This window comes from Somniosus microcephalus, chromosome 18 (assembly GCF_052327205.1).
Source record: "Somniosus microcephalus isolate GS21.2 chromosome 18, FLI_Smic_1.0, whole genome shotgun sequence".
NCBI classification, from domain to species: domain Eukaryota; kingdom Metazoa; phylum Chordata; class Chondrichthyes; order Squaliformes; family Somniosidae; genus Somniosus; species Somniosus microcephalus.
In genome coordinates, this window is record NC_141004.1 from 47,666,066 (window position 1) to 47,738,154 (window position 72,089).

At 45.3% G+C, this 72,089-nt stretch overlaps 1 protein-coding gene across 2 annotated transcripts; it reads right to left on the reverse strand.

Moving 5' to 3' along the window:
* Positions 1-342: 342 nt before the first annotated feature.
* Positions 343-55,127, reverse strand: LOC147105259 (troponin I, slow skeletal muscle-like). 2 transcript variants are annotated; one of them, XM_086011436.1, is made up of 9 exons: positions 55,028-55,127; positions 45,301-45,369; positions 30,791-30,824; positions 27,766-27,807; positions 23,802-23,933; positions 17,950-18,039; positions 3,280-3,456; positions 1,832-1,935; positions 343-589 (listed from the first exon to the last, which is right to left on the reverse strand). In XM_086011436.1, exons 5-9 carry the CDS (start codon positions 23,886-23,888, stop codon positions 586-588), a joined length of 462 nt encoding a protein of 153 aa, XP_085867562.1. In that variant the 5' UTR covers positions 23,889-23,933; positions 27,766-27,807; positions 30,791-30,824; positions 45,301-45,369; positions 55,028-55,127; the 3' UTR covers positions 343-585. The 2 variants fall into 2 exon arrangements, with proteins under 2 accessions (XP_085867562.1, XP_085867561.1); XM_086011435.1 differs by lacking the exons at positions 343-589; positions 30,791-30,824; positions 45,301-45,369; positions 55,028-55,127 and having other exon boundaries at positions 1,828-1,935.
* Between the last annotated feature and the right edge of the window lie 16,962 nt (positions 55,128-72,089).

The following is a 72,089-nucleotide window of genomic DNA, read 5'->3' on the forward strand; positions in this document are numbered from 1 at the left end:
CTATTGCCATCTATTTCCTTACTTGTAGCAGTTACTAAACAGATTACTATAATGATGTCAGCTCATATTAATATTTTGACCTTCTTCTCCATCGTACATGAATGCTTACCCTGGCATTTTACAGGTAACGTCAAAAGGTGCCCTTGCTTTTGAAGGGAGCCAGGGCTGATGAAATAACAGCATAGGCCCTCTTATTTCAACATTTTTACTGTTTTGCATAAAATGTTGCTACAAACACCTCTAAATATTTTCGAGTTTATTTTCTCTTTCACTAAGCTCCAGCCGGCTAAACAAATTTACTGATTTTAAATGAGATTCTGATATTTACGTCATTACCCAGGGGGTTGTGAATTTAGTTTTATTTGATCTGAATTTACACCAGGTACAGAAAACCACAGTAGTCTATTAGCTAGCTCATTTTACATCAGCTGTCTTAAAATAATGTTCTTCATTATCTGCCCTCCTGTGTGGTTCATGTTTTCTTCAAGCAATTCTGGACATCTTCAAAAGCAGAGAAATGCAAGCATGTAAAGCTGGAGAAGGTGGGAACAGAGGTATCGCTGTCTTGAACCTTTTGAAGCACAATCATCTGAAAAATATATATAATTAAAACGTGTGAGGAAAAAAAGCTTGCTGTGCAATTTCCAGTGATCATTATTGATCACAACATTAAATATATTGGCATAGATTTTGGTCTGGGCTTATTTCGGCTTCAGACTCGGCACTGTTGAGGCAGTGCATGTCCTAACCTAGAGGACTGAGGATCACCAGGAATTGGCCTTTGGGCCTCCACAGTCAGCTCACCCCACCGGAAAAATTAATTTTGGGCCGCCCTCATGTACTGGGGCTGCAACGGGGCGAGGGAGGGGGTGCGATCGTTGGACTGTGGAGTCAGTGGATGGTGGGGTGGGAGGGAGCACCCCTGCTCTTCCTGGCACCATCAAAAGTTTTTTTTTAATTTAAAGCACTTACCTGTGGTATCTTGAATGGGGCAGGTCCAACGCTTGCCCTGCTCATTGGTAACTAATTTTACATAGAAACATACATAGAAACATAGAAGATAGGAGCAGGAGTAGGCCATTTGGCCCCTCGAGCCTGCTCTGCCATTCAATGCGATCATGGCTGATAGGGGTCCGTCAACAGCCATTAGGCCCAATGCCTGTAAAATGGGTCCCTACGAATATAGCAGTAGGACCAACGCCTACGCAGATTGGGTGCAGGGCGTCCCATTGCTAAATTGGTATACTTTCTGCCCTGCTTACACCCGGAAAACGTGTGCAATACATACCAATTTCTATTAGATTAACTAGAAGACGGAAATGTTGCTATACATTAGCTTGTGGTAACTTAGTGTGGCTACTAGTGATAACTTATGTTCTAAATATCAAGCGCATTTCTTAAAGGTAAGTAACTCCCATTTTGGTGGTCAGTAACATACCCCTCATGTCAACAAGTTTTGCAGCTTTACCAACATTTAGTTTTGAAGAGAAAGAGCAATAAAGAGGGGGAAAAAAGCATAAAAGGTAGAAATTCTTGCGATTTTAGCTAAAATGCTGCTCAGCAGGGAATCCTGACCCCTCTCACAGTCAGTTCCTGCAAAAAAAAAATCACTTTTTTTTGGAAAGGTTGCAAACTCCCATTCATAAACTGGGGTATTATTGCACTTCTGCAACTGTTTAAGGGATTTTCTAGGCCTTTAACTCTTATATATTGAGAAAAGCATGATGAAGAATTAGCTTACTGAGAAAATCTCTATTTCTGGTACCCAAGGTACTGGTTAAAAAAGATATGTATTGTAGAAGAATAAAGTGGAGATTTTTTCCATACTTACTGCCCAGAAGCAGTTTTAGCAGCATCAAACATTTTCTTTCTGCCTTCCATCCCAGACATCGCTTCCACATTTTTACGCCAATCACTGACTCCAGCAGGACGTTCCTAAGGGTTGGATACAACACATATCAGCAGCAGTCTTTTGCTTTGTCTATCTGTGTATCCTGAAGACTCGTCATTAATAAAGTAAACCTGCAAAAGAGTTTCCCATTTTACTTATCCTAAATTATCCCGAGTGAGGTACTTCTGTGCTGCTTTTATACAACATCAGGTTTAAAAGCTGATGAAATCTATGGCTATAAAAAATTAATTTCTATAGCGCCTTTCACGACCTCAGGTCGGCCCAATATGCTTTACAGCCAATGGAGTACTTTTGAAGTGTAGTCACTGTTGTAATGTAGGAAATGCGGCAGCCAATTTGCACACAGCAAGATCCCACAACCAGTATATGATAACGACCAGATAATCTGTTTTTTGTAATGATGTTGATTGAGGGATAACTATTAGCTAGGAAACTGAAGATGTTCTGAATCTTCCTTTTTGATTGACTTCAGGTTAGCTCTGAGATCCCTGGATACTCTGCGTTTGGATCTTATAAGCTGGGCTGTACGATGTCCATCAATTTACAGCGGGGCATAAACTGATTCAGACGATAAATATAAATCCCTGCAAGACAACCTGAAATTATAATATGCTAAATTATATCATAAATAATACTAGGGAGCTTTTCACTAAATGTCTCATGTATAATCATTTATTTTTCTAAATATTTAATTTAGATTTCTCAGTGTACTACAAGTGACTTCTCTCCAGTATTAAAACTGGATTTACAACTAGGGGTTTTGGAGTTGAATCCCTAGTACAGGAAACTCTCATTTAAACGGCACCTAAATATCCGGAATTCTCTATTAACCGGCAAAATTCATACTCCGAAAACACCTCAATAACCGGAAATGTTGCCAAGTCAGAGTCCGAGTCTCCCGTGGTGGCCGAGTTAGTCAGTGGGGGTAGTTCTCCAAACTGCCACTACTCGGCTTCTTGGCGCTGCCAGAAGTCCGAACACCTCAATAACAGGAGTCTGACTCTTTGTTTGTTAAAAATAGCCTCGGTAGATAACCCTCTCCGTCATCCGGAATTTTTAATCAACCGGCACCATCCTGGTCCCGTTGGTGCCGGATACCAGAGAGTTTCCTGTACTGACTGACAATCACACTTCAAGCTTCCCTTTGTGGGTGGCTTTGCCAGTTTCGACCAAGGCATTTGGCCAACAGAAGAAGAAAATTGATCAATGAGGTCTCCCATGCACAACATTCAACCATGGGTGGTAATTAAAGGATAAGTATATTGATGTTACCCATAAACAGTTGAGCTATTTTTGAAGCTGGGATCGAATTTACTTTCGCCTAGTGGACAAACAGAATTTTCTATGGTTGGAGTTTGCTCTCGTACCTTTTCTGAATCTTCCTTTTTGACTGACTTCAGGTTAGCTCTGAGATCCATGGATACTTTGTGCTTGGATCCCAGCAAGGCCCGCAACATAGCATCGGCAGAGACACGGACCCGGCGGAGGTTGGGGCGCTTGAACTTCCCTCTGAGATCAAAAACTTTCAGATTCAAGTCCTGAATCTTAAAGGTCAGACATAGAAACAGGTTAGTAAGATCAGCTTAAAATGCAAGTCACATTAGTCAATGCACGAGACAGTAACACAATAATTGCCTTTCTTTGTGACAGGTATGCCTGTCAACCTTGTTAACCATCAGGATTTAACTTTGACAGCAATTGAATTAATGGGTCCAATAATAATGCAGAGGTGGGTTCTGAGTGGAGGGAGGGGGCGATAACGGGTACGAAACCCCGAAGCTGCTTGGGTGCAAGTGAATGTGCGATTTCAACATGGTTGCCTCACTATCAGCAAAGTGATGGAAGGTGTCGTCGACAGTGCTATCAAGCGGCACTTACTCAGCAATAACCTGCTAACTGACACCCAGTTTGGGTTCCGCCAGGGCCACTCAGCTCCTGACCTCATTACAGCCTTGGTCCAAACATGGACAAAAGAGCTGAACTCAAGAGGTGAGGTGAGAGTGAATGCCCTTGACATCAAGGCAGCATTTGATCGAGTGTGGCATCAAGGAGCCCTAGCAAAACTGAAGTCAATGGGAATCAAGGGGTAAACTCTCCATTGGTTGGAATCATACCTAGCACAAAGGAAGTTGGCTGTGGTTGTTGGAGGTCATTCATCTCAATCACATGACATCACTGCAGGAGTTCCTCAGGGCAGTGTCCTAGGCCCAACCATCTTCAGCTGTTTCATCAATGACCTTCCCTCCATCATAAGGTCAGAAGTGGGGATGTTCGCTGATGATTGCACACTGTTCAGCACCATTCGAGACTCGTCAGATACTGACGCAGTCCGTGTCCATATGCAGCAAGACCTGGACAACATTCAGACTTGGGCTGACAAGTAACATTCGCACCACACAAGTGCCAGGCAATGACCATCTCCAACAAGCGAGACTCTAACCATCTCCCCTTGACATTCAATGGCATTACCATCGCTGAATCCCCCACTATCAACATCCTGGGGGTTACCATTGATCAGAAACTGAACTGGACCAGCCATATAAATACTGTGGCTACAAGGGCAGGCCAGAGGCTGGGAATTCTGCGGCGAGTGTCTCACCTCCTGACTCCCCAAAGCCTTTCCACCATCTACAAGGCACAAGTCAGGAGTGTGATGGAATACTCTCCACTTGCCTGGATGAGTGCAGCTCCAACAACACTCAAGAAGCTCGACACCATTCAGGATAAAGCAGCCCGCTTGATTGGCACTCCATCCACCACCTTCAACATTCACTCCCTCCACCACCGGCGCACTGTGGCTGCAGTGTGTACCATCTACAAGATGCACTGCAGCAACTCGCCAAAGCTCCTTCAACAGCACCTTCCAAACCCGCGACCTCTACCACTTAGAAGGACAAGGGCAGCAGACGCATGGGAACATCACCACCTACAAGTTCCCCTCCAAGCCACACACCATCCTGACTTGGACCTGTATCGCCGTTCCTTCACTGTCGCTGGGCCAAAATCCTGGAACTCCCTTCCTAACAGCATTGTGGGTGTACCTACATCATATGGACTGCAGCGGTTCAAGGCGGCGGCTCACCACCATCTTCTCAAGGGCAATTAGGGATGGGCACTAAATGCAGGCCTAGCCAGCCAGCGACGCCCACATCCCATCAATGAATAAAAAAAACCTATCATTTTACTGCTGGGTTTAGCATCTCCAATGCGCGTGAGCAGGCATGAACCTGCATGATGCCATCTCAAGTCGACTATTTAAAGGGCCAATTCAAAGATGGAATTTGGAGGAGTTGGCAGCATTTGGAAAGACACGGAAAAGTTAGAACATGGAGTCAGAACATTCAAAGGCTGTGTCCTGTTTCAACGACACCTCACTTGATGCACTGCTGAGTGCAGTAAGGAGCAGAAGGGAGGTAATCTTTCCCAGGAGCAGGAAGAACAAGCCTGCTTCTGTCACCAAGAAGGTGTGGTTAGAGGTGGTTGAGGAGGTCAGCAGCAGGACTATTGTGCCCCATACCTGGATCCTGTGCAGGAAGCGGTTTAATGACCTAACCAGGTCAGGAAAGGTGAGTACAGTTTCAGATTCACCTACATCATGCAGTGTAGATTCCCCCGTCACTCTGTCTTGTGGCATACACCACCACATCACTACTCACAGCCACTTAAGTTTCAAGAGCACCCATCATTCATTTTCTATGCATTTCCTCACGTCCCTATTTATCTATCCATCATTGCCACTCAGCCCAATCCTTATGCCATGTGATGCCATCTCAGTCAGCTCACCCGACGGTAAACACATGTCCTCAAATGTATGCCAGTGGCAATTGTGATGCATGTGCTTGATAGTCACCCGCACCGAATGCACTGCAGTCATCGGGTGAACACATGCCTTACAGACACTCAGAGGTCTATTGTTCCCCCTTGCAGGAGCAGCAAGCAAAAAATACAGGGGATAGGGAGATGACCAGAGGCTGCCCGCCACAGATCGTGCAGCTGACATCTGCAGGGGAAGAGGCCATGGAGATCAGTGGCATATCTGTGTCCCTGACCATCGGAGATGGAGAGAGTGGGACTTCACAGCTGCATGGTGACAGCATTAAGTATCTCTAACCCACATCTCATACAAGAGTCAGTCAGGTTGACTTGATTTCAGCACCAAGTGAAATCTTAATTATATGAAGTAGCAACATTTTTACATTGCCATTACTAATTCATATCTGTCCTTTTTCTCAAACAGCAGCACGTGGACCTTATGGACGACAATTCCTCGGAGGAACTGATTTGTTCTTAGGGTGCACCATCACAGGACTCATGCTTACCATGCACCAACGCAGATACTCACACTTTGGTGGGTCCTCTTAGACAGATACTGTAGTTGGGTTTTTGCCTGGTGACTCCCCGTTCACAAGTGAGCACGAGCAGAGAGTATTGGCAGGGACAGCTGTGGCGAGTCTGTGTCAGAGGGCACAATCCTCTCCAACCTCTGTTCGGCTGCACTTAGCCCCTGGGATTCAGTATCTATCATTGAAAAGGATAATCATAGAGGGACAGCAGCAAATTTGCGAGGTACTGGCAGTCACTGTCGATAATAGCCGAGAGTATGGAGCAGCCCAGCTCAAGCACTTGTGAAGCCATCTTCCATGGGTAGAGTGGCCTCCTCTGTGGAACTTCAATCGTGGCAACCTAATCAGTCCATGCAGACCTTGACCACGGCCATGCAGACTTTGGATGTGACTTTGGATGTGAACATGTCTGCCACCTTAAACAGGATGACAGATACCTTAGCTGTGGTCATGACAAGTCACTGATCTGCACCAAGCTGCTCCCCACATAGTGGTAGCAGTGATGTGCCGCTGGTCCATGAGAGGGAGGATGGCAAAAGGAGACATGGACTCCACTCAAAGTACTTCCGCATCTCACCCGTTGACCACACCCGCCCCCCAACCAGTACCCGACATGCTGCCTCCTCTCCCGATGGCCGAGTCTGCCCCTGCACAGGTGCAGGTGGAGCTGTCTTTGGCGGGCCCCTCACGGGCTCCAACACCCAGAGGTCATTGGCCACGAGTGTCCTCACCGTTAGAGGAGCGATCTGAGCAGCCTGCCTCTAACTCCCCTGAAGCCACAGGGGTTGCACCACATACGAGTGGTAGGCAAAGGAAAAGAAAAACTTTTAGTTCACCAAGGGCATGCACATGGGCGTTTGTGAAAATGTTATGTTGTTAAGATTCCTTTTTTATCAACTCACATAAAATGTATTAACTTGCACCAGTTTCCCATGTTGCCCATTCTTGTGTGCTGAGTGGCAACTCACCTTTTCAGTTGCTTGTTCAGTTGCTTGGTGATGAATGTGAAGACATGAATTGACAGGGACCAATTGATGGATGTGCAATGGGTGGTTAGTTAAACATAGAAACATAGAAGATAGGAGCAGGAATAGGCCATTCGGCCCCTCGAGCCTGCTCCGCCATTCAATGAGATCATGGCTGATCATCCAAATTCAGTATAATTGCAAAATACTGCGGATGCTGGAAATCTGAAATAACAACAGAAAATGCTGGAAATACTCAGCAGGCCAGGCAGCATCCGTGGAGAGAGAAACAGAGTTAACGTTTCGTTAACTCTGTTTCTCTCTCCACGGATGCTGCCTGGCCTGCTGAGTATTTCCAGCATTTTCTGTTGTTAATCCAAATTCAGTACCCTGTCCCTGCCATCTCTCCATATCCCTTGATCCCTTTAGCCTTAAGAAATATATCTAACTCCTTCTTGAATATATTTAATGAATTGGCCTCTACTGCCTTCTTTGGTAGAGAATTCCACAGGTTCACCACTCTCTGGGTGAAGAAATTCCTCCTCATCTCTGTCCTAAATGGCTTACCCCTTATCCTTAGACTGTGACCCCTGGTTCTGGACTCCCCGGCCATTGGGAACATTCTTCCTGCATCTAGTCTGTCTAGTCCTGTTAGAATTTTATAAGTTTCAGTGAGATCCCCTCTCATTCTTCTAAACTCCAGCGAATATAAGCCTAATCGACCAATCTCTCCTCATACGTCATTCCTGCCATCCCAGGTATCATGCTTACCTTCAGCGACTGGTGCACAAGGACACCCAGGTCTCGTTGCACTTCCCCTTCTCCCAATCTATTGCCATTCAGATAATAATCTGCCTTCCTGTTTTTGACACCAAAGTGGATAACCTCACATTTATCCACGTTATATTGCATCCACAACGGTGCCGCACTACATGAAAAGAATCTCCAGCGTGCCACTGAGGATAAACGCCAGCGCCGTAAGGAGAGACAACAACTTAAGAAGACCCATACTTCAGTCGCTACCAATAGTCTTACATGCCCTCACTGTAGTAGAGTCTGTGGATCTCAGATTGGCCTCCACAGCCACCTGAAGACCCACAAGTAGATGACTGATGAAGGACATACCATACTCGAATTCGAGTGGTCGCCGATGATGATGATTGCATCTGCCATGCTTCTGCCCAATCACCCAACCTGTCCAAATCATACTGGAGTTTCTCGGCATCCTCCTCACAGCACACATGCCCACCCATCTTTGTGTCGTCTGCAAACTTGGAGATATTACATCTAGTTCCCTCGTCTAGATTATTAATATATATTGTGAATAGCTGGGGTCCTAGGTCCGATCCCTGTGGTACCCCAGTTGATTACAGGTGGGGGTGGGGGTGGGGGTGGGGGTCGGGGTGGGGTTGGGGGTGGGGTTGGGGTGGGTGTGGGGGGTGGGGGTGGGGTTGTGGGCGGGGTTGGAGGTGGGGGTGGGTGTGTGGGTGGTGGTGCAGTGGGGAGGGGCCTGGGGGTGTGACTGTTACTTTGGCCCAGTGTGAGTGATTAACTGAACCTTCGAGCTATTAGGCATCCCTGGCAACCCGAGCAACAATGTGAGTTGCTGGTCTGGCATCGGGTGCCACATCTTCCTCTTCCTCTTCTCCATTGGAATTCTCATCAGATGATGAATGATGAGCGGCTTGTTCCTCCTCCACCTCTAGTCCTCGATGCTGCGCTTTGTTGTGCAGAACGCAGCATACGACAATCATCCTAGAGACGCTCGCTGGCGAATACTGAAGAGCACCGCCAGACATGTTCAGGCACCTGAAGCGCACCTTGAACATGCCGATGGCTTGCTCCATGACACATCTGGTTATCATATGGCTGTTGTTGTGGTACTCTTGGGGTTCATTGGTGGGGTTCCTCGGAGGTGTCATCAGCCAGATTTAAAGTGGGTATCCTTTGTTGCCTAGCAGCTACCCCATAAGGCTGGTTCCAGATACGAACAGATTGGGGATGTTGGACTACAGCAGTATGAAAGTATCGTGGCAGCACCTAGAGAATCTGGAGCAGACCTGCACGAACCTTTTCTTATGGTTGCACACCAGCTGAACATGAATGGAATGAAATCCCTTGTGGTTGATGAATACTCCTGGTTGATCTGATGGTGCTCGGATTGTCACGTGTTTGCAGTCGATAGCACTCTGTGCCTGTGGGAAGCCAGCCAAAGACTCAAATCCAAGTGCCCACTCATTCTGGTTGTTGACATCACAGGGTAAGTTTACATAATTCCCAGCCCTGGCAAACAATCCATTCATCACCTGCCTTATGCATTTATGTGCAGCCAGCTGGGAGATCCTGGATATATCTCCAGCGGCACCCTGGAAGGAACCAGAGGTAAAAAAATGAACGGCGATGGTGACTTTCACAGCCACTGGTAATGCGTGGCCACCAGGTCCAGCAGGGAGCAAGTCTTCTTCTTGAAGGCTGCAGATGTCTGCGACCACCTGACGTGACAATCTCAACCTCTGGAAGCACTGCTCTTCAAAGAAGTCAAGGAAGTTGAGCCTCTGTCTGTGCTTCCTGTTAGGTGGGTAGTGCCTCCTGCGAACTCTACCCCTCTGTTGCTCCCCTCTCTATTGCTCCCCTCTCTATAGCTGAAGGTAAGCATGCAGGTGCAGCGGGTGGTTAAGAAGGCAAATGGTATGTTGGCCTTCGTAGCAAGAGGGTTCGAGTACAGGAACAAGGATGTCTTGCTACAGTTGTACAGGGCCTTGGTGAGACCGCACCTTGAGTATTGTGTGCAGTTTTGGTCGCCTTACCTGAGGAAGGACATTCATGCCATGGAAGGAGTGCAGCGAAGATTCACCAGGCTGATACCTGGGATGGCAGGAATGACGTATGAGGAGAGATTGTGTCGATTGGGCTTATACTCACTGGAGTTTAGAAGATTGAGAGGGGCTCTCATCGAAACCTATAAAATTCTGTCAGGCCTGGACAGACTAGATGCAGGAAGGATGTTTCTGATGGCCGGGGAGTCCAGAACCAGGGGTCATAGTCTAAGGATAAGGGGTAAGCCATTTAGGACTGAAATGAGGAGGAATTTCTTCACCCAGAGAGTGGTGAACCTGTGGAATTCTCTGCCACAGAGGGCGGTGGAGGCCAGTTCATTAAATATATTCAAGAAAGAGTTGGATATATTTCTTAAGGCTAAAGGGATCAAGGGATATGGGGAGAAAGCAGGGACAGGGTACTGAATTTGGATGATCAGCCATGATCTCATTGAATGGCGGAGCAGGCTCGAAGGGCCGAATGGCCTACTCCTGCCCCTATCTTCTATGTTTCTACGTTTCTTTATAGCTCCCCTCTCTGCTGCTCCCCTCTCTGTTGTCCACCTCTCTGTTGTCCACCTCTCTGTTGTCCACCTGCAGCTCCCTCCATAGCATGACCTTGCTGTTGGGGATGGTGATTATCTTCCTTGTCTGAAGTCCAATCTAAAGCAGGCATGGCAAAACTGAAGTCAATGGGAATCAAGGGGAAAACTCTCCATTGGTTGGAATCATACCTAGCACAAAGGAAGTTGGCTGTGGTTGTTGGAGGTCATTCATCTCAATCACATGACATCACTGCAGGAGTTCCTCAGGGCAGTGTCCTAGGCCCAACCATCTTCAGCTGTTTCATCAATGACCTTCCCTCCATCATAAGGTCAGAAGTGGGGATGTTCGCTGATGATTGCACACTGTTCAGCACCATTCGAGACTCGTCAGATACTGACGCAGTCCGTGTCCATATGCAGCAAGACCTGGACAACATTCAGACTTGGGCTGACAAGTGGCAAGTAACATTTGCACCACACAAGTGCCAGGCAATGACCATCTCCAACAAGCGAGACTCTAACCATCTCCCCTTGACATTCAATGGCATTACCATCGCTGAATCCTCCACTATCAACATCCTGGGGGTCACCATTGATCAGAAACTGAACTGGACCAGCCATATAAATACTGTGGCTACAAGAGCAGGCCAGAGGCTGGGAATTCTGCGGCGAGTGTCTCACCTCCTGACTCCCCAAAAGCCTTTCCACCATCTACAAGGCACAAGTCAGGAGTGTGATGGAATACTCTCCACTTGCCTGGATGAGTGCAGCTCCAACAACACTCAAGAAACTTGACACCATTCAGGATAAAGCAGCCCACTTGATTGGCACACCATCCACCACCTTGTGCATTGAGTGCTGCTGGAGTTTTGGCTTAGACAGCACTGCGGAGGCGGAGCAGCGAGACGAGTCAACCAAACAGGCCCCACAGACAGTATTCAAGGAGGAGCTTGGTGATCAGCTGGTTGGTTGGTTTTCTTCCTTCTCTTCTCTTTTATACCTTTAAGTTGGTAAGTCCTATTGAATAGTGGTGTGATATTATCATCTATATCCGGGCAGGGTCTTCATAACTAATAATAAGATATTTAATTAATTATATAGAATGGAGCAGGTGATGTGTTACTGTTGCGGGATGTGGGAGCCGGTGGACCCCATTGAGGCTCACGGTGATTACATCTGCGACAAGTGTTTGCTGCTAGAGGAACTCAAGTTCCATGTTATGGAGCTTGAGACCGAGCTTCAGACACTGCGACACATCAGGGAGGGGGAGAAGTTCCTGGACTCTATGGGCTGGATTTTGCTACGGGGGCGGGTTGGAGGTGGGAAACCCACATTCGGGCTTGTTGTCCCGCCTCCATGGAGATGTGGCCAACCCACTGGATTTTCCTCTGATTGACCTTGTTGAGCCCGCCCTGTGGGCTCAGCAGGCCAATTAAGGGCCACCCGGCAACAGGTGACGCCAGAGATTGACATTTCATCTGTCAAAAGCTTTTGGCAGATGAAATATCAGTGTTTAACAGCTGTTTGAAGCTGTCAAGCACTGAAAAACTGCAAATTCAGCCTCAGTCCTTTCTCAGGATAACTTTAAAATCATTTTGCTGCAGAAACCAAGAAGCTGATTTTTTTTTAAAAATCGGAGCTTCTGTGGTTCTTGCAGCCGACTCCCGACACCGGAATGCAGGACTCCTGTAAAGGTAAGTAAAAGTAAGTTAAACTTATTTAAACACTTTAAACACTTGCAAAACACTTACCTTTGCACTCCTGCACCCCTCACTCACCTGAACACTGGGCATCTCGACCCCTCCAAGACCTCAGACCCACGTCCCGCCTCGAAAACTTTTCGTGGTTTGGAGCTGTCGGGAAGCCCACAAACCAGCAATAAAATCGCGGATAGGCAAAAAACTACCTGTTAACAGGCAGTTTAATTGCCTTTAATCCCTTCCCGCCTCTGGGAGTCGGGTTCCAGCACTTGTCGGCAACCCGATTCCTATGAAATTGACATGGAAGCGGGTTGGAGGTGGGATGGGGTCGGGACCCCCAGATCTCCGATTTTTATCGCCCGCACGCTTCCAACCCGACTCCAGGGGCTTAGGAAAATCCAGCCCTATGTTTCAGGAGATGGTCACACCTATGAAGTTAATTACTGCAGATGTAGTCCGTGGTCAGGGACAGGACGGTGTGACTACGAGTGAGGATGGTACAGGGATCCAGGATGTAGTGTTGAAGGAGACGCAGCCCTTGCTCTTGTCCAGCAGGATCGAGGTTCTTACTCCCTGTGAGGGCGGGAGCGGGGACTGCAGGGAGGATGAGCATCCTGGCCACAGCACCGTGGTACAGGGGGCCATTCAAGTGGAGGGAGTAAAAAGAAATGTTGTAGTGGTAGGGGATAGTATCATTAGGGGGATAGATAGGGTTCTCTGCAGTCAAGAGCGGGAGTCGCGAAGGCTGTGTTGCCTGCCCGGTGCCAGGGTTAAGGACATCTCTTCTGGGCTGGAAAGAAACTTGGAGTGGGAGGGGGAGGATCCAGTTGTCGTGGTCCATGTTGGTACAAACGACGTAGATAGGACAAGGAAGACGGTTCTGTTAAAGGAGTATGAGCAGCTAGGGGTCAAATTAAAAAACAGAACCTCAAGGGTAATAATCTCTGGGTTATTACCTGAGCCACGAGCGAATTTGGCTAGGATAAATAAAATTAAAGAGTTAAATGCGTGGCTCAAAGACTAGTGTGGGAGAAATGGGTTTTGCTTCTTGGGACACTGGCACCAGTACTGGGACAGGAGGGAGCTGTTCCGTTGGGACGGACTCCACTTGGCCAGTGCTGGGACTAGAGTCCTGGCGAATCATATAACTAGGGCTGTAGAGAGGGCTTTAAACTAATTAGTGGGGGGGAGGTTTCTAGAGAGCAAATAATAGAAATGACAACAGAGAAGGTCATAGACTTGGTAGCAGTGGGGGAATTAAAAAACAGAATGTGTCAGGAAGGGACAGAAGGTATGGACTAAAAAGGGAAAAAACAGGAACTAAGTGTTACAAAACATATTTGAAAGTTCTTTATCTGAATGCACGTAGCATTCGTAACAAAATGAATGAGTTAACGGCACAAATAACGACATATGGGTATGATCTTGTGGCCATTACAGAAACATGGCTGCAGGGTGACCATGACTGGGAATTAAACATACCAGGTTATTTAACAATCAGGAAGGACAGGCAGGAAGGGAGAGGAGGTGGGGTGGCTATGTTAATAAAGGAAGGAATCACTATAATACAGAGAAATGATATTGGGTCAAAGGAGCAGGATAGTGAAACAGTTTGGGTGGAGATAAGGAATAATAAGGGGAAAAAAACACTAGTGGGTGTAGTCTATAGGCCTCCGAACAGTTGCAACTCTGTTGGACGGAGTATTAATCAGGAAATAGTTGAGGCTTGTAATAAGGGAACAGCTATAATTATGGGGGATTTTAATTATCATATTAACTGGACAAATCAAATTGGGCAGAGCAGCCTTGAGGATGAGTTCATTGAGTGTATTAGGGATGGGTTTCTTGAGCAGTATGTAACTGAACTGACCAGGGGGCAAGCAACCTTAGATTTGGTCCTGTGTAATGAGACAGGATTAATTAAAAATGTCCTAGTAAAGGATCCCCTTGGAATGAGTGACCATAACATGGTTGAGTTCCATATTCAATTAGAGGGTGAGAAGGTTGGATCTCAAACAAGCGTGCTGAGCTTGAATAAAGGAGACTATGAAGGTATGAGAGCGGAATTGATTAGAGTGGACTGGGAAAATAGATTAAAGGGTAAGATGGTACATGATCAGTGGTGTACATTTAAGGAGTTATTTTACAACTTCCAAAAAATATATATTCCACTGAGGAAAAAAGGGTGTAAAAGAAAAGATAGCCATCCGTGGCTAATTAAAGTAATTAAGGATAGTATCCGACTAAAAACAAGGGCATATAAGGTAGCCAAATCTAGTGGGAGGATGGAAGATTGGGAAGTCTTTAAAAGACAGCAAAAAATAACTAAAAGATTGATTAAGAAAGGGAAGATAGATTATGAAAGTAAATTAGCAAAAAATATAAAAACAGACAGCAAAAGTTTCTATATTTATATAAAAAGAAAAAGGGTGGCTAAAGTAAATGTTGGTCCCTTAGAGGATGAGACCGGGAATTTAATGGTGGGAAACATGGAGATGGCAAAAACACTGAACAATTATTTTGTATTAGTCTTTACAATAGAGGACACTAAGAATATCCCAACACTGGACAAACAGGGGGCTCTAGCGGGGGAGGAACTAAATACGATTAAAATCACTAAGGAAGTGGTACTTGGTAAAATAATGGGACTCAAGGCGGATAAATCCCCTGGACCTGATGGCTTGCATCCTAGGGTCTTGAGGGAAGTGGCGGTAGGGATTGTGGATGCATTGGTAATAATTTTCCAAAACTCACTGGACTCAGCAAAGGTCCCGGCAGATTGGAAAACTGCTAATGTAACACCCTTATTTTAAAAGGGTAGTAGGCAGAAGGCTGGGAACTATAGACCTGTTAGCCTAACATCTGTGGTTGGTAAAATGTTAGAGTCCATTATTAAGGAGACAGTAACGGGACATTTGGATAAACATAATTTAATAGGACAAACTCAGCATGGTTTCATGAAGGGGAAGTCATGTTTGACAAATTTGCTGGAGTTTTTTGAGGAAGTAACATACAGGGTGGATAAAGGGGAACCAGTGGGCGTAGTGTATTTAGACTTCCAAAAGGCATTTGACAAGGTGCCACACAAAAGATTATTGCTCAAGATAAAAAATCACGGGATTGGGGATAATATTCTGGCATGGGTGCAGGATGGCTCTCTAACAGAAAGCAGAGAGTTGGGATAAATGGTTCATTCTCGGATTGGCAACCAGTAACTAGTGGTGTTCCGCAGGGGTCAGTGCTGGGTCCCCAACTCTTTACAATCTATATTAACGATTTGGAGGAGGGGACCGAGTGTAATATATCAAAGTTTGCAGATAATACAAAGATGGGACGGAAAGTAGTGAGTGAGGAGGACATAAAAAACCTGCAAAGGGACATAGACAGGCTAAATAAGTGGGCAGAGATTTGGCAGATGGAATACAATACTGGAAAGTGTGAGGTTATGCACTTTGGCAGGAAAAATCATAGAGCAAGTTATTATCTTAATGGCAAGAAACTGGAAAGTACTGTAGTACAAAGGGATCTGGGGGTCCTGGTGCACGAAACTCAAAAAGTTAGTACGCAGGTGCAGCAAGTGATCAAGAAGGCCAATGGAATGTTGGCTTTTATTGCTAGGGGGATGGAATATAAAAACAGGGAGGTATTGCTGCAGTTGTACAAGGTATTGGTGAGACCGCACCTGGAATACTGCATACAGTTTTGGTGTCCATACTTAAGAAAAGACATACTTGCTCTCGAGTCAGTACAAAGAAGGTTCACTCGGTTAATCCCGGGGATGAGGGGGTGGTCATATGAGGAGAGGTTGAGTAGATTGGGACTCTACTCATTGGAGTTCAGAAGAATGAGAGGCGATCTTATTGAAACATATAAGATTGTGAAGGGGCTTGATCGGGTGGATGCGGTGAGGATGTTCCCAATGATGGGTGAAACTAGAACTAGGGGGCATAATCTTAAAATAAGGGGCTGCTCTTTCAAAACTGAGATGAGGAGAAACTTCTTCACTCAGAGGGTGGTAGGTTTGTGGAATTTGCTGCCCCAGAAAGCTGTGGAAGCTACATCATTAAATAAATTTAAAACAGAAATAGATAGTTTCCTAGAAGTAAAGGGAATTAAGGGTTACTGGGAGCGGGCAGGAAATTGGACATGAGTCTAGGTTCGGAATGGTCATGGCCCTGTGGGTAGTGGAGTGGGCCCAGGGGCCGTGTAGCCTGGTTCTGCTCCTACTGTGTTCTAATTCTGTGTTAGATTTCAGGAGATGGTTTTATTCCTGTTCCTGGCTGGGGTGGAGATCGCCTTTACAGAAGGTAAGTACTGTAGAAAATATAGGGACAGAGTGATCGTCTGGAAGAATTTCGATTGCCTAGATGGGTCGGAGGGGAATTTCCCAGATTTTTTTCTCCCAAATTGGCCATTGGGTCTTTATCTGGTTTTTCGCCTCTCCCGGGAGATCACATGGGTTCGGGTGAATGCAGAGTGATAGAAGATTTGAGGTTAGGATCAGATCAGCCATGATCTTATTGAATGGTGGAGCAGGCTCGAGGGGCCGATTGGCCTACTCCTGCTCCTATTTCTTATGTTCTTATGTTCAACATTCACTCCCTCCACCACCGGCGCACTGTGGCTGCAGTGTGTACCCTCTACAAGATGTACTGCAGCAACTCGCCAAAGCTCCTTCAACAGCACCTTCCAAACCCGCGACCTCTACCACTTAGAAGGACAAGGGCAGCAGACGCATGGGAACATCACCACCTACAAGTTCCCCTCCAAGCCACACACCATCCTGACTTGGACCTGTATCGCCGTTCCTTCACTGTCGCTGGGCCAAAATCCTGGACCTCCCTTCCTAACAGCATTGTGGGTGTACCTACTGCAGCGTTTCAAGAAGGCGGCTCACCACCATCTTCTCAAGGGCAATTAGGGATGGGCACTAAATGCAGGCCTAGCCAGCCAGCGACGCCCACATCCCTTCAATGAATAAAAAAAAAAATGGTGCCACCCACCCTGATGTTTGCTGCGTGAGCACCTCCAAACTGTACAAAGACGTCTCTCACAACAAGTACTCCCTGCAAACTGTTTGCCAGAGGAAACCAAGAAAGCAGTTGTGAGCACTGAGCCTTTATTCATAATCGGAACACCTGACCTTTAAACATCCCCACGGAGCACCAGGAAAACTGCGCAGGAGGCGTTATTTTCAAATCACTGCTTTCGTGAACTTATTACGATCACTGACCCGCCTCTCCAGAGTGGGTTACTCGGCCACACCCAAACCCGCTTCGGTTAAACCAGAAATAGGTGTGTTCACAGCAGGTTGGGATAGGGTTTCAGATTTTTGCAATTTTAACCTACTCCCCCTCCCACTGTTCTGCTCATTGAGCGGGGTTAAAATTCCGCCCCCCCCCCCCACCAGCAAAAGTTTTCTTCGCCTTGAATGATCCTTTAACTGTGAGAACACGTTTTGCTAAACACTCAGCAACCATAAGAGGACAACACTGGACTCTCATATCAGGAACGTAGAGTCAAATCGGAGCCGGATCTGGCAATTCAGCTTGGTTCTGCTCCTGGAGCGAGTTTCGCTGGTTCTCAGCCACCCCTAGACAGGGAGCTTAGCTGCAGCAACACACTCCACTTGAGGGAAGGAGAAGCTAACCCACCTCTGATTACATACCTCTCTCGTATTGTGGAACACTTTGGCTTCAATATCATATCGCTCCTCGTCCACTACTTTGACCTTCTCGTGCAGTTCCCGGCAGAGTTCCTTAAGTTTCGAAGATGACAAAATCAGTTTTGTTACAAAACATAATAAATAAATGTATTAAAAGTTATTAGCTGTTTAGCAAACCCCATTTTCCCTTTTAATGATATGCTTATGTTTTCATTTATGATAAAAAGTCCTTATTTATGTGTGAAAACTGCTGACTGGACAAATAAACCATTTAATGACTTTTGTGGTGTGAGTTGTATTCAATCTGAGGCTTGCCCAGTGTACTGTCAAAATGGGGGTCCATGTTCTTAAAACCAACTGAAAACAGTATTTTCAAAGGAGTATTGGAAATACAAAACAATATGAATATGATTGCAGCTAATCATTTCTCGTGTCTTTAATTCTTTCCTATCTTGCATGTCTGGTCAAAGATATCTCCTCAAACATCAATGAAACAAAAGTTCTCAAATAAGTCACATTAAAGGACATTCCACCTTAATGTTTAATGTAAAATTTAATGTTGATTGCACCACTGAAAGCTAATGTTTAATAGGCCGCTATTTAAGATTTGCTGCATCTAAACAATTTACCAATAAATACAGTGATTTGTGAAAGTAATCTCAATACCTCACCAGATTCACCAGCATGGATGCTGTCAGCAAATATCTTTTACAAACCTCCAACAAAATGGACTCCCTGGATGGATAGCTTCCCTGTACATCCAGAAAAATGTGTACTTCCGATAAATAGCCCCACCTCCAGACAACCAGGGAAACAAACGTAGCACTAAGTTAGCCTAGATACTGTAGCACCGCATAAATTAAATAGTCAAATACAATAGGCAGGATGTGAAATAACCTCACTGCCTAGTAAATCTCAGCTGTATGTCCATCACTCCCTTCTAGGTATCAACATCAATACCTAAGAAATATGGGGTCTTCCACATAACTGTCATTTTTAGTATCACACAAATGGCGAAAGGACAATAATAGACCATCCTCAATCAAATTGGGCTTAAATTTGATTTGATTTGTATTTGAGAAACAGTGCTCATCCTGACATTCAAGCAGGATAAGACTATGTCACTGCTGGTCTGCATGGAGGTATGCAGTAAAGGAAACTCATATTAATGAACTAAAGCCCCATCATAATCATTTGTTTGCATTTTTTTAAAACTACCACCTGTTCACCATTCAATAAAATAGGTCAATGAGAAATGTTTAAATATCCCTTGTGATCATTGTTAATTTGTATAACGTCAGAGTACATCACTCCTTTAATGATGAATAATCAAACAATATCTTGCCATCATGAAAAACTAAATTTACCTCATTGTCTAACAAAAATCAGTAAGTATAATCATTATGACTGCAAAATTAGGATTAAGTAAATGCTGTTAAGAGTTACATCTCGCAGTAACTCGATTTTGATTATTGCAAGGGGGATGGAGTATAAAAGTAGGGATGTCTTGCTACAACTGTACAGGGTGTTGGTGAGACCACACCTGGACCACACCTTATTTAAGGAGGGATATGCTTGCATTGGAGGCAGTTCAGAGAAGGTTCACGAGGTTGATTCCTGAGTTGAAGGGGTTGTCTTATGAGGAAAGGTTGAGCAAGTTGGGCCTATACTCATTGGAGTTTAGAAGAATGAGGGGGGATCTTATTGAAACATATAAGATTCTGAGGGGGCTTGACAGGGTAGATGCTGAGAGGATGTTTCTCCTCGTGGGGAAATCTAGAACGAGGGGGCATAGTTTCAGAATAAGGAGTCGCCCATTTAAAATGGAGCTGAGGAAGAATTTCTTCTCTCAGAGGGTCGTGAATCTTTGCAATTCTCTACCCCAGAGAGCTGTGGAGGCGGAGACATTGAATATATTCAAGGCGGAGATAGACAGATTTTTGAAAAACAGGGGAGTCAAGGGCCATGGGGAGTAGGCAGGAAAGTAGAGTTGAGACCAAGATTAGATCAGCCATGATCTTATTGAATGGCAGAGCAGGCTTGAGGGGCCGAATGGCCTACTCCTGCTCCTATTTCTTATGTTCTTATGTTGATGGCATTAACTGATCAAGTATACTAACAGAGATCCTCATGTCATGCGATAAATGCTTTGTAATAATCATTGCAGAAACCGTTATGTAATTTGAGGTTTAATCACTTTGTCTTAAGAAGAACCTGCATTTATATAGCACCTATAATGACCTTAGAATGTCTCAAAGTGCTACACAGCCAATGAATTACTTTTGAAGTGTAGTCACTGTTGTAATGCAGGTAAACGCAGCAGCCAATTTGCGCACAGTGAGGTCCCACAAACAGCCATCAAATAATGACCAGATAATCTGTTGTTTTTGGTGGTGTTAGCCTGGAAACCAACTTATTTGCATAGTGCTGTAGGATCTTTTACATCCACCTGAGGGGGAAGGCAGGGTCTTAATTTAACATCTCACCTGGGAGATGGCATCTCTTATGGTGCAGCATCCCCTCACTACTGCACTGAAGGGTCAGCCTAGATTATGCACTCAAGTTTCTGAAGTGGGGCTTGAACCCACAACCATCTAGCTGAAGAAGCGTGAGTGCTCCCTCTGAGCCAAGGTTCACAGCTTTCTATCCAAATAAATGAAAAGCAGATCTTACAATTGGTTAAGCTCTACAAGAAAAATAAACCATTCTATTGAAAATCATTATTAGCATGATTGGCCCCATGAACTGTTGCTCGCACAAAGCAACGATCGCTATGTGATGGTTGCTCTCAGCATAGGGAGAGCATCAAATGAGCAATAATAATCTAAGAGAACAGAACATTAATTTCAGTTTGCATCCATTAATTGCACAGAAATTAAGCTAATAATGAACTAGGCAAGCAAGGCAACATTGAAATGTTTTATCACACTGAATGCACATTTCAGTGACTAACATATCAGGGCCGAGAAAGTGGGGCTCGTGCAGGGGCGTAGGAATCAATCCCTGTGTCTGAATGGACGGGGCCGAAGCGCACCCGAAATTGTCCTTCGGGGGCTCATTATCAGTGAGCTGGCAAGCTGCGAACACCCAATGGGCATTCCCCAGGCAGCTCACCGGTGAAGAGGAATGGAAGATCAGGCCATTGTGATATAAGGCATTTAAATGGAGATGCGAGCGGGAAGGGTGTACGATCGGGAGGGAGAGTAATGGTGGTTGGGAAGGAAGGTAGCGGACCACGACAATCGGGGGGACAGAAGCCAGGATCGAGTGGGGAGGGGGGGGTGGAGTGATGGCTGGTAGCGGCCGGAGTGATGGCTGGTAGCGGCCCGCGTGCTTTGAATGTGGGGTCGGGAGGAGCACTCCTGCTCTTCCCAGCTCCACATCCAGTTAAGTATATTTTACAACCTTCCCTTGTTGGCTGCGGCCTCATAGACGGCCCCTTGAAGACTTTGGAGCCAAAATAATATGTCACTTCCATCTGTGGGAGAGTAGTGGAGGATTATGCTTTTGTCTAGTGAGAAGATGCAATTTCTAAAACTTGGAATTTATACCATTTTTATGCAACAAAAAAAAATCTATAATAGTGGGAGTGATATCTTCCTTTGGATTCAGTTTCAGATCAGGCTAATGGCTAGTGAACGAGCCTCTCTAGTTTCAATTGTAAGACAACAAGGGCATGTTCTTGCAATGTGCAGCTAGGGAATTAGACCTATGCTCACCTTTACACTTCCTGGAATTAGATATTGGGCCGGATATTCCGATCCCTACGGGTGAGTACGCGCTGTGTACCCACCCGTAGGGACATTGGAAATGCCGGTGTTAGGCATGCACAGCGCATGCGCTGGAAACCGGCATTTCCGATCTGTCGACAGATCCTCCAGCTGCCCGGGAGAAGGGCCTCTGCGGGCAGAGAGTTCCGCTTTTTGGAGACCCTCCGCCCACAGAAAACCCTTACAATTCTTGTGCCTGGTAAAAGCTTTTACCAGGATAAGAATTGAAAAAAGTTTTTTTTTAAATTTCCACTGATTTATCATTTAAAAATACAGGAAACTTTCATTTAACCGGAGGTTAAATGTCCAGAAAGCTCTGTTCACCGGCAAAATTCAGGAGTCAGTGCAAATAAGTTTTTTTACTTTTTGTCGCTTTTTTTCTCCAGTCAGGCTCTGCAAGCATCTAGCTGAAGCTGCTGCTTAGCTACAGAGACGCTTGCAAGCTGCGCCGACTGTTTTGAAGCTGTTGCTAAGCAACAGGGTTTGTTGCTTCAGACGGAGCTCAGAAGCTCCGTATGTTTTAACATTGGCGCTGGTTTCTATGGCAGTTTTGATGGGACGGCACCAGCTCGGTCCCATCAGTGCCGGATACCAGAAAGTTTCCTGTACTTTAAAAAAGGTAAGTTTATTTTAGCCCTGTCAAAAACTTTAATTATTTTTTTCAAAAATTTTACTGTTTGTTTAAAATAGTTAATTTATGAAATTTCAAGTTATTTTAAAAATGTGATTAAAAAAAAAATTATTTGAAGTTTTACTATGTTTTTGGGGTGATCTCCATTCATATAATTGACAGGTCTTCCTGTCAAATGTATGAAGGGAGATTCCCTTCTCTGATTGGCTCCCCATGGCCCACATGATCCCAGGGATGCTGCAAACTACCTGCACCTCTGGGATACGTGGGCCCTGCGCACCGGCAGTTTGAAGAGGCCCAGCAACGGAACTGTGTGCCTCCCAGGAGCCCTCACTTAAGGACGCAGATTTTTCCAGGTTGCAGCCCTCCGCCTGCGGGAGGCCTGCGATCGGAATATCTGGGCCATTGTTCCTCTTAGCCCACCCCATTAGACCAATCAATAGACCAAGGATTATGAATATAGTCACTGCACTGACTGGAATTTATTGTTTGCTCTTCCCCGACTCGAGACAGTGTCTTTCCATACAACTGCTATCTTCAAAAGGGACATAAATTCAGGTATTTACCAAACAACCTGAAGTACTCCTGTTTAGAACATTCTTGGTCTATTCCCACTGTTTTTCTTCTGGTAATTAATATAAATAATAAGGGGTGGAACAGCTATGAGGCTTAATTTCCTCTGGTAATATGACTGTGTCATGTTCTTTTCTGCATTATTTTAACACAAACCTTTTTTCAACCAAAATAACGACTGCATTAAATAGCACAGGAGGAAAGTAAAGCCCAATGTGTCATTTTTGTCACAACTAGCGTGTTCAATGATGCCGTGGTGATTTCTATAGGAGTTAAAGGGTCCTTTAAGGAACAATTCCAGGTTAGTGCTATTTGTACAGTACCTCAACAATGGTTTAAAAGGGAAATTTGATTTTGATTTCTTAACTCAACAACTTGTATTTATACAGCACCTTTAACGTAGCAAAACATCCCAAGGTGCTTCACAGGAGCGTGATCAGACAAAAGTTGACACTGAACCAAAACAGGAGACATTAGGCCAGGTGACCGAAAGCTTGGTCAAAGACATACGTTTTTAGGAGTGTCTTAAAGGAGGAGAGAGAGCTGGAGAAGTTTAGGGAAGGAATTTCAGAGCTTAGGGCCTAGACAGCTGAAGGCACAGCCGTCAATGCTGGGACAAAGGAATTTGGGGATGCAGAAGAGGCCAGAATAGGAGGAACGCAAAGTTCTCTATATCACAAAGACCTTTGTCCATACTATTGAAAAGACAGCAGCTCATTCACCCTTCCCAAAACTGAACCCACATTCCGCTGTCTGCACCTGGAGACAAGATCCTGGCAGTTTCAATTTTGTAGGTTTAAACGACAATCATGATATGAGATAAAAAATCATGTTTCATAATAGAAGAATAAATTGGATGTCTTCCATTTGCAAAGATTTACCTGCAGCTGACTAAAGGGCAGGCCAGCTATTTTTACAGGTGGGACTCGTTCTCCAAGAAATCTTTCTTTTTCTTCACCTTTTTCCATTGTTTCTTGGTCTAATTCTTCGGTTGCTTTAGCCAGCAACAAGCTCTAGAGGCAAAACCGCATCTTTGTTAAATTGTTGCCGTGCCTTAAACGTTAAATTCTTATTTTAATAATTAGTCATGTTGAGAAAACGTTATCCAGAGATTGCCCAGTGACAGGAAAGTTATTGCATTGTTTGGAAATAAGCATTCCCAAAGTTTAGAATTATTTTTGTTGGTGCAAAAGTAGCGTAGTTCCAGTGTAAGGGACAGAATTTGGAGCACAAGTCAGATACACCAGTTCTGAAATGCATACTAAATTCCAATAGATTGGCTGCTGACAGAATTATTATTTTTTAAAATTTGTTTATGGAATGTGGGTGTCGCTGACAAGGCCAGCATTTATTGCCCATTCCTAATTGCCCTTGAGAAGGTGAGCTGCCTTCTTGAACCACAGAAGGCAGTTAAGAGTCAACCACATTGCTGTGGGTCTGGAGTCACATAGAGGCTAGACCAGGTAAAGACACCACATTTCCTTCCCTAAAGGACATTAGTGAACTAGATGGGTTTTTATAACAACCTGGTAGTTTTATAATACTAGCTTTTAATTCCAGATTTTTATTTAATTAATTGAATTTAAATTCCCCATCTGCCTGTGGTGGGATTTGAACTCATGTCTCCCAGATCAGATCATTAATCCAGGCCTATGAGGATTACTAGTCTAGTAACATAACCACTATGCTACCATACTCTGATATGCATCCCTTGCTAAAGTGGGCATTTATGCAAATGTCAAGGACAAAGAGGGTCAAAGCTGCTGTCAGAGATTCCATCATTTACAGCTGACTTGCATTAAGCCTGTAGAAAAGAGGGGTAAAGGTACCTGCATAACTTGTTAATTCAGATTTGGCTGAATACACAGGTTTTAAATGTCCAGAGACTGTTTCTGAAACATCAGCTTTGACTGAAGCGATTAGAAAGTCTGATCTTAGACGTACAACTAAGAAAGGTTTCTGCAATCATGCGTTTCAACATATTCAGCCAGGGAAATATTCTGCTTCCCACCCATCTGTCATGGAGCCTTTACCATAGGGTTCATTCTGGCATTTCCTGTATATGTCCTTATGATGAAGGCAAAACAGCAGCAGGAGGAAAAGGAAATGTCAGAGGCACAGGATAAGGCTATCCTAAAGAAGATCCACTAGGAGGTACCATTCCCCTAAGGTCTACAGACAACATCAGTGATCTCTCAGAAGAGGTCTGCTTAAGGAAGCATAGAAGAAACGTTGTTGCCCACTGCAAACTGACCTCCAGACTTCCTCTCACACAGAAAACATACTGGCCTAGAAATTGAGTGGGGTCAGCGCCCATTTAGAGGCGCTAGAGGGCCTAGCGCCGCAATTATAGCCGCTTCTGAAATTGACTAGGGCCCTACCATCGGCGTTACACCGGTTGCGCTGCGCCGGCACCGATGACGTCATCGGTGTGCGCAGCGTCCCGGTTGCCATGGTAACGCGCCCGAACACCGAAATTCAGTTGCGGCCGCCTCGCCCGTGGCAGCCGCAACCAACGATTTTTCAGAAGTGCCTTCATGGTCCTAGCGCCGGCGCATTCAGGTGGCGCGGCGGCCGGCCGCTTTCCCGGCGGCCGCCTGCCCGCACCTCCCTCCCCGGACTCCTCCACCACCCCCCCGCGGCACAGATGTGTGTGGGCCGAGAGCCCGGCACTTCTCCGAGGTGCCGGGCTCATTTTTTCCTGAATCCAACGGCCAGCGGGCGGCTGCAGGCAGCTCCTCCTTAACAGAAGGAGGAGGCCTGCAGTACCCCAGCCTGCCGCACCGCATCGGGTGCCGCAGCGGGGGATTAGCGCCGCAATCCTGCAGTCAGCGCCCATTGGGAGGCGCTGACACCCTCCAGTAGCGCCCGCAGCCGTCTGGGCGCGGCGCTACTGAATTTTTGGCGCGCGCAGCAGGACTTAGCGCCGGCGCAAAATTTCCGGCGCTAAAGCCCTGGCGCGGGCCCAACTCAATTTCTAGGCCACTAACTTTATATTACACGGTGATTTTAATGTGCACATATATATTTACAGCAAGTGACCCTTATTACCACCACGCCTAACGCTGTTGCCTGCTGATGTTGCACCAAGGCTCTAACTGAGGACCAGGGATGCCTGTCGTGCTTGGCTGCACTTTGATGTCATGAGCCTCTTGGGACTAGAGGTGGCTCTCGTCTCAGGGTTTCTGAGTCCCACAAGGACTCTTCAGCAGGGAACGTTACCATTGAGGCAGAGTGGGCAACCTGATCCCGTATCCTGACACGCACATGAGCAGGCATCTGGCTAGAAAGGTCACATGAACTTTCACCAGGAGAGAGGATGGCACCATGAAAGCAAATGGTAATCACACTGCTTGCGCCTGTTTGTGGAGCTGAGTGCCCACTGGTAAGCAGGATATCAGAGCTGATGGTATCAGTTGGATCACACAGGCCCTGAGATGTCTCCTAAACTCTCGGATGCTGCTTTGAAACAGTCCCCCAAGGCCTGAAGGCCAGTGGTCAAAGCATCCACTTTGCATTCACTGACTGGTGTGAAGGCCTGTCTGTCAGGGGGCAGGTTGCTGATCTTTGCAGTGCCACCAATTGTTCCTTTGCCACCTGTCTGAGGTCCTCCGAGATGGTCCTCAGTGCCTCCACGTGAGTGTGATGCTCATCTAGCATCCTTTTTAGAGGAGGGCCCCCGCGATCTAAGTCTGCAGGCTCAGGAAGCGGGGACTGACTTCTGTAAAGGTTTAGCTCTCCACGGCCAGATCTCACTTTCCCCTCTGACTCCATGAGTACAATGAACAAAGGAGTGGCTGTCCATATAAAGAGACTGCAAGGAATGTTTAGGGAAGCAGCTAGCTTACCTTGGCTGCACTGGTAAAGTCATTAGAAGGCTTCTTGCACTGCAAAGGAGTCCAGGGATTCAAGGAAGTGACACTAACTGTCACTGATACCTCCCTGCACCAAGTGAGCACTACATTCTTGGCAGGTGCCTGGCCCCCAACCCAAAAAAGCCCCTCAATCCTGATCCGTTACGGGGGCATGCAGATCTGGTTCCTGAAGTTTGCTGCTTACTTCTTAACATGCCTGCCATCCTTGTCACCCAAGTAACTGGTTCCTTCAGTGCTGCCTCTGGCCCTTTAAGCAGTAACAGGTTTTTATGTTGTTGGGTCCCTGACTCTCCTCCAGGTATTTTCCAGCCCCCATAATGCCACTCCCCTTCCCACCACCAACCATCACATCCCGATCCTCTGCTCTCCACACCTCAGTCTCCCTACCAGGTATTTTTCTAGCCCCCTCTCTTCATTGACCATTTGGATCCTAAATACCTCTGCACTGTTTCCTGCTCCCCCCCCCCCGCCACCCCAGTTATTTCGAGGTATTTCAGGCTTTAGGTAAATTGGCTGAACCTGCATTTTACAATGTGATCAGCACCACTACCTGAAGACAGGCTGAAGTCCTGTTCCATCGTAGTCCCAATGGCACTGTCAGACTTTCAGGCCATTTGCAGGCTCAAGTTCCAGAGCTACCCGAGACTGAAATTCTTTTAATGCCGTTGAGCTTTGTCAGATGGGCACTAGATGGCGCACTTTGAGATACTGAAGCATTCCACAGAGAAGAAGAGGGAGGGTTTCAGTGAGAGATCCCTAACCTTGCTCAATCTCATTCCACTGCAATCACATCGCCTGTAGGCCTATCAGACAGTGGAAAAAGATGTCATTGGGGAGAATCTCATTCTCTGGACTGTGGCAATAACCTCGCTGATGGAGCTTGACTGAAGGTAAGCAGCCACATTAGAAAAATGCTGAAGTACAGTCAAAGGTAAATAAAATAAATAAATTCAAAATACCACAAGCTTACCTTAAGCAAGAGCTTGCGGGATGCCGTAATCTTTGGCTTTCTCTACAGAAACATTAAAAAGGTTAGTTTGTTGCTCAACACAATGCTCATTACTGCTCCCATATTCTTATCAGATTTCCTGAAACCCTGTCATTACGTTCCCTTGCAATTTTCATGTGTGAAAATATATCTACAACGTTTGCTTCAGCCTTTACTTTCCTCTTTACATTCTTTATTTTCTTATTTTTTTTCATTTTGGTTTCCATGTTTATTTCTTTTATCTTTCGCTCATTGCCTTCCCTTTCAATATTTCCACTTCTCTTTGATTTCTTTCTTTCGTCCTTCACTTGTCTGATGAACAATTGGTGACAACAAGATTCGTCTTACCAGTTGGAGAAGAGACGGATTGCATGTTTTCAGAATGCTAAGTTCCCAGAGTAATACAGGAAACTTTCGTTTAACCGGAGGTTAAAAGTCCGGAAAGCTCTATCTACTAGCAAAATTCAGGAGCCGTTTTCTATAAGTTTTTTTACTTCTCGTTGCTTTTTTTTTCCCAGTCAGGCTCTGCAAGGTCTGTAGCTAAGCAACAGCTTCAGCTAGAGACGCTTGCAGCTGCAGCCGACTGTTTTGAAGCTGTTGCTAAGCAACAGGGTTTGTTGATTCAAACGGAGCTGAAAAGCTCTGTATGTTTTAACATTAGCGCTGGTTTATACGGCAGTTTTGATCTAACGGCACCAGCTCGGTCCCGTCAGTGCCGGATACCAGAAAGTTTCCTGTATTGCAGCAAAAACCTGATAGCCAAATTGTAAGGAGCACAGAGCTGGTACTTGGTACTATCCTTCACCTCTAGGTGGCGCTGCTTTCAAAGAATGAAGCTGCTTTTATACTGGTGCTGTTTTTGTTCGGATTCTGGGAGACTGGCATCAGTGAACCAGCTCCCAATGTTCACAGCTAACTTCGTCTCTCTTATTCCAGCAGAATCGTAGCCTCACGAGTCTGCTGCTGGGATAACAGCTGGATTTAGTGGTGTAACCACTAGGACAGAGTCCCCTGGAATTTGAACTAAAACAGAACCGATGTGAAACCGGCTTTAGATTACCGGGATGCACACATCTCCCTGATACTGAAGTAGGCCTCAAATTCTGGACTGAAAAACAGTACTATCTATAGTCCTACAAATGTGGCATCATTCTGACACCTCCTTGGTGAATGTGTAGCCCTTATATGACAAAATATATCGGCTGAGAACCACAGGCTTGCATGATCAAACAGGATGCACAACTTCTGGAAATCTTCTCTTGACGGTCATTGCTTATTTCTATTACCTTTTGATTCTCTAACCTTCAAGAAGAAAAAAATACATTATAATTCATATTGTTTAAATGGCAAACCAAACTTGTTTGTAATTTGATATTTAAGTTATTGGGTCTTATACTTGTTTTATTCTTTGTATCAAGCCATCGCTCACCGCAGACCCCAGAAGTTCATAGATTGCCTTTCAAAATATTTCTATCAGCATAATTTCTTTTTGTAATCGGAGTAATTGTGTTTGTTAGTTCCAGTGCAAATAGCATGTGCTGTACTTCATTTCAGGCCGTCTCGAAATATATCTGGCATATCACTGATTTTGGCTGCAGCACAAGGAATTGTGCAGTATATTTACAAACAAGTCATAGGTTGGAGGGATACAGGTATATGTTACAATTGAAAACATTGATGGCTTTGGCATTGCCATGGAGAGAGTGCAGCAAAGATTCACCAGACTGATACCTGGGATGGCAGGAATGACGTATGAGGAGAGATTGGGTCGATTAGGCTTATATTCGCTAGAGTTTAGAAGAATGAGAGGGGATCTCATTGAAACTTATAAAATTTTAACAGGACTAGACAGACTAGATGCAGGATGTTCCCGATGGCGGGGGAGTCCAGAACCAGGGGTCACAGTCTAAGGATAAGGGGTAAGCCATTTAGGATTGAGATGAGGAGGAATTTCTTCACCCAGAGAGTGGTGAACCTGTGGAATTCTCTACCACAGAAGGCAGTTGAGGCCAATTCATTAAATATATTCAAGAAGGAGTTAGATATATTTCTTAAGGCTAAAGGTATCAAGGGATATGGGGAGAAAGCAGGGACAAGGTACTGAATTTGGATGATCAGCCATGATCTCATTAAATGGCGGAACAGGCTTGAGGGGCTGAATGGCCTACTCCTGCTCCTATCTTCTATGTTTCTATGTTTCTATGTTTCTATGTTTATTCTAACTCAAAAAGGACTATCCTTAATGGGTAACGAAAGCTACTATACATTTAATCTTGCCATAATAAAAATGGTTTGTTAGTCAGGAGGGAATTGCCTCACAAGTTACTAATACAGAGGTCAGAGCAACAATTACTGACCAATATATCAGACAAATATGCCACTTCAATAAATCTTACTACTAACAACTGTATTATAAAATAATTTCTGACACGCGCACAATCTCTGTGCAGATGAGAAAGTAATACAGTCACAGCAAATGTTGCAATAGGGGAAAACCAAATATATGTTACTGTCCATCTTAAAACTAAAAGAAAACAATTCTTACATTAGAATTTGGCAATTATGCTACAGACTGACTTTAAAAAGTATGCATATTGTCATAATATAAAGTGTTTCTGTATTATTGTCATGTTTTTTCTACTCAACAATCAGAAATTCCACACACATTAATACAGCAAATCCTGACTGGTGCATTAAAGGTTACTATTATAAGTTGCCACCTCATATTGTTATTTTTTTTGTTAGTGTTGATTAGAAAGACTTTATTTTTTCTTGAAGTCATGATAATTTTTTGAATCAGTAACAAATTATGTGAGTTGGTGTGAAACAGCAAACTGGGGGGAGAGGAAAGGATTAAATGAATGCAAATGTTTCAAAAGAAGCAAGAAGCCTTACCTCTCGGCTGCAATAATAATGGAGAAAAGACACAAAGGAATTATAATATACAAGACAATAAAGATTAGAATTGTTCTTAAAGTTATTATTGTGTTATGTTGCAAATACTTACACAGGTTCAGGCATTTTGATGGTAGAGCTTTAAGCTGGAAGAAAGGAAGAAATATTTAAAAACCTAGCTCATTTGCAGCCTCATTGGTAATTGTATGGTGTATGTGTCAGAGTAAATCACTGATAACAGACTCTGAGCTGAAACACAAGCAAACCTGAGATTACTTTATATGGTTTAGAACCTTCCATTTTAGATAAGAGGTAAATATCACTGGTATGTTTGTAGCACCAAAGCAGTAAACAGATTGAGACATGTAAGTTCCTTATCAACTAGTTGAGGCTTTTTATAGAACTGGAGACCAGAATTTAGCATCATCTTTGCTCAACTACTCCAGTAAGCTGTGGGCACACTGACATTTTGAAATCTGCTCAATCATTATGAGATGGACCTCACCAAAAAGAATTCCAGATCTCACCTGGAAGACAATTTCATCCCTTTGACTATAATCTTTGAAACTCACCAGATAACAGAAGCCACTGAAGAATTCCCAACCACGTTTATTTTTGTTAAATCAGCATACTGCACTTTAGCTTAGTTTAATTCCTAGTGAATCACAGGTCAAAACTGCTCACAGTTTGGTGCTAATTAGCACCAGATTATCTGTCACATTCAGAAAGACCACAAGGATGGCTGATGTAGGACATGGAAACTTCAGAGTGGTGCAGCGTGAGGTTGAAATTATGTAACGTTACTGAGGAATACGTGGAGAGCTGGTTAAGTATTAGTAACTATATTAACTTTTCTTTGGTATGGTTGGTAGTTATTCTGGTGACTGTCTGCAGTTCTAGATGCTTTTCCATAGCTGCTCTGCTGTCCTCCACCTCCGCCTCCTTGTTGGTATTTAACTAATGCTGTTCCTGACCTGAAAATGTTTGATGACATGCAATGCAAAAAGGAAATGAAAAATATTCCAGCAACTTTCATCTTAACAATCTTTTCCCCTCAAAAGAAATCCTATTATTTCAGTTAATTATTTTCAAAATGAAGGTAATGGATTCAGTCAAAGGGTGTACATAAATTACAAGTTTGGCATTTGTCGGAAGCAGTTTCAGCTTCACACAGGTACTAAACTTGTATAGAGTAAGTTGGGGGTTAAACTGACTCTGAAGCGAATCAGGATGAGACTTCCTCCTCGTGGGTGTGTCACTCCAACTCACTCCAGTGTCAGGGCAAATTCCAAATCCAGGCTGCACTTGCAGTTACAATGCTACAGTTGCAGTGTAAATGCACCCAAAGACAATTTGTGCAAACTTTATTTTCCAGATAAGCATTAAAAGCTTGGGTTACTTTCTCTGAAATAGTGACAAATATTCGCATCTTCTCCTCAGTTTCAAGTTCCATTTCATTCTCTATAGCAAACAAAACGACGTTTTCTGACTTGAAGTATAAGAACAATACAGCAACATCAATACTCCACTGTTGAAGTCTCTATATTTTAGACGGCTGCCATGCACAAATAAATAGGACTATTACAATTCAGCTGTGCACAACTATTAAACAAAGTAAGCCATAAACATTAAAGCTCAAAAATATTCACAAATGTTGCAGGATGTATTTTCATTATTTGATCTTGATTCATCCAGTTTTGAAAGTCCAGCATGACTGCGACCTTCTTGGATGCTCATGAAACAAACACATTTTTTGAGAGAGATTCTCTCCTAAGGTATTTTTCCCTTCTGGGGTTTCCCACACAAAGGGCTGAATTTTGCCGGTGCTCAGAGTGCGGGTTTGGAGGTGGGTCCGCTATCAAAATGGCAGTGATTGACAGCGGGGCGGAAGTCCGCTCTGAACCTGCCTCCTTGTTAATCTCCCAAGTGCCGGCTCTGCCTGCGGTTTGGAGACCCGGCACTAAGCCATGGGTCAGGCAATTGAGATACTTAAGAAGCTGCTTAAAAGTATTTAAGCAGTATTTTACCAGGTCCTAATGATTTTTCCATGTTTTGACGAGGTTCCCGTTGCTTGGGGATCACGTCAGGTAAGTGTGTCAGGTTCTCAATGGCTCTGCATTGCTGTGAATAGTTGACAGCTGCAAAAGTGGTATAAAAGCTACCATTTCACAGCTGTTCAATTTCCAATCTTAGAGGCTGGAGCATTAATGATTTGGAATACACTTTTCAGCTTTATGGAGGTTTGACGTGTTTGGAGCAAACTCTCTATCCAGTGTCACCTTCTTGGAGCAACCTCTCTCACCATTGACAGATCGCTTCTGTCATCTCAACCTCACCTGCCATCTATTCCATCAGCATTGGTGCCCTTGAAAAAATCTCACTTTGGTCCTCAGAATCCCACCACGATCAGCCCCAACACCAGCATCACCGGGCACACCAGCATCACCATCAACAACATCAAACATCTCCACAATCACCTGATGCTGCACAGGACAGCGGGCATCAGCACACCACCACATTGCTGCCCGAGAGGCCAGGGATGGCCTCACCATGGCCAGATTTACTTCACTTGACACTATTCACCCTGGCTGCCACATGATGCGCCAGGTTGGCATCATCCCACAACAGCAACATAAAGCATCCCTACAATGCCCAAGCCATTCCTTTCACACTCATCACCATTGGAGGGTTGGGGGGGGGGGGGTGCCGTTATGTCTCACCATTCACTGGAACTCACTAAGCCACTTCAAGGTACACACAAATCTGTTCAAGAATGCAAGGTGTTGAAAATAAAGATTTCAATGCTTGACAACGTAATTACAGAAATTTACATGAACATTGGCTAAAACACCCAAATGCCTGCCCTTGTGTGTTGTTAGTTGGTATGATTGGACAAGGATGAGGGATCGAGATAGATGCAGGGTCCCCACACACCACGGACGTCGCCTGCCCCAGACCCGACGAGGTTGTAAAAATCCAGCCTAATGTATGAATTCTGCTTAACGAAGCATTCTCCCATGCCTTCACCAATGTTACACTGGGACTGGCGGTTAGGAGGAGTGCCAGCGATGTTGAGGTGAACACAAACGGCATTCCTACCTTTGATAAAGTGACTAACTTTGACTTGGCACCTCCTCACAATAACATGGTTGAGATCAGTGGGAATCATGGGCATGACCTCATATCATCCCACCACTCTATGGGCTGGATTTTTCCAGCCTCGGCGGGTCCGTGGCGTGTGGGGACCTCGCATCTGTCTCGATCCCAGCATCCAACATGATTTTACGTTGATGGGGTTTCTTAAGCCAGCCCTGCGAGGTTCCTGGCCAATTACTAGGAAGCGGGTCTGATGACATCATTTGATGACGCGTTATCAGCTGGTTTCCTTAAAGGGGCCATGTCAAAATTGATTTTGACATTTGTGCTGTCAGTGTTCTACAGCATTGAGGTGCTGCAAGCACTGACAAGCACTGCACAGAGGTGCACGGCTGCACGCAGGCTCTCCCATGACTCCCTCCATATGCTTATGGAGGGAGTCACAGCATGCAGGGAGGTTCTCTTCCCTTCCCATGGGTGGAAGAGACCTCCCCAGGAGATCAACACAGCCTGGTTGCACATTGCATAGGAGGACACAAGCAGGGATATCGTCAGGAGGACCAGGCTGCAGTGGCGCAAAGCTTTCAATGATCTCAGTAGATCACGAAACGTTACTGCAAAGCCACACTCAACCTCATCCTGCTGCGTCACTCATCACATCCCCATCACTCTGTCTTCCCTACCCTACTCCTGCACATGCTTACTCACACCAACTTACCTTGCACCTCCACCCATCCCTTTCTATCTGCATTACCACTTCTCGATCTCACTAGCCACCCCTCACACTCACCCTCATCCTAGTGCAATCATACCAAGTAACAACACACAAAGGTAGGCACTTGGGTGTTTCAGCCAATGTTTGTGAAGACTTTCTGTTAATGTGTTGTCTTGTCAAGCATTGAAATCCTTATTGTCACCACTTTGCCTTCTTGGACAGATTTGTGTGCACCTTTGAAAGTGTCTTAGGGAGTTCCAGTGAATGGTGAGACGTAACGTCCTCCGCCCCCCCCCCCCCAACCATCCAATGGCGATGAGTGAGAAAGGAATAGCTTGGACATTCTAGGGATGCTTTATGGTGCTGGTGTGGGGTGGTGCCAACCTGGTGCATCATGTGGCAGCCAGGGTATTCAGTGTTAAGTGAAGCAAATCTGGACATGGTGAGGCCATCACTGGCCTCCTAGGCAGCAATGTGCATGGGTGATGATGCCCTGTGTCCAGTGCAGCATCAGTTGATTGCAGAGAAGGCTGGTGTGGATGTTGGTGCTGCTGGTGTGCCCGGTGATGCTGGTGTTGGGGCTGATCGTGTTGGGATTATGAGGACCAAGGTGAGATTTTTTCAAGGGCGCTGATGCTGATGGAATAGATGGCAGGTGAGGTTGAGATGATAGAAGCGATCTGTCAATGGTGAGAGAGCTTGCTCCAAGGGGGTGACAGTGGATAGAGAGTTTACTCCAAACACTTCCAAACTGCATACAGCTCAAAAGTGGGTTCCAAATCATTAATGTTCCAGCTTCTAAGATTAGGAAATGAACAGCTGTGAAATGGTAGGTTTTATACCACTTTTGCAGCTTTCACCAATTCACAGCAAACCACAGTCATTAAGAACCCAACATACTTACCTGATGTGATAGCCGCTCTCCGGGAACCTCGGTGAAATTCTGGTAAAATGGTAAGTACATGGGAAAATGGTTCTTAACTACCTTTTAATAAGCTTTTCTCTATCTAAATTGGCTGACCCGCCGCTTGGTATCGGGTCTTTTCAGGGATGACAGACCCGCCGCTTGGGAAACTGACAAGGAGGCGGGTTTACAGCAGGATACCGACCCGCTGTCAATCTTTGTGGTTTTGACAGCGGACCCACCTCCAAACCCGCACTCTGAGCGTCGGCAAAATTCAGCCCTATAGTTCAGTAGATTCGGACATCACTGTGTCACTCGCTACTTAACTAAAATATTTTGAAATCTAATTGAAAGCTGCTCAGTCTATGTATATAAGAAAACTAATTGTGTCCTGTATGCCAATTTGGTTGTTTATTCATCCATTGTAACCATGTGAATATTAATGTATTATCATAGTTACCAGCAATTAATCTCCACATTCCAACTGCTAACCTTGCCCTTTCCTCTTCTCAAGTGTCTCAGCTTCTGGACTTGACACTCCTACTCGGAGTGACTTTGGGCCTTATCCCTTTCTCTGGAGTTGGTCCATGACTGGATGATCCTGGGTCTCATTGCCTCCCTGACCCAGCGCTTGCTTGTAATAAGACTAATTTTAACCTTATAGGATCTGGGACCTCTGCCTTTGATGAGATGGTAAGGGAACAAAATGGCCTGTGTGCTGCCTAGTGAGTCAGTGCTGGGGCCTAAAACCTCAACGGTGCCACAGGGAGAATCCCACCTACCCACCTGGCCACCTGATAGTGCCTCGGGTTTCACCCACACATGGCAATCCAGGCTGGGTCTCACCTGGTCCTGGCAACATGATCTCAAGAATATTGTATTAAGCAACAATAATACTGAGCACCTCATCACCACCCATTCTATAAACTCCTAATAAAATCTCAAAAACATAAACTGGAAATAGTCCACATTAAGGGAAAAAGTCAATTGCTCATGAGTTAAACTGAAATGAAGTCAGCTTATTTCCTTCTAGTTTGGATCTTGCTTTGAATTGTCTAACAGTGACAGCCTGTAAATATGCAATAATTCATTTTCTAGGTGATGGAGTAAGTATGGAATCATTCATATCTAACTATGAGTAAGTTGTAAATTAAACTAAAAGACCCTTCAGTGTGTGTAATGGATCCTGTAATTTTGCAAGTGCCCCACATGTGATTTTCCTATATACTGGAAAGGAGACTGAAGAGCACTCTAGCGAGATGAGGTCAATTATAAACAAACAAGCTGGTTTATTTTACACAAAATATCTGACTGAACAAAACAGTGTAATACATTAACTTTAAGAGAAGAGAGTGCTCTGCCTCTGTAACTGTTTAACATTTAAATTTGAGTAAACTGCCCTATTTCCAGCCAGACAAGAAGCCAAAAACTTGAACTCTGACCCTTCGCTCAGTTCTCTGTGTGAATGATTGGCTCATTACACTGTCAATCAAAACTATCACTGCCCCCACCCTGCCCACCACACCCTCCAACACCATGGCAACACCTTATGTAGCCAGCTAGGACTTCTGCTGAGATCAATAAATAGAAGTCATTCTAACATTAAATGTGCAAAAGTCTCTAAAATATACCAATAAACCCATTGGCCCCGATATTAACTTTGGTGCGGGGATGTTCGATATCACGTGGGAAACCTGGAAGGAATTTCAGTGCGTCCAACTCATTATAATTTTACTTCTGTTTTTGAGGTGAATATGCAGCAGTGTGATGAGGCAAGCCTGACACAATCGCAACTCCAGTATTTAAAGGGCCAATCCAAAGATGGAATTTGGAGGGGTTGGGAGGTTTGCAACAGAGACAGCTATCTTAAAAGATGGACTCAGGATGCTCAAAGGCTGCATCTCACTTTAACAACACCTCCCTTGATGTATTGCTGGAGGCAGTGAGGAGTTGGAGAGAGATACTCTTCCCCAGCAACAGGAAGAAGAAATCTGCTGCTGCCATAAAGAAGGTGGAGGTGGCTCAGGAGGTCAACAGCAGGAGCATTGTGCCGTGCTGCTGGATTCAGTGCCTGGTCAGGAAAGGTAAGTACAGTTGAACATTCATCTACATCCTGTTGTGCACATCCGCCGCACCCCACCCCCCTCGCCTGCACCCACCCCTCACCTTGTCTTGTCAAGCCCAGATCCTCACACCCACTTGTGTTGCAAGCACACCCATCCTTCTCTTTCTATGCTCTTCTCTCTTCTTCACATCTCCATCTATTCATCCGGCACTGCCACTCACCCTGATCCTTATGCAATTTTATGCCTCTCCCTGATAGTCACCTTCACCAAATTTACTGCATCCATCGAGTGAACACATGCCATTACACTCACTCATATGTTTGTTCTTTCCCCCATTGCAAGAGAAGGGAGCACAGAACACTACAGAGAGCTAGAGATCCAGAGGTGATCCTCCATAGATCTCACAGCTGACAACTGCAGAGGAGCAAGTGCTGGAGATCAGTGGCATCTCAACATCCCTGGCCATTGGAGATGGGGACCTCCCAGCTACCTGGTGACAGAATTAAATATCATCGATCCACATCTCATAAAACACTCAGTCATATTGACTTGATTTCAACAGGGAGTGAAATATGATCATACTCATAATGCTAAATGGCAGCATTCTTACCTTGCCAGTACTGATTCATATCTTTTCTCTCCGCCAGGGTCATTACGTGTGCAGCAGCAGTCGATGGAGCTCCCGGATGATGAATCCTCGGAGGAGCTGATTCCTTCTGAGGGTGCACCATCACAGGACTCATCCTTACCATGCACCAGCGCAGATACTCGCACTTCAGTGGGTTCAGTTAGACAGACAGTTGGGTTTTCACCTGGTGACTCACACTTCATAAGTGAGCAAGAACCGACAGTGGCGGCAGGGACAGCTATGGAAAGTCCGCGATGGAGGGCACAACCCTCTCCGAGGTCTGCTCAACTGGACACAGAGGCTGTACCCCGGGGGCCATCGATGAAAAGGATGATCATTGAGGGACAGCAGAAAATTTGTGACATACTGACCGGCCTTCTACGCATACTATCCATGATTGTAGGAGAATGGAGGAGTCATGCTCAAGCATGAGTGGGTTGATGTCGCATTGTGAGGATGTCTTCTTCCATGGATACAGTGACAAGCTCGGGGAACACCAATCGTGGCAGTCAAATGAGTTCATGCAGGCCTTGACCATGGCCGTGCAGTCTCTGGATGCCAACATGTCTGGCACCTTAAATAGGATGACAGAGACTTTCACCTTGGCCTTACAGCATGTCACTGTTCTGCACCAAGCTGCTCTCCAGCAAAGTGGTAGTCGTGAAGTGCAGCTGGCCCATTAGAGTGATGAAGGCGAAAGGGGACATGGAAGTCGGGACTCCACTCAAAGTGCTCCCATTTCTCACCTGTTGCCCCACCCCACCCCCAAGTCAGTGCCCGGCATGCTGCCTCCTCTCCCAATGGCCGAGTCTGCCCCTGCACAGATGCAGGTGGACCAGTCTTTGGTGGGGTCCTCACAGGCTCCAAAACCCAAAGATCGTCGGCCAAGAGCACCTCAACAGACCGAGCAGGGATCCGAGCAGCCTGCCCCTACCTCTGCTGAAACCATAGAGGTTGCACCACATAGGAGCAGTAGGAAAAGGAAGAGTAAAGCTTTGTAGTTGCATAAGTGTATGCACATGGTTGTATGAGAAAATGTTATGTTGTGAAGATTCCATTCTTTAGTAGAAACACATACATTTTATTACTTTGCACCACTTTCCCGTCTTGCCCATTCGTGATTGCTGGGTGACAACTCACCTTTTCAGATGCTTGTTCATGAATTGAGAAGACATGAATTGACGAGAACCAATGGGGGGATGTGCAAAGGGTGGTTGGTTGGTAGCAGGACTGCTTTGTGTCAATGGGATTGTGGGGTCAGGGGATGAGAGTGACCGTTGAATACATGTGTCCAGTGGTGGTAATTAACTGAACCTGAACAGCTATAAGTGAACCCTGGCATCCCGGGCAGCAATGTGAGCGGCTAGTGCTGTGTTGGGGTCGCCATCTTCCTCCTCCTCCACCTCTTCCTCCTTGGATTCATCCACAGACGATGTGTGCTCAGTGGCTTGTTCCTCTTGTAGCTCCAATCCTTGCTGCTGTGCAATGTTGTGAAGAACGTTGCACACCACGATCGTTCTGGAGACCCTGGCTGGTGAGTACTGAAGGGCGCCTCCAGATCTGTCCCGTCACCTGAAGCGCATCTTGAGCATGCCGATCGCTTACTCAATGACACATCTGGTGGTCATATGGCTTTCGCTGCACCGCTCTTGGGCTTCATTGGTTGGGTTTCTTCATAGATGTCATCAGCCGAGTTTGAAGGGAGTATCCTTTGTCATTTAGCAGCCACCCCTTAACTCTGCTTGCAGATCCAAAGAGGTCAGGGTGCTTGGACACCACTGAGTAAAAGCATCATGGCAACTCCCTGGGAATCTGACGGACACCTGCATAAGCCTTTTCTTGTGGTTGCACACCAGCTGCATACTGATGGAGTGGAAGCCCTTGCGGTTTATGAATAATCCTGGTTGATCTGGGGTTGAGCAGATTGCCACGTGTGTGTAGTCAATGACACCCTGCACCTGTGGGAAGCCAGCCAGAGATGTAAACCTGAGCACCTGCTCATCACAGGCAAAGTTGACATAATTGCCAGCCCCGGCAAACAGCCCATCAGTGATCTCCCTTGTGCACTGCTGACTGAGAGACCCTGGATATGTCTCCGGTAATGCCCTGGTAGGCTCTGGAGGCAAAAAAGGTGAGGGCGGTAGTCACTTTCACAGCCGCTGGTAATGCGTGGCCGCCGGGGCTAGCAGTGAGCAGGTCTTCTTCTAGGATGCTGCAGATGTCTACCGCCACCTGACGCGACAGCCTCAGTCTCCAAAAGCACTGCTCTTCGGAGAGATCAAGGAAGCTGAGCCTCTGCCTGTACACCCTGTTACGCAGGTAGTGCCTCATGTGAGCTTGACCCCTCTGCTGCTCCCCTCTCTGCTCAACACTTGTAGGCCTCCCCATAGCAAGCTGTTACTGTTGGTGATCTCTCTGTGCGCACCACTTGTAGGTCTCTACACAGCAGTCTGCTGCTGATGATCATCTTGTTCCTCATCCAATGTCCAATCTAAGGCAGCCAAGGCACCCAAGGGGGAAACAGAATTGTATTTCTCATATATCTTATCAGTTTGAGACAAGGGGAAACTTTAACCTATAACAATGCCTGGGGTGGCGGTGTTAAATTGGCCGAAAATGCGTTCACGTCTGGAAGCCGCCTCCAATGCACCAACTTCGGGTTTAAATTGGGCACATTCTGCTGGTTGCATGTAACCCCCTCCAAAGAGGCGGCTTAGAAATGTAAATATGTTAATTGCTCAATTCTAGCGATATTTCAACTTACATTCGAATTTAACAGCGCATCCACGGGTTTCCCGGACTTCCTAAAACTCACCATTGAAACCAAGACAAGAACACAATGGTGATAAATGGAGCTTATTAAAAGTCAAAATACAGCAATAAATACTCAGTGCTCACAGCTGCTTTCTTACCTTCCACTGGAAGACCGGAGTCTCAATAGCTCCAAAGTGCAGAAACTAACCTCTCACCAAAGCACTCTAAACAAACCCTTTTCCAGTGGAAGGTAAGAAAGCAGCTGTGAGCACTGAGTATTTATTGCTGTATTTTGACTTTTAATAAGCTCCATTTATCACCATTGTGTTCTTGTCTTGGTTTCAATGGTGAGTTTTAGGAAGTCCGGGAAACCCGTGGATGCGCTGCTAAATTCGAATGTAAGTTGAAATATCGCTAGAATTGAGCAATTAACATATTTACATTTCTAAGCCGCCTCTCTGGAGGGGGTTACATGCAACCAGCAGAATGTGCCCAATTTAAACCCAAAGTTGGTGCATTGGAGGCGGCTTCCAGACGTGAACGCATTTTTAACCACTTTAACACCGCCCCCCCCCTGCTCACCCACCACCCCCCACCTGCACCCCAGGCATTGCTATAGGTTAACGTTTCCCCCTTGTCTCAAACTGATAAGATATATGAGAAATACAATTCTGTTAGCTGCTTCTCTGGTCTAATCCATGTGGCAGATAGGTGTTAACCTTTTGTGATGTAAATTTAACTTAATAGCAACAACACAATATAAATTAACCTTAAATGCGTCCTTGTAAATTAGGTAAACATCTTGAAATGTGACAATGGGATAACTCATTTTAGGACAGAATATATATAGGGAATAATTTACTGTTTAACTGATGGACTGTAAATACAGAATAATTCGTTATCTAACTGTTACAAATGCAATAATTCAGTACAGAGCAACAAAGTTACCGCTAAAGGAAAGATATACAGAAAAAGAAAAATAGAAAGGAATGGGAGATACACAGGAGAGAGAAGAGAAATGGAAAGAAAGTTTTATAGAAGGGGAAAATGTAGTAGTCAGGAACAAAAAGAAATCAAAAAGACTAATGAAATGTTAGCCTTTATAATTAGAGGGCTATAATATAAAAGGGAGGAAGTTTAGCTGCAGCTACACAAAGCCCTGGTTAGACCACATCTGGAGCACTGTGTACAGTTCTGGGCACCGTGCCTTAGAAAGGATATATTGGCCTTGGAAGGAGTGCAGTGCAGATTCACCAGAATGTTACCAGGGCTCCAAGGGTTAGATTATGAGTTGAGAGTACATAAACTAGGCTTGTATTCCCTGTAATATAGAAGGTTAAGGGGTGATTTGATTGAGTTTTATAGGATTTTGAAAGGAATTGATAGTGTAAATAGAGAAAAACTTTTCCCACTGGTGGGGGAGTCTAGGGCAAGGGGACATAACTGTAAAATCAGAGCCAGGCCATTCCGGAGAGAAGTTAGGAAACAGTTCTTCATGCAAAGGGTGGTCGAAGTGTGGAACTCTCGCTCACAAAATGCAGAAAATGCTAGCTCAATTAATAATGTTAAATCTGAGTTTGATAGACTTTTGCTAGACAATGGTATAAAAGAATATGGAGCCAAAGCAGGTGGATGGAGTTAAGATACAGATCAGCCGTAATCTCATTTAATGGTGGAACAGGCTCAAGGGGCTGAATGGCCGACTCCTGTTCCTATGTTCCTAAGGGGAGGATTCATGAGAAAAAGAATTAAAACAAAGATACAAAGGTAATAGCAAGAGAAAGTGTATAGCATATATTATATATATATATATACACAGAGGGGGGATGGAGTGAGAGAAATAAATGTAATGACAGAGAGGGAAACAGAAAGAATTCGATATTAATAAACAAGCAAAGAGTCACAGAAAAGACACATATAAGTTTATTTTCTGCCATGAGTAATACCAAGGGAGATCCACTCATCAATAATGATCTTTTAACTAAAATTTAACAAGCTTCTAAAAATGGTCATGAATGCCAAATAAAGGCTTTGGAATGGCACCATGATGGGTAGTGACATATATGAATTGCTCATGATCTTTTTTTTAAAATTGCCCCCAAATAATTAAATCATTGATGTGCCAACCTGAAATTCTTTGTATTGTATGCGTGCAGACTGGGGCTACGTAAGCAGAATTAGAGTTACAAAAATATCACAGCTTAACATCAAATAGTAATTTAATATACACAACTTAAGCTGGTTTGGAGCAATTCATAACACAGCTCTGTGGAAAATGTTGGCGGTGACTTTACACAGAGGATGAATGGAATTGAGTTTCTATTTTGAAGGTGTGAGTATTCAGATCAGTTTGGTTCTCAAGTTCAGATTCATGGCACCATTATCGTGCAAGTACTAGCATGAGACCAGTACATCATGGCTACAGTAATGCAGAGCTAGCAGTGCTGAGTTATACTGCCAGCTGTGTATAGCTCCTTGACCAGTTAAAGTGGGAGCTCTCCTCATCGACGTCCAAATGCTAGGTTTTTTTACATATATATTTGTAAAGTGGCAAAGGATGGTAAGTTCTTTTGTAACACTAAAAATTTACAAATGAAGTTTAAGCAGTTCCTGGGTTGTCCTAAGAGCAATTGAATACTGGACGTTTGGGGAAATCAGATGCCGAGTGATAATCAGGCCGTAATCACAAGCCTGGTCACAGAAATTTCAATTTGTAAGGCACTCAAGGTGGTTTGAGATCAGGCTTTATGTGACTCCACAACCAGTAAGTGTATATATTGCCCAGGTCCTCAAACTGTCAAAACTTAGCAACACCCTTGTACAATATTCCTATCTGTGTTTGACAAAAAGCACTACCTTTTATATGTGAAGGGGCTAACATGAATATAATGTATCAGCGGAGCTAGAGTTATTTCTTTTAGGAACTTAGAGATTTAAAGTGACACCAAATTTTCCAGTTGCTTATGTTACTAATCCTTCAGGACCAGGTGCAATTATATTTAAACCTCAGACAACAAGGCAGAGAAAGGCCGAAACATTCCAAGCATATAGCGGTCATGTACATACAATGCTTTTCTGAGCTTCCCTTTGCATAAAGAGCGTTTCCATTTAACACATCTTTTCATTTTGAATTGTGAAATATTAAAAAGTAAGTGGATTTTTACTACTGGCTTCAATAAAATCAGCATAGCATAGGCCATAAAAATAGAAGATGATCCACTAAACCATGTAAAAACATTTTCATTTGAGTGACTTTAAACAACTCGTTTTTGGCAATATAATTTGTAAGTTATGAATTCATCCCGGTTTCTAGAATCTTATCATTGTAATAAACTTGATACTGCCACCAGCCTGAATACTACTGTGAATTAAAAAGTAATACAGCTACAGCTTACCAGGGCTGGCTACTGTTTTCTAGTGATGTATATATTGCATGATTTGTGTTACTAATAAAACTATACAAAATATCTTTGAAGGATTTCAGTCTAGCGGGGTGCATGGAGATTAGCACTCCTGTATGACTTATATTTATCCATTGCAGTGCCTTTTCATTACTTCACTATTGCTATTAAATTTCAAATTTGAATGATAGTTCTACATAAAGTACATTGAAGATCCCCTTCAATGATAAAGAAAATATAAAGGACAAAATCAAAGACAAAATCACAACTCAGATGTGAATCTGCAAGAACTAGAGCACAGTGCATTGGTAAAAGATTTATAACCAGGGACCCATAAAGGGTATTAAGTGTTCCAGCTCGGATTTGAAGAGATGAGGCAGATGCACTTCCAATTGTTATCATAAGGTTCACCAATACAGAATGAAAGATAACAGGACACAGCTGGTCACTTTCTGAAGGAATGCAGTCCACAGACAAATGGTATCAGTTGATATATAATGCTGGCAAAACAAAACATCTTGCAGTACATCAAAAGGTTCACACTAATCTGGTAAAATGAGTATTACAGCTGGTAGCAGTTTCATCTTAATGGAATTTGAAATTTGCAAGTTTCCATTCCGCAACTAACATGGATCGGGGTGGGGAGTTAGGATCGCGGGGGCTCCGGATCGGGGGGTTGGGGGTCCGATGGTGGTCAGGGGGTCAGATAGTGGTCGGGGGGAGCAGACAAATCATGGGGAGGGGGGGAACCTGGATTGCGGGTGGATCCCGATTACGGGGGGGGGGGGGGGCGGTCTGATGGTAGTCAGGGGGGTCCTGATTGTGGGGGGCAGTCCGATGATGGTCTGGGGTTCCTGACTGTGGTGGAGGGGCGGGTGATGGTAGTCTGGGAGGATCCCAATAGTGGGGTGGGGGCATCCGATGGTGGTGGGGGGGTCCGATGTTGGTCGGGGGGAGCAGACAGGTCATGGGGGTGGGGTTTTCTTGGTAGCTTGTTGGGCCTGGAGGAAGCATTCCTGCTCCTCCTGACCCATAAGCAGTGCTGTGAAGGCGCTTACCTCATGTATTTAACTCTTCTCGCCTGCTTTCAGATGCCGAGATTCCCGAGGCCCGGGAAACCCGGCCACCTGTGGTTAAAAATAGAATCACTGTTAAAATGAAGGCACGCAGCCTCATTAAAATATTTAAATGACCACCTGCGAGCAGATTGGTCGCCCACCCCCGTTAAACGGGAAGTGGGCGGGTTCAAGGCGGCTTCGGTTCCTGTTCCAGAATCTTTGCATTTTAACCTCTGACACGACCCCAACCCACCCGTTTTTGGGAGTTAAGATTCAGCCCATTGTTTTTGTTTATCATATGTTAACAAGTTCTTTTTTATACACTTCATAGAAGTACTTTCTGAATTTGTTTATGGTAAGTAATAAAAAAAAGATATCCTTAGCTATTCTAGATTACAATCTGCATTATGTATTATTACAAATTCTTTCACTCTTTTGAGGACATTTTTTGTATTTTTTTTATTGTGCAGCAACCAGCAGATATTTTCCTCAGGTCTGAGCCCTAATTTCCATTCGCCCTGCTAGGACTAAGATCTGTCAAGGAACTTTTGTGTAGTTTTCCTAGTAACACAAGGCATGCAATATATATAAAATTAGAAAACACCAGCCGGTTCTTTTCAATGTATTCTGACACGTATAGTATCATTCAGACTGATATCACTCATTCTGTCTTTTATATTGCTCCTGATAAGCTGTTCCAGTACAGCTACAACACCGGCATCTATCCGACAATGTGGAAAACTGCCCAGGTATGACCTGTCCAAAAAAGCAGGACAAATCCAATCCGGCCAATTACCACCCCATCAGTCTACTCTCAATCATCAGCAAAGTGATGGAAGGTGTCATCGACAGTGCTATCAAGCGGCACTTACTCGCCAATAACCTGCTCACTGATGCTCAGTTTGGGTTCCGCCAGGACCACTCGGCTCCAGACCTCATTACAGCCTTGGTCCAAACATGGACAAAAGAGCTGAATTCCATGGGTGAGGTGAGAGTGGCAGCCCTTCACATCAAGGCAACATTTGACCAAATGTGACATCAAGGAGCCCTAGTAAAACGGAAGTCAATGGGAATCGGGGGGAAACTCTCCACTGGCTGAAGTCATACCTAGCACAAAGGAAGATGGCTGTGGTGGTTGAAGGTCAATCATCTCAGCCCCAGGACATCGCTGCATGAGTTCCTCAGGGGAGTGCCTAGGCCCAACCCTCTTCAGCTGCTTCATCAATGACCTTCCCTCCAACATAAGGTCAGAAATGGGGATGTTCGCTGATGGCTGCACAGTGTTCAGTGCCATTCGCAACTCCTCAGATAATAAAGCAGCCCATGCCCGCATGCAGCAAGATGGGGACGACATTCAGGCTTGGTCTGATAAGTGGCAGGTAACATTTGTGCCACACAAGTGCCAGGCAATGACTATCTCCAACAAGTGAGAGTCTAACCTTCGCCCCTTGACATTCAACAGCATTACCATCATCAAACCGCCCCCCACCCCACCATCAACATCCTGGGGGGTCACCATTGACCAGAAACTTAACTGGACCAGCCACATAAATACTGTGGCAACAAGAGCAGGTCAGAGGCTGGGTATTCTATGGCTCCTGACTCCCCAAAGCCTTTCCACCATCTACAAGGCACAAGTAAAGAGTGTGATGGAATACTCTCCACTTGCCTGGATGAGTGCAGCTCCAACAACACTCAAGAAGCTCGACACCATCCCGGACGAAGCAGCCCGCTTGATTGGCACCCAATCCACCACCTTAAACATTCACTTCCTCCACCACTGGCGTACTGTGGCTGCAGTGTGTACCATCTACAAGATGCACTGCAGCAACTCGCCAAGGCTTCTTCAGCAGCGCCTCCCAAACACACAGCCTCTATCACCTAGAAGGACAAGGGCAGCAGGAGCATGGGAGCACCACCACCTCCAAGTTCCCCTCCAAGTCACACAGCATCCTGACTTAGAAGTATACCGCTGATCCTTCATCGTCGTTGGGTCAAAATCCTGGAACACCCTCCCTAACAGCACTGTGGGAGCACCTTCACCACACGGACTGCAGCGGTTCAAGAAGGCGGCTCACCACCACCTTCTCAAGGGCAATTAGGGATGGGCAATAAATGCTGGCCTTGCCAGCGATGCCCACATCCCTTGAACGAATAAAAAAAAAGCATTATTGCAGTTGTGGAAAATTGATGATTCGGATCATTTTGCAAGAGCAATAAGTTTATAAGTTTATTATGAATGGGTTTCAGCTATTTAGTAACAGACACAACTATCAGAGGAGGCATTTGTTTCAATGTGATAGGTCACCTTTCTATGGTAAAACTATTATATAAAACCCCTGCTTCATTGCACTCTAATTTTCGCACGTGCACACTGTAGTGATATATCAGTTTGAGTTTGAGAATGTATAGGTGTTCCTTTAATGCCAGTAAGTACGGTATTAATGTTGTGATGAAGCAACTGGTCAGTTCCAGATTGAAAAAGTCAGTCAGTCCACAAGATGGAGTTTGTAGGCTAGCAGTCAGTTGCTGATATGAAGTTACTTAAATTCCTAATAACTTTGATGGTACTCCTTTGTCATCTTTGATGTTGAATTTTTAAGAATCATAAAAACAGTAAGAACAATGCACATATTCGCTCACAGTATTGAGAAAAAAATATGGAAAAAGTCACAAGGCTGTAATTCAATTGTTAGTGGAACCACAGTATTTGAAAAACAGACCTCCACAACATTTATTATTTTACGTTGTTTATACAAAGTCTAATTCTGAACTGAAAAATATTAAAATCAGTACCTGGCCAATTGTCCTGGGGAGATTGAATGCTGTACATTCATGGAAGGTATAATTGCTGATAATGATATTTGTCAATTATAGTATTTGCACCACAGGGCTCACAAGAGAGATGAGCTTTTTAGCAATGATTAAGTTAATACATAATACTCATAGTTAAGATTAGTATGAAGTACTGCAAAGGACATACAGTGAGCTAGTAATAAGTTACAAGGTTATAACTCAACTGAGTAAATGAAATTGTAAGAACTGGAAGCATGTACATCAACAGAGTGCCGAGGCTGACTTAAAGCCTACACATCTGAAAGTCATTTACTGTTGTGTATAACTTCTCTAGCTCCCTTGGCATTGCCCACAATAAGTCAGAGTATGATTTCTCTCTCTCTTACATGTTCTATTGTCCACATATTCTCTTTCTCTCTTTGTCTCTCTTGGTGTTGGGATCCTGCCAGGAGCTTAACTTTCATAACTAATGAGCTCCATCCAGGGTACAGCAGGGTCAGGGCAATGGGTAGATGTCCTGCCTTGACCCTCCTCTGACAGGAGAAGGGAAAACCAGGCCAGAGAGTTATAAAAGAGGAATTGCACAGAATTTCCACGTAGGAACACAGGAACAGGAGTAGGCCATTGAGCCCCTCGAGCCTGTTCCGTCATTCCATGAGATCATGGCTGATCTGCTACCTAACGCCATAACTTCTACCCCCTTGTGTTCTAGTCCTCTAGGTATAAAGGCCAGCATTCCATTAGCCTTTTTAATTATTTTCTGTATCTGTTGATGACATTTTAATGATCTATGTACCTGGACCCCCAAGTCTCTTTGGACCTCCACTGTTTTTAGCTTTTCACCATTTAGAAAGTACCTTGTTCTATTTAGGTCCAAAGTAGATGACCTCATATTTGCCTAAATTGAAATCCATTTGCCACAGTTTTGCTCATTCACTTAGTCTGTCGGTATCCCTTAGTAATTTTATGCTTTCGTCTACACTGCCTACAATGCCGCCTATCTATGTGTCATCGGCAAATTTGGATATATGACTTTCTATGCCATCATCTAAGTCCTTAATAAATACTGTGAAAAGTTCAGGCCCCAAAACAGATCCCTGCAGGACACCACTAGTTACACCCTGCCAATTTCAGTACCTACCCATTATCCCTATTGCCTGTCTCCTGCCGCTCAGCCAATTTCCTAACCACGTCAGTAATTTGCCCTCAATTCCATGGGCTTCTACCTTAGTTAACAGTCTCTTATGTGGGACTTTATCAAATGCCTTCTGTAAGTCCATATAAATAACATCCATAGACATGCCCCTGTCCACTACTTTAGTCATCTCCTCAAAAATTCAATCAGGTTTGTCAAGCATGACCTACCTTTCACAAATTCATGCTGCCTCTCTCTGATCAACTGAAAATTTTCGAGGTGTTCAGTCACCCTATCCTTAATTATAGACTCTAGCAATTTCCTGACAACAGATGTTAGGCTAACTGGTCTATAATCCCCTGGTTTCCCTCTCGCACCATTCTTAAATAACGGAGTGATATGTGCAATTTTTCAATCTAAAGGAACAGTTCCTGAATCGAGAGAACGTTGGAAGATTATAGTTAGGTCATCTGCAATGTGCTCATCTACTTTTTTTTAAACCCTGGGATGGAAACCATCTGGCCCTGGGGATTTGTCACTCTTTAGTACCATTATTTTCTTCATTACTGTTATTTTATATTTTAATTTTATTGAGTCCCTGTTCCCGATGTAAGATTAGTTTCCATGGGATTTCCAGCATGCTATTCTTTTCTTCTATTATAAATACTGATGCAAAATAATTATTCAACATGTCTGCCATTTCCTTATTATCATTGACAATATCACCGCTTTCAGTTTTTAAGGGGCCAACATTGCTCCTGACCACCCTCTTTCTCCTAATATAATTGTAAAATTCTTCATGTTAATTTTGATATCCTTTGCAAGTTTCTTCTCATATTCCCTTTTTGTAGCTCTTACTATCTGTTTTGTGACCCTTTGCTGTTCTTTGAATCTTTCCCATTCGTCAGGATTGTGCTATTTTTTGCATTTTTGTATGCTTTTACTTTTAGTTTGATGCTGTCCCTTACCTCTTTACCTCTTTAGTCGTCCATGGCTGGGGTTTTTGGCAAATAGAGCTCTTGCCCCTCAGGGGTATAAACTGGTTCTGTATCACCTTAAATTCTTTTTTGAACATCTCCCACTGATCTCCTGTCATTTTACCCATTAACAGGTTTGCAGTTTACTGTGGACAGTCTCTGTCTCATCCCATTGAAGTCGGCCTTACCCAAATCTAGAATCTTAGTAGCCGTTTCGTGTTTCTTCCTTTCAAACGTTACATTGAACTCGATCATGTTATGATCGCTATTGGATAAATGTTCACGCACAGTTAGGCTGTTTACTAAATCTGGCTCATTACTCATTACTAATCTAATATGGCATGCCCCCTTGTTGCCTTTAGGACATATTGTTGTAGAAAACTATCCCAGACACACTCAAGAAATTCACTACCTTTCTGACAGGTGCTAGTCTGCTTATCCCAATCTATATGAAAGTTAAAATCCCCCATTAAAACCACACTGCCTTTACTACACACTTGTCTAATCTCTGCATTTATACAATCTAGCACTTCACAGCTACTACCAGGGGGCCTGTACACAACTCCCACTATAGTCTTAATTCCTTTCCTATTTCTTGATTCTACCCATAAAGTCTCCACTGCCTGCTTACCTCTCGTTGTAGCCTTTCATATCATTGAAATGATTTCATCCTTGTTCACTAAGGCTACTCCTCGTCCTCTGCCATTTTCTCTATCTTTCCTGCAGACCTTATACCTGGTATATTTAGTTCTCAGACCTGACCATCTTGCAGCCATGTCTCAGTAATGGCTAGCAAGTCATACCCTCCAATTTGAATTCGCGTCTGCAGTTCATTCAATTTATTCCTTATACTCCATGCGTTTGTATAAAGAACGTTTATTTGGGCCACACACCCTCACCTGTCCTTCAGCTCTAATGTTTTACTCACTTGTTTCTTATTTCTCTCTCCTGGTTTAATCACTTTACATCTTTTAGTTTTCCCTTTACCTGTAGTGTCTGAAGCACAATGTCTGACTGTTACTCTACTCTCTTCCCTTTTGTTTGTTTTGAACTACTATTTGTACTACAATTTCCCCCTGAGCCCTCGCCCCATTTACTAGTTTAAATTTCTTTGCATAAATATACATACTTGCCAACCATCCATGTTTTACACAGAGAGTTAACATTTGGGCCGGAATTTTGCCTACCTTGGTGGGTTCAGTGCGGCCGGTGTCCATGGCGGGTCACAACCCCACTGCTGGCTCCATCCCGCTGTTGAAAATGAACTCAACTTAATGGGGCCTATTAAGCCCACCCAGCGCGTTACCTGGCCCAATGAGATGGAGCGGGTCTGGTGACATCATTCATGATGCGTTTTCAGCCTGGATCTTTAAAGAGACCATGGCCACATTAGATTTGAAGTTTAATCTAACATAGTGCTGTCAGTGCACTACAGCATTGGAGTGCAGCAAACACTGACAATGACTGCACAGAGGCAGAGGGCTGCACCCAGGTTCTCCGATAACTCCCTCCATATGCTTATGGAGGGAGTCAGAGCACGCAGGGAGGTCCTCTTCCCTTCTGATGGGTGGAAGAGACCTCCCCAGGAAACCAAAACAGCCTGGTTGCAGATTGCAGAGGAGGTCACAAGCAGGGATGTGGTCAGGAGGACCTGGGTGCAGTGCCGCAAACATTTCATGATCTCATTAAATCAGGAAACATTAGTACAAAGCCACACTCAACCTCATCCTGCTGTGCCTCTCATCACATCCGCATCACTCTGCCTTTCCTATTCTACTCCTGCACATCCTTACTCACACCAACTTATCTTGGACCTCCACACATCCCTCTCTATCTACATTATCACATCCCCATCTCACTAGCCACCCCTCACACTCACCCTCATCCTAGTCCAATCATACCAACTAACAACACACAAGGGTAGCCACTTGGGTGTTTTATCCAATGTTTGTGTAAAGTTTCTGTTAATGTGGTGTCAAACATAAAATTCTTTATTTTGAACACTTTCTGATCTTGGACAGATTTGTGTGCACCTTTGGAAGTGGCTTAGTGAGTGACAGTGAATGGTGAGATATAACGGTACCCCCCACAATGGCGAGGAGTGTGAAAGGAATGGCTTGGGCATTGTAGGGATGCTTTATGGTGTTGGTGTGGGGTGGTGCCAACCTGGTGCATCATGTGGTAGCCATATGGGTGTACAGCATAAAGTTAAGTAAATCTGGCCATGGTGAGGCCATCCCTGGCCTCCCGGGCAGCAATGTGGTCGGGTGCTGATGCCCTGTGTCCTGTGCAGCATCAGGTGATTGCGGAGAAGGTTCGTGTTGTTGTTGGTGCTGCTGGTGTGCCTGGTGCTGCTGGTGTTGGGGCTGATCGTGGTGGGATTCTGAGGACCAAGGTAAGAGAATGTAAATGGCACCCATGTTGATGGAATAGATGGCAGGTGAAGTACTGATGACAGAAGCATTCTGTCAATGGTGAGAGAGTTCTTCCAGTGAGGTGGCACTGGATGGAGACTTTGCTGGAAACACTTGCAACCTGCAGAATCTGTGCTGGAGATGGACTGAGCAACAGCTTCTCCCTGAGGAAAGAGATCATCTGTCAGGTGGGAGCTTTTACTGTACATTTGATGCTGTCAAGTCATCAGCTGGAGCAATGGCCATGGAACTCCCGCCTCAGGTTGACAGACATGGTTCCCGAGCTGCGTGAATCCCATGGCCATGCAAGGAAAATTAAAAAGTAAGTGGAAAAAGGCTCTTAACTGCCTGTAAACTACCTGATAATGATTTCAATTAGATTGCCCGCCACTGCCAGTCGGGTCTGCTCCGTGATGACAGACACGCCCGGGGGAAAAGCGTGTGGGAGAGGGATGACCCACCCTACACACCCCCGATCACGCCCGCTCCCACCCTGGAAAATTCCAGCCTTTGAGTTCAATGCCCACTTGTCTATCGATGCACGTGAAAATTGGATTGGCTTCTGGCTGTGTCCCTCAGTGTCAGTGCTGGTTCCTACCTGATGGTGATGCAGGAATTTTCACCATAAGATCAGAAATTTCTGCTCACTGTAGAATTCCACTGACCAGGATAGCAGCAACATCCAACAGGAGCTGGGTGCTGTACTGAAGGTTGGGAGATTAATGTGCCAACTGGGAAGGTGGAGAGTTTCAGCATGACATTAAGGGAGTGGCAGGGAAGAGAAGGTTGTGAACCGGGAGGAAGGGAGGAGAGTGTATATGAACATACATACAAGCAAAAGAGTAAGACAAAACAGGCCCATCGGTGTCATCCTATTCAGCATGGAGGCGAAGAATGCCAGCATAGACTGGGAAAGGAGGAGGCATCAGCATGAATTGGAGGGAGGAGGATTAGAGCGCCAGTCTAAACTGAGGAGGGACAAGAGTGTCAGCATGGACTGGGAGGAAAGACTGAAGGGTAACAGGATGGACTGGGAAGAACAGGAGGAGGGTTCCAGCATGAACTGAGAGGTGGGTAGATGCCGGGGGTGGGGGGGGGGAGTGGTGGCAGCGGGGGGAGGGGGCAGTGACGGATGCCAGCATGAATTAGGGTGAGGTAAAGAAGAGTGCCAAGTTTCAGTTAGGAAGAGGGAAAAATTAGAAGAGTGCTTAGATAATCCAGGACATGACTGGGAAGAAGAGTGTCTCCATGTCATTGCGACAATCACCTTAATAATCTTAAAACAATTTAACAACAGAGAGTGTTAACACATATCAACAATGACTTGCAATTTCTCCACAAGAAATAAAGGAAAATGCCCGCAAATTTTGCCACAGACTCTGCTGTAAAAGTGCTGGAATGTTGAGTCTATCTACAGCTTAAATTAAAACCAGGCTGTTCCCATTGCACTTCAGTTCAAGGGTTGGGCATGGGAAGTTTGAGCAGGAAGGAGGCAGATCTGGAAGGATGGCATCCCTCTCTGAAATTCCTATATTTCCAGCTCCTGAGTGCCCAGCAATCTGGACATTGGAAAGATACTGCCACTCAGATCAATTGAAGGGCACAAGTAGGGACCACCGTGATACCCCAGCCTGGGGCTTGGCTTGGAACGCCCCAAAAGACTGCAGACAGCATCAGTCAAAACATTTTATAATGCCACTTCTGCATTGCTGGGAATAAATTTTTGTTGTGCACTGACTTCGGACTTTGTTACTTATGAAAGTAACAAAGTCCAATCTGACAGCTGAGTGTACTAACGTCATGGTGGTTATCTCACATTGGTCTGAGTTGGCGCTGCTTGCAGTATAACTCCAGCTCCAGTATAAAGCTCCATTTTGAAATCCCCAGACATTTGTATGGGACCTTTTTATTGTGGTGGAAACCGAATGACCCCGGCTGCCCTCTCCTAACGTGAATAGTTAGCTGCCTGGGGAGTGCACAGAATTCTTCTGTGGCTTGGAGGGTGCGACCTGAAAAGGCATGCAGTTCAATCATAACTCCTGTCTTCTGGTCTTAGATCATACTTCACACATACCGATCTCAATAGCTGCAATATAACTCAGCCTTGGACGAGTTTATATATATATTATTAACATTTCTGTAATATAGGTTAGTGTGTTTGTATATATATATATATTATTGACATATATAGGTATAAAACTCAGCCTTAGATTAGTGTGTATATATTATTAACATATATAGGCATTAAGCAGCAAGCTGGATAAACTAATATCCTTGAAGTTAAAAGCGTGTTAACACTTGATGCCTCAGTATTAGAATTTGAACTGAAATCCCCAGTTTAACATTGTTAAAAGTTTAATATTCTCTATCTTTGTCATTTTTAAGCAGTATAAGAAACCCCTTACCTTCTGCAAATGAAATTCACTGCTGGGTGACAAAAGAAGAATCAGAGAAGAGTAGAAGGGGACAAGAGTATTTAATCTTTCGCAGCTCTCAGAGCTGCATCCAACTGGTCAATAAAAATAGCACATCTACATTTTCACTCATCCTATCTGACAACCTATGCAAAAAATGTGAAATTTTCTATCCAGTTGACCGGTCAAGGATGCCTGTCGAGAAACATCAATCATGTTATTTTGGAGGCAGATCTGACAGCCATTTGCTGCCTGGGGTTTGTGTTGACAAGAACACCATCTCAGCTTACATAGAAACCCGATCACTGGTGACGCCAGTCTTTATATTTAAATGAGCATTGAAGCCAGTTTCAGTATAACAAAAGATGTACCACACCATACAAGTCAAACAATCCAATAGCTGACTGCTCTGCTTTACCAGTTACAGGCAATTCTAATGATTTATCAGCCAAACAAAGTCTTCAGGAATTTGTAGAAAATTGCCCTCAGCTTGGTGCCACATAGACACTTGGACTGCATATATGCTGCCTGTATCAGTCTGAGACCATACTACATATATGCTGCCTGTATCAGTCTGAGACCATACTACATATATGCTGCCTGTATCAGTCTGAGACCATACTACATATATGCTGCCTGTATCAGTCTGAGACCATACTACATATATGCTGCCTGTATCAGTCTGAGACCATACTACATATATCCTGCCTGTATCAGTCTGAGACCATACTACATATATGCTGCCTGTATCAGTCTGAGACCATACTGCATATATGCTGCCTGTATCAGTCTGAGACCATACCGCAGTATCAGTGTGAAGCGACACTGCATGTATGCTGCATGCATCAGTAAGAGACAATTGTATTATACTGCAAGGATCATTGTGAGACAGTACATTACACTACAAGGATCAGTGTGAGACAGTACATTATACTACAAGGATCAGTGTGAGACAGTACATTATACTGCAAGGATCATTGTGAGACAGTACATTATACTGCAAGGATCAGTGTGAGACAGTACATTATACTGCAAGGATCAGTGTGAGACAGTACATTATACTGCAAGGATCATTGTGAGACAGTACATTATACTGCAAGGATCATTGTGAGACAGTACATTATACTGCAAGGATCAGTGTGAGACAGTACATTATACTGCAAGGATCAGTGTGAGACAGTACATTATACTGCAAGGGTCATTGTGAGACAGTACATTATACTGCAAGGATCAGTGTGAGACAGTACATTATACTGCAAGGATCATTGTGAGAGAGTACATTATACTACAAGGATCAGTGTGAGACAGTACATTATACTGCAAGGATCATTGTGAGACAGTACATTATACTGCAAGGATCATTGTGAGACAGTACATTATACTACAAGGATCATTGTGAGACAGTACATTATACTGCAAGGATCATTGTGAGACAGTACATTATACTGCAAGGATCAGTGTGAGACAGTACATTATACTGCAAGGATCATTGTGAGACAGTACATTATACTGCAAGGATCATTGTGAGACAGTACATTATACTGCAAGGATCAGTGTGAGACAGTACATTATACTGCAAGGATCATTGTGAGACAGTACATTATACTGCAAGGATCAGTGTGAGACAGTACATTATACTGCAAGGATCAGTGTGAGACAGTACATTATACTACAAGGATCATTGTGAGACAGTACATTATACTGCAAGGATCATTGTGAGACAGTACATTATACTGCAAGGATCAGTGTGAGACAGTACATTATACTGCAAGGATCAGTGTGAGACAGTACATTATACTACAAGGATCATTGTGAGACAGTACATTATACTGCAAGGATCATTGTGAGACAGTACATTATACTACAAGGATCAGTGTGAGACAGTACATTATACTGCAAGGATCATTGTGAGACAGTACATTATACTGCAAGGATCAGTGTGAGACAGTACATTATACTGCAAGGATCAGTGTGAGACAGTACATTATACTGCAAGGATCAGTGTGAGACAGTACATTATACTACAAGGATCAGTGTGAGACAGTACATTATCCTGCAAGGATCAGTGTGAGACAGTACATTATACTGCAAGGATCAGTGTGAGACAGTACATTATACTGCAAGGATCATTGTGAGACAGTACATTATACTGCAAGGATCAGTGTGAGACAGTACATTATACTACAAGGATCAGTGTGAGACAGTACATTATACTGCAAGGATCAGTGTGAGACAGTACATTATACTGCAAGGATCATTGTGAGACAGTACATTATACTGCAAGGATCAGTGTGAGACAGTACATTATACTACAAGGATCAGTGTGAGACAGTACATTATACTGCAAGGATCATTGTGAGACAGTACATTATACTGCAAGGATCAGTGTGAGACAGTACATTATACTGCAAGGATCATTGTGAGACAGTACATTATACTGCAAGGATCAGTGTGAGACAGTACATTATACTGCAAGGATCAGTGTGACACAGTACATTATACTGCAAGGATCAGTGTGAGACAGTACATTATACTACAAGGATCAGTGTGAGACAGTACATTATACTGCAAGGATCATTGTGAGACAGTACATTATACTGCAAGGATCAGTGTGAGACAGTACATTATACTGCAAGGATCAGTGTGAGACAGTACATTATACTGCAAGGATCAGTGTGAGACAGTACATTATACTACAAGGATCAGTGTGAGACAGTACATTATACTGCAAGGATCAGTGTGAGACAGTACATTATACTGCAAGGATCAGTGCGAGACAGTACATTATACTGCAAGGATCAGTGTGAGACAGTACATTATACTGCAAGGATCAGTGTGAGACAGTACATTATACTGCAAGGATCAGTGTGAGACAGTACATTATACTGCAAGTGTTGTGTCCATCGGTAGTAAGACACAAGACTGCAGGAGAACGGTACAACAGGTGTTTATTCAACGTGGCTCACTCTGGAACTGAACTGTACAGATTACTACTCAGTGCTATATACAGGTGTGGTCACTGCCGGTACTACAGTATACATGAGCTGTAAAAAGTAGTTCCCCTCTTAAAGGTATATACATTACAATTCCACCCCTTTTAGATTAACAGTACCGTAACACTCATTTAACAAATAAATATCAAACTAATTACAATTAACACTTTTAACATACAACGTTTGCTGAAAATAGTCCATTTATATATTCAGTCTTTGAGGAGGCTTCCTGATCCTTTCTGGATAGCGCCTTTCCCGAGTGTCTCGCTCTTGGTGCGGAGATGATTCTGGCACCCTGTCGTCGGTTGGGTCATCAGCTTCCGATGCTACTGTTTCTGGGGTAGATGCGACCTGTACGTTGGGTTCCTCACCAGGTACGTATGGGCAAGGCATGGGGTTGACTTGTTCCTGTGACTCTAGGATCTGCTCAGCATGGCGTCTCACGATGCTCTCCCCAACGTCCACTGTGTACATTAGTGGGCCCTGCCGTGTGCATATCGTTCCTGGCTGCCATTTTTCTGTTCGGTAGTCGCGGGCCAAGACTGGTTGCCCTACATTGAAGCTCCTTGTTGGCTTCTCATGGATGTGCTGGAATTGCTTACTCTCAACATCTCTTCTTACGTTTGGTCTGAGCAAATCCAGGCGAGATCTTAACCTTCGGTTAAAGAACATCATGGCCGGGGCCTGGTTGGTGACTGCATGTGTCGCATTCTGGTAGGCGAACAGGAAATTGTCCACCTTATGCTGCAGCGGAATGTTGTCATTGTACATAGCCTTTATTGCCTTCTTAAAGGTTTGTACGAACCTCTCAGCCAATCCATTTGTGGTTGGATGATACGGGGCGGATGTGTAATGCCTTACCCCATTCTTATTCATAAACCTCCGGAACTCTTCGGACACAAACTGTGGTCCATTATCGGAGCAAATCTGTTCTGGCAAGCCGTTCCTGGCAAAAATGGTCCGTAGGACTGCAATAGTTTTCTCCGTGGTGGTGGAGGACATTTTGATGACCTCAGGCCATTTCGAGTGCGCATCCACGGCTATTAAAAACATTGAGTCCATGAATGGACCAGCAAAATCAATATGCACCCGTTGCCATGGAGATGAGAGCCACTCCCATGGGTGTAGAGGTGCATGTGGTGGTGCATTTTGGACTTTCTGGCATCCTGAGCAGCTCTTGGTCACGTCCTCGATTTGTTTATCAATTCCCGGCCACCACACATAAGCGCTGGCAAGGCTTTTCATTTTTACCCCTCCCAGATGACCCTCATGAAGCTCATTGAGCACTCTATCCCTTAACTTGGGTGGAATTACCACTCGGGATCCACACATCAAGGTCCCCCGGCACACTGACAGCTGTTCTCTTCTTGTCGAGAATGCTGGCAACAGTGAGTCGCCATGTGCTGGCCATCCCTTCACCGTCAAATCATATACCCGAGACAGTGTCGGGTCATTTCGGGTCTCCTTTTCTATATGAGCGTCAGTTACCGGTAGGTATTCGACTATAGTCGAATGAAATATTTCGACAGGATCCACTGCTGGTGCTTCCTCCGCAGTAGGCAGTGGCAGGCGTGATAGCCCATCAGCATTTCCATGCTGTTTCGTGCCCTTATATTCAATCTCATAGTGGTGCGCCCCTAGAAAGCGTGACCATCTTTGTAGTCATTGCACAGTCATCACCGGAACGCCCTTCTTCAGATTAAAAATGGAGACAAGAGGCTGGTGATCAGTCAGCAAGGTGAATTTCTGCCCGTGCAGATAGTGATTCAACTTTTTCACTCCCCACACTAGGCTGAGGGCCTCCCTGTCAATCTGGGCGTAGTTACGCTCAGCTGAGGTTAGTGATCGTGATGCAAAGGCTATTGGCCTCTCTGAGCCGTCCGAGAATTTGTGCGACAGCACCGCTCCAATGCCGTAGGGTGACGCATCACACGCCAACCGAATTGGTAGTGCTGGGTTGAAATGGGCCAATACCTCTTTTGATGTGATTAGTGTTTTGCTCTTCTGGAAAGCTCGTTTACATTCGTCACTCCACTTCCATGGCACTCCAGTTTGCAGTAGGGTGTTCAGTGGGTGTAGTATTGTAGACAAATTTGGCAAGAACTTATGGTAGTAGTTTACCAGCCCGAGGAACGACCTCAGTTGTGACACGTTTTCCGGTGCTGGAGCCTTGACTACTGCCTCAATCTTTTCTGGGGACTTATGTAACCCCTCTTTATTGATAACGTGGCCACAATACGAGATCTGTTTTTTTTAAAACTCGCATTTGGGGCGGTTAGCTCGGAGCCCATATTCCTTCAATCTAGTGAGCACCTGCTCCAGGTTGGCGAGGTGATCACTGTCATTTTCGCCCGTGACCAGGATGTCGTCCAAATAACACTGGGTCCCTGGGATCCCTTGCAGGACTTGTTCCATTGCCCTTTGCCAAATAGCCGGAGCTGATTCTACCCCGAATACCAGCCGGTTGTATTGGTAGAGACCTTTATGGGTGTTGATTGTGAGGTATTTTTTTGATGCTTCTTCTACCTCCGTTTGCAGATACGCCTGGGCCAGATCAATCTTAGTGAAGCGTTTCCCTCCAGATAGCGAGGTGAAAATATCTTCAATCCGCGGAAGTGGATATTGCACGGTGTGAAGGACTGGGTTCACTGTTACCTTAAAGTCCCCACAGATGCGAACCTTCTTTGGTTCCCCAGGCGTGCTGCTCAACAACTTTTTCATCACAGGGACGATGGGTGTAGCCCACTCGCTCCAGTCTACCTTAGACAGTACTCCTGAACGTTCCAAACTCTCCAGCTCTGCTTCGACGGCTGGGCAGATCGCATAAGGTACCGGTCTGGCCTTAAAAAATTTTGGGCTTGCGTTTTCTTCGATTTTAATTGTTGCTGTCATGCCTTTTAGTGTTCCGAGTCCTTGCTGGAACACTTCTTGCGCATCGGTTAGGATCTTTGACAGTCACCCAGGTGTGACGTCGTCATCCTTTTTGGCAGCCACAGTCAGTGCTTGTATGGAATGCCAATTCAGCTGTATTTTCCGGATCCATTCACGTCCCAGTAATGGTGGTCCTCCATCTTGCAATACATACAGGTCTAGTTTTGGTGTTTCCTTACCGTTATATATAACGGTCACCCTTATTTTTCCTTTGGGGTAGACTTTTTGCCCCGTGTACGTCTTCAAAATAATTTTTGTGTCTCTCAAGGGTATGTGTGAGAATAACCGCTCGTAGTCCCGTCGGTTTATGACTGTTAGGGCTGATCCTGTGTCCAATTCCATTTTTACCTGGACTCCTGCTATCTTGAGAGTGACCCAAATGGTTCGGTGATCCTCCGTTTTGATCACATTATGTAGTTTCAGACAACTCAGCTCCCTGCTTTCGGAGTCGGTATCACTCTTTTGTTCGTCTGAACTGTTCTCCGTCACCTTATGTACCTTCTTGTACTTTTCTTTTGGAGATTTCTTATTGCTGGTTTTCTTTCCCGACCTGCAGACTTGTGCTATGTGTCCTACTTTTCCACACTGTCTGCACACTTTGTCTTTGAACCAGCAATCATTGTGGTCGTGTGTTGTTCTGCCGCAGTGATAGCACTTCTCTGTTCTGTATGACATTTAGTTTGTGCCATATTCTTGCGGTCTCTGTTGTATCTCTGCAGTGCCCCGTGCTGCTGCTTCATATGATACCGCAATGCTGAAAGCCTTGTCCAGCGTAAGGTCCTTTTCAGATAAAAGCCGTTTCTGTGTTCCTTCACTTTGAAGCCCACACACAAACTTGTCCCTTAAGGTATCTGCCAGTCCCGTTCCAAACTGGCAGTGTTTCGATAGTTTGCGCAGTTCTGTTAAATATTCAGCATTGCTTTCATCCTTATGCTGGTTCCGTTTGTGAAACTTGAATCTTTCTGCTATCAGCAGCAGTGTAGGGTTTAAATGTTCCTGTAGTATCGTTACTATGTCTCCAAAGCTCTTTTCCACTGGCTTCACTGGGGTTACTAGATTTCGTAATAAGCCATACGTCTTTGCACCCATTAAATTTAACCATACCAGCGCTTTCTTGTCATCTGACACCTCATTTGCCTTGCAGTATACCTCTATTCGTTCGACATATGTAGTCCAATCTTCGACTTCATTGTCAAATGCGGTGATACTGCCACTCTTCGGCATTTTGGGTGTGGTTTAATATGGCTTAAAATGGCGTCTCCCGCATTTTCCTTCCTCCCCCGCTGCTGCCAACGCCGCTTTCGGCGGTCCTCGTGGCAATGGCGGTGCCCTGTAGGTTTTGCGCGCTTCTCCTGCGCTGCTGCCAATGCCGTTCTCGGCGGTCCTCATGGCAATGGCGGTCCTCTGCGCGTCTCTCTCCCTCTCCTTGACGCTGCTCGTCCCCTGAACACCGGCTGTGCCCTGTGCGCTCTGCCCTCTCTCTCCAGCGGGACCAGCGGGAGCAGCGAGGAGGAGCTCGGGAGAAAACCCGGCGACCAGCGAGGCCCGAGACCAGTCGGGAGCAGTGTGGTGAGACCGGTATAAAAACCGGAGAGAGGCGAGGCCCGAGACCAGTCGGGACCAGCGGGAGCAGCGAGGAGGAGCTCGGGAGAAAACCCGGCGACCAGCGAGGCCCGAGACCAGTCGGGAGCAGTGTGTTGAGACCGGTATAAAAACCGGAGAGAGGCGAGGCCCGAGACCAGTCGGGACCAGCGGGAGCAGCGAGGAGGAGCTCGGGAGAAAACCCGGCGACCAGCGAGGCCCGAGACCAGTCGGGAGCAGTGTGGTGAGACCGGTATAAAAACCGGAGAGAGGCGAGGCCCGAGACCAGTCGGGACCAGCGGTAGCAGCGAGGAGGAGCTCGGGAGAAAACCCGGCGACCAGCGAGGCCCGAGACCAGTCGGGAGCAGTGTGGTGAGACCGGTATAAAAACCGGAGAGAGGCGAGGCCCGAGACCAGTCGGGACCAGCGGGAGCAGCAAGGAGGAGCTCGGGAGAAAACCCGGCGACCAGCGAGGCCCGAGACCAGTCGGGAGCAGTGTGGTGAGACCGGTATAAAAACCGGAGAGAGGCGAGGCTTACCAACTCAGCAGCGGGGAGAGAGGTAAAAAGTAATCAGTGTGTGACGTCACCAGGGAGCAGGTAGGTGATTGGTTGGTGAGTATTTCTCTTTTTTCAATACAAGCTTGAATTCTGTGGTGTTACATTTCTGTGGTGTAGTGGGGATAGTTGGAAAATAAAGCGCCCTAGAGCATACCTGTAACTGGGGTATTGAATAAATTTTTAAAGAAATTGAAGGGGTAAGTCATGGCAGGAGAGTTCAGACCCGTGCTCTGCTCCTCCTGCTCTATGTGGGAAGTCAGGGATGCTGCCAGTGTCCCTGATGACCATGTGTGCAGGAAATGCATCCAGCTGCAGCTACTTGTAGACCGCATTGCGGCGCTCGAGCTGCGGGTGGATGAATTTTGGAGCATGCGCGATGCTGAAAGGCTCGTGGATAACACGTTTAGCAAGTTGTGCACGCCTCAGGGTAGGGCAGCACAGGGGGTGACCATCAGGCGGAGCAACAAAGGCAGGCAGGTAGTGCAGGGAACCCCTGCGGACATCCCCCTTTCAAACAAGTATACCGCTTTGGATACTGTTGAGGGGGATGACTCACCAGGGGAAGGCAGCAGCGGCCAACTTCCTGGCACTGGGGGTGCTCCTGCTGCCCAGGAAGGGGGGAAAAAGAGTGGGAGAGCAATAGTGGTAGGGGATTCTATAGTAAGGGGAACAGATAGGCGTTTCTGTGGCCGTAGACGTGAATCCAGGATGGTTTGTTGCCTCCCTGGTGCCAGGGTCAAGGATGTCACTGAGCGGCTGCAGGGCATTCTGGAGGGGGAGGGAGAACAGCCAGTGGTCGTGGTCCACATTGGTACCAACGACATAGGTAAAAAGAGGGATGAGGTCCTGCAGCAAGAATTTAGGGAGCTAGGTGAAGGATTAAGGAGCAGGACCTCAAAGGTTGTAATCTCTGGATTACTCCCGGTGCCACGTGCTAGTAAGTATAGGAATAGGAAGATAGAACAGATGAATGCGTGGCTAAAGGGATGGTGCAAGGGGGAGGGCTTTAGTTTCCTGGATCACTGGGTCTGCTTCTGGGAAAGGTGGGACTTGTACAAGTCGGACGGTTTACACCTGAACCAGGGGGGAACCAATATCCTTGCGGGGAGGTTTGCTAGCACTGCTGGGGAGGGTTTAAACTAACTTGGCAGGGGGTTGGGGTACAGAGTGGAGCTATAGTAGGGGGTGATTTACGGCCAAATACAGAGGGAAAAACAAGTCAGCTGGGAAGGCAGAGCAAATATGTGAAGGCAAAAGAGAATATGGCAGGGCTGGAAGGCATTTATTTTAATGCAAGGAGTCTTGCAAATAAGGTGGATGAACTGAAGTTGTTGTTGAACACATGGGAGTACGATATTGTTGCTATCACGGAGACATGGTTGAGGGAGGGTCAGGACTGGCAGCTCAATATTCCGGGGTATAGAATCTTCAGGCGAGACAGAGGGGGGTGTAAAAGGGGAGGGGGTGTTGCAATATTAATTAAGGAGTCAATTACTGCTGTAAGGAGGGATGATATATTAGCGGGTTCCTCTAATGAGGCCATATGGGTAGAACTTAAAAACAAAAAGGGGGCAAGCACTTTGCTGGGAGTGTACTATAGGCCCCCAAACAGTCAGGGGGAGATAGAGGAACAGATATGTAGGCAAATCTCCGAGAAGTGCGAAAATAATAGGGTAATAATAGTGGGGGATTTCAACTTCCCCAATATAAATTGGGACAGTCAGAGTGTGAAAGGCTTAGAGGGTGCAGAATTCTTAAAGTGCATCCAGGAGAGCTTTTTGAGCCAACATGTAGAAAGTCCTACAAGAGAGGGGGCGGTACTGGACCTAATTCTGGGGAATGTAGCCGGGCAAGTGGTGGAAGTGTCAGTAGGAGAGCATTTTGGCGACAGTGACCATAATTCGGTGAGATTTAAGGTGGTCATGGAAAAAGACAAAGACGGCCCGGAAATAAGGGTTCTAAATTGGGGGAAGGCCGATTTTAATATGATAAGGCAGGATCTGGCCAAAGTGGACTGGGAGCAGCTGCTTATAGGAAAATCCACATCAAAACAGTGGGAGACTTTCAGAAGGGAAATAGAGAGAGTACAACGCCAACATGTTCCTGTAAAGGTCAAGGGTGGGACCAACAAGCAAAGGGAACCTTGGATGACAAGGGATATACAAAAATGCATTAGAAATAAGAGGGGGGCTTTTGGCAGTTACAAAAGACTAAAGACAGAAGAAGCCCTAGAGGAGTATAAAAAGTGCAGGGGCATACTTAAAAAAGAAATTAGGAGGGCGAGGAGGGGCCATGAAATAACACTGGCGAGCAAAATAAAGGAAAATCCTAAGATGTTTTATAAGTATATTAAGGGCAAGAGGATAACCAGGGAAAGGGTAGGGCCCATTAGGGACCAAAGTGGCAATCTGTGTGTAGAGCCAGAGGATGTAGGCGGGGTTTTAAATGAATTTTTTGCATCTGTGTTCACTATGGAGAAAGACGATGCAGACATAGAAATCGGGCAAGGGGACTGTGACATACTTGAACATATTAGCATCGAGAGGGAGGAGGTGCTAGCGGTTTTAGCAGGCCAAAAAGTGGATAAATCCCCAGGCCCGGACGAGATGTATCCCAGGCTGCTGTGGGAGGCAAGGGAGGAGATTGCAGGGGCTCTGACACTAATTTTCAGAACCTCTCTGGCCACAGGGGATGTACCAGAGGACTGGAGAACAGCTAACGTAGTACCATTATTCAAGAAGGGTAGCAGGGATAAACCAGGGAATTACAGGCCAGTGAGTCTAACATCTGTGGTGGGGAAATTATTGGAAAAAATTCTGAGGGACAAAATTAATCTCCACTTGGAGAGGCAAGGATTAATCGGGGATAGTCAGCATGGCTTTGTTAAGGGTAAATCATGTCTAACAAATCTGATCGAATTTTTCGAAGGGGTGACTAGTGGGGTGGATGAGGGAAATGCTGTGGATGTGGTGTACATGGACTTCAGTAAAGCTTTTGACAAAGTCCCGCATAGGAGACTGGTCAAGAAGGTAAGAGCCCATGGGATCCAGGGTGCCTTGACGCGTTGGATCCTAAACTGGCTGAGTGGCAGGAGGCAGAGGGTGATGGTCGAAGGTTGCTTTTGTGACTGGAAGCCTGTGTCCAGTGGGGTACCTCAGGGATCGGTGCTGGGTCCCTTATTGTTTGTGATCCACATAAATGATTTGGATGAAAATGTAAAAGGTATGATCAGTAAGTTCGCAGATGACACGAAAATTGGTGGGGTGGTAAATTGCGAGGAGGAAAGCCTCCGGCTACAGGACGATATAAACGGGTTGGTCAGATGGGCGGAAAAGTGGCAAATGGAATTTAACCCTGAAAAGTGCGAGGTGATGCATTTTGGACGGACAAATAAGGCAAGGGAATACACAATGAGTGGTAGGACCCTAGGAAGTACAGAGGGTCAGAGGGACCTTGGTGTACATGTACATAGATCCCTGAAGGCAGCGGAGCAGGTAGATAAGGTGGTTAAAAAGGCATATGGGATACTTGCCTTCATTAGCCGAGGCATAGAATATAAGAGCAGGGAGGTTATGATGGAGCTGTACAAAACGCTGGTGAGGCCACAGCTGGAGTACTGTGTGCAGTTCTGGTCGCCTCACTATAGGAAGGATGCGATTGCTTTGGAGAGGGTGCAGAGAAGATTCACCAGGATGTTACCTGGGATGGAGCGCCTCAGCTATGAAGAGAGGCTGGACAGGCTGGAGTTGTTTTCCTTGGAGCAGAGAAGGCTGAGGGGGGACCTGATTGAGGTGTACAAAATAATGAGGGGCATAGATAGGGTAGATAAAGAGGAACTTTTCCCCTTAGTGGGGGGGTCAATAACAAGGGGGCATAGATTCAGGGTAAGGGGCAGGAGATTTAGAGGGGATTTGAGGAGGAACTTTTTCACCCAGAGGGTGGTTGGAATGTGGAACTCAATGCCTGAAAGGGTGGTGGAGGCAGGAACCCTCACAACATTCAAGAAGCATTTGGATGAGCACTTCAAATGCCATTGCATACAAGGCTATGGACCAAATGCTGGAAAATGGGATTAGACTGGACAGGGATGGATGGGCGGCGCAGACACGATGGGCCGAAGGGCCTCTTTCTGTGCTGTAAAACTCTACGACTCTATGACTCTATGACTCTCTCTCCCGTCGACGCTGCGCGGCCTTTTGCTGTGCCACTTGGTCGGGCTCTAGCCCGCCGCTGTCCGGGAAGGGTCTGCGCACTACCTGTTGCCAGGCCGTTTCGCTGGACCACAGCGACTGTAAACCCAAGCCTGGCTCTCAACAGCCTCCCCCGCAATTCTCGAGTCTCTGCTGGATGACTGGGCGGTTGCCCGTGGTCGACGCCCATGTCTCTGGCCTTGCCCTCCAATCTACTGGTCTCCAGGAACGAATCCCTGGGAGGTGATGCAGAGTTGCAGGTAGGATCGAATTTGCCTCGTCGCCAATGTTGTGTCCGTCAGTAGTAAGACACAGACTGCAGGAGAACGGTACAACAGGTGTTTATTCAACGTGGCTCACTCTGGAACTGGATTGTACAGATTACTACTCAGTGCTATATACAGGTGTGGTCACTGCCGGTACTACAGTATACATGAGCTGTAAAAAGTAGTTCCCCCCTTAAAGGTATATATATTACAACAAGGATCAGTGTGAGACAGTACATTATACTGCAAGGATCATTGTGAGAAAGCACATTATACTACAAAGATCAGTGTGAGACAGTACATTATACTGCAAGGATCAGTGTGAGACAGTACATTATACTGCAAGGATCAGTGTGAGACAGTACATTATACTGCAAGGATCAGTGTGAGACAGTACATTATACTGCAAGGATCAATGTGAGACAGTTGCATTATACTGCAGGGAGCAGTGTGAGACAGTTGCATTATACTGCAGGTAGTGTGAGACAGTTGCATTATACTGCAGGCAGTGTGAGACAGTTGCATTATACTGCAGGTAGTGTGAGACAGCTGCATTATACTGCAGGGAGCAGTGTGAGACAGTTGCATTATACTGCAGGTAGTGTGAGACAGTTGCATTATACTGCAGGTAGTGTGAGACAGTTGCATTATACAGTGCCCACAGCGTCTGGTCTGCACTCAAGGCCTCCACAATCAGCACCTGTGAAGAGATGCTCGGTCACTCAACCAGGAAACACCAAGACTGGTTTGACGAGAATGACCAGGAGATCCAGGAGCTAATAAGCCGCAAGCGCAAGGCATTTCTGATCTGGAAACAGCAACAGAACTCAAGAGCAAGAAAGCAGCTCTACAGAAGCCTGAAGGCCGAGGTCCAACAAAAAACTCGTGACCTAAAGAACAGATGGTGGGTGGAGAAAGCACAGGAGATCCAGCAGCTAGCCGACAACCACGACGTGTGTGTATTCTTTAGCGCAGCTAAGACCATCTACGGCCCAAGCACCCAAGGCCCTTCCCCACTGCGGGCCAAGAACGGAGAGGCACTCATCAAGGACAGGGAAGCAGCCAGTGCCTGCTGGAATGAGCACTTCGAAGATCTCCTTAACCACGACTCTGTCTTCGACACGAGTGTCCTCAACTCCATCCCACAGCATGCTACCCGCCACCATCTCAGCACAACCCCAGCCCGGCATGAGGTTGAAAAGGCCATCCGACAACTGAAGAACAACAAGGCCTCAGGAGCAGATGGAATCCCCGCCGAGGCACTAAAGCATGGTGGAGAAGCACTACTGGTGCGAATTCATGAACTAATTTCTCTTATCTGGAAGGAGGAGAGTGTTGTGTCTGTGTGTTGATAGAGACACTGAAGACAGGAGTTGGTTTCATAGGTGTTTACTAAGCAAAGTCTGGAGGGGAACTAACAGATATAACACAATATACAGGCTTATATAGCCCGAGTGGCCATTACCGGCATTACAGCACACATGGGGCTCTTAAAGGCACATACACTACAATTCCTCCCCTTTTAGCTAACCACATTTTAAGTAATTATTAATTACATGTTATAAGAAAAATAATATACACATTGCTGCAGTTAATTAATTATAAGTCAGTCTCTCTGGAGGCTTCCTGACTCGGTCCGGATAACGCCTCGGTGGTGCAGTAGTTTCTGGTGGTGTAGTAGGTTCTTTTGGCAAGGCTGATTCGGCTTGAATGCCAGTGTTGGGTTCATCGGGTTCCAGCATCACCGGATCGGAGGTAGATATGGGTACCTCTACTTCATCGTTAGGCGTATAGAGTTGTGGTGTAGGTTGTCCCTTTTCGGATGACTCTATGATTTGGTCAGCATGGCGCCTTATTATGCTTTCTCCGATGTCCATGGTATACATCAGCGGTCCTAGTCGTGTGCAGATAGTTCAGGCTGCCATTCCTCGGTACGGTAGTCCCGGGCCAAAACTTGTTGACCTATCTGGAAGGTTCTAGTTGGCCTTTCATTCATGCCTTGAAATTGTCGGTTCTCCACGTCCCTTCTGATGTTGGGCTTGATCAAATCCAGCCGGCATCTTAGGCTTCTATTGAAGAACATCATGGCGGGAGTTTGGTTGGTAACCATATGCTGGCAACAGTGGTTCGCCATGTGCTGGCCATCCCTTCACTGTTAAGTCGTAGACTCGTGAGAGAGTCGGGTCATTTCTCGTTTCCTTTTCAATGGCAGAATTTGTTACTGGTAGACATTCCACTATGGTTGAGTGGAACATCTCCACTGGGTCTACTGTAGGTGCCTCTTCTACCGTTGGCAACGGTAGGCGCGATAAACCATCAGCATTCCCATGCTGTTTTGATCCTTTGTATTCTATGTTGTATTGGTGTGCCCCTAGAAAAAGGGACCACCTCTGTAGCCTTTGCGCTGTCATAATGGGAACACCCTTTTTAGAGTTGAATATGGAGATGAGGGGTTGATGGTCAGTCAACAAGGTAAATTTTTGTCCGTGTAGGTAATGGTTGAATTTCTTCACTCCCCATACCAGGCTGAGTGCTTCCCTGTCGATTTGGGCATAGTTACGCTCAGCTGAGTTCAATGAGCATGACGCAAAAGTTATCGGCCGTTCCGAGCCATCAGGGAATTTATGCGATAATACTGCTCCTATGCCGTAAGGGGATGCATCGCACATCAGTCTGATTGGCAGTGATGGGTTGTAATGAGCCAAAACTTCTTTGGACGTGATTAAGTCTTTGCATTTATGGAAGGCACGTTTACAGTCTTCGCTCCATTTCCAAATTACTCCTGTTTGTAGCAGTTCATTAAGAGGGTGTAGAAGAGTTGATAAGTTCGGTAAAAATTTATGATAGTAATTTATTAATCCCAGGAACGACCTTAATTGTGAAACATTTTCAGGTGCTGGGGCTTTTATGACCGCTTCAATTTTTTCAGGTGACTTATGCAACCCTTCCTTATTAATTATGTGGCCACAATATGATATTTGATTTTGGAGAAATTCGCACTTGGGGCGATTTGCTCGTAGGCCCTGTTCTCTCAGCCTAGTGAGCACCTGCTCCAAATTGGCAAGGTGCTCGTTGTCATTTTCTCCTGTTACAAGGATGTCGTCTAGGTAGCATTGAGTCCCCGGAATTCCTTGGAGGACTTGCTCCATAGCTCTTTGCCAGATAGCTGGAGCGGATGCTACTCCGAAAACCAGTCGATTGTACTGGTACAGACCTTTGTGTGTATTTATCGTGAGATATTTTTTAGAGGCCTCTTCAACCTCCATCTGTAGATATGCCTGTGCCAAGTCAATTTTGGTGAAACGTTTCCCTCCGGATAGTGAGGCAAAAATATCTTCTATCCTCGGAAGAGGATACTGTACCGTGTGAAGGACCAGGTTTACCGTCACCTTGAAGTCTCCACAGATGCGAATTTTTCTCTGTTCTTCAGATTTATCATTATTCAATGCTTTCTTCATGACTGGAACGATGGGTGTTGCCCACTCGCTCCAATCTATTTTGGATAATACACCTGCATTTTCCAAATTCTCCAGCTCTGCCTCGACTGCTGGACGAATTGCGTATGGCATTGGTCTTGCTTTAAAAAACTTGGGAATTGCTGCATCTTCCACTTTTATTGAGGCGGTGATGCCTTTCAAGGTTCCTAGTTTCTCTTGAAACACTTCTTTGGCGTTGGCCAAGATGTCTTTTAATCATTCAGGTATGACGTCATCATCGTTTTTTTTCTTACTGGTCACCGTCAGTGCCTGAATGGAGTGCCAGTCTAAACGTATTTTCCTGATCCATTCACATCCTAACAGCGGTGGGCCACCATCTTGCAGAATGTATAAATACAACTTTTGTATTTCCTTGCCATTGTATACAACAGGCACCCTTATTTTTCCTTTGGGGTATACTTTCTGCCCCGTATATGTTTTCAAGATAATGGATCTGTCTTTTAAAGGTATATGCGGAAATAGCCTCTCGTAATCCCATCGATTTATTACGGTCAGAGCTGATCCTGTATCTAGCTCCATTTTAACTGGGGACCCTGCTATCGTGAGGGTAACCCAAATGGTCTGGTAATCATCTTTGGCAAGTACATTATGTAATTTGAGACAGCTTAGTCTCTTGTTTTCGGAGTCGCTATCGCTCTTCTGGTCTTCAGAGCTACTGTCCGTCATCATTTGTACCTTTCTGTACTTTTCTTTATTGATTTTTTTTTTCCTGTCTGTGGATTTATTTCGTCCAGATCGGCATACCCGTGCAATGTGTCCAATCTTTCCGCATTGCCTGCATGCTTTGTCCTTGAACCAGCAGTCCCTCTGGTCATGGGTGGATCTGCCGCAGCGATAACATCTCTCGAAATCCTGTGTCATTTCATGGGTGCCGAAGTCCTGTGTCTTTTGTTGTATTTCTGCAGCTCCTCTTGCGGCTGCTTCGTATGATACAGCCATACTGAAAGCCTTGTCCAGTGTTAAATCTTTTTCAGAAAGCAGCCTTTTCTGTGTTCCTTCACTTAAGAGACCGCAGACAAATTTGTCTCGAAAATA

What these genes read in the sequence shown, in the direction of transcription:
- LOC147105259 (XM_086011436.1), bottom strand. Translation starts at nt 23,888, where the DNA reads ATGGAAAAAGGTGAAGAAAAAGAAAGATTTCTTGGAGAACGAGTCCCA. An exon ending in TGTTCCACAATACGAGAGAG is followed by an intron (nt 3,457 to 17,949) that starts GTATGTAATCAG and finishes CTGACCTTTAAG; the next exon opens with ATTCAGGACTTGAATCTGAA. An exon ending in AAAAGGAAGATTCAGAAAAG is followed by an intron (nt 1,936 to 3,279) that starts GTACGAGAGCAA and finishes TCCAACCCTTAG; the next exon opens with GAACGTCCTGCTGGAGTCAG.